Source organism: the organism of the source record quoted next, unplaced genomic scaffold, assembly GCF_019419815.1.
Source record: "Pyrus x bretschneideri cultivar Hongxiangsu unplaced genomic scaffold, Pyrus_bretschneideri_v1 Contig56, whole genome shotgun sequence".
Taxonomy (NCBI): Eukaryota; Viridiplantae; Streptophyta; class Magnoliopsida; order Rosales; family Rosaceae; genus Pyrus; species Pyrus x bretschneideri.
Genome location: NW_025999794.1, coordinates 1288033 through 1360121, shown reverse-complemented (window position 1 = coordinate 1360121; position 72089 = coordinate 1288033). Strand labels below are relative to the sequence as shown.

Sequence of the window (72089 nt, the reverse complement as noted above, 5' to 3'; positions counted from 1 at the left end):
CAAAGACTCTCGAATCATATCTTAGAGTATTCTCCCTCCACAATGGATGGTTAGAAATCCCTTGTTGTGAATTCATATACCTACATGACTAGATAGCTTGACCAAAACAATGTTGTGGACACTCTCAATGGAATGCCTTTGACATGATCGAAGATCAAGGACCTAACCATTAGACATTTATGATGCCTTAGATCAAAGGATTACTTTGCATATTGCAACTTACATGTTCTTACATGATATGTATGTTCGAACTCTCTTTTGATCATAGTTCAATGTACTCGATTATCATTTTGAGCACCTATGTGTTTGTCTCAGTGTCCAACACTAAATGACTTGAAACTAGTCATACTCACGCTTGAGTTAACATAACACATACTAACCTTAGCGGATTGTCAATGCCCAATTGGCAATCTTATGGCTAGGAACATTTTAGGAATGAACATAAGAGAAAGGTCTTGTTAATGTAACTTACTTAGATCATTTCTCTCTTAGATTAAATACATTCCTTGGATTCCCTTATTGCTTAAACACATAATACAATAAATAGTGATTAACAATAAGCTTTGCCCTTCATTAAACATATAATAGTTTAACACAATAAGTATTCCAAAAGCTATTACATCAAATGAGTGGCTTTGGGGGCATACTTCCAACAATTTGATGTTGCGTAGATTATAGAAACATTAATGAAGCAACGCCTAAAGATGAATACTTTATGCCCATAGCTAACTTATCCATTAATGCAGTCACAAAACACAAAGTATTATCTTTTATGGATGGAAATACTGGATATAATCATATAAAAATAGATAAAGAGGACATACATAAGACGTCATTCAGATGTCCTGGACATGTAGGGGTTTATGAATATGTTGTAATGCCCTTTGTATTGAAGAATGCTGGTGCTACATATCAAAGGGCAATGAATGCTATCTTTTATGACCTCATCGGGCATAGCATAGAGGTATACATTGATGACATTGTGGTGAAGTCTAAAACTGAGGAGCAACACTTAGAGGATCTTAGACAAGTTTTACTAAGAATGAGATCCCACAAATTGAAAATGAATCCTAGAAAACGTGCCTTTGGAGTCAGATCAGCCCACTTTTTGGGGTTATTGGTTCATCAAAGAGGTGTGGAAGTAGACAAGAATAAAGCTAAAGCCATAATAGAGTCACATGCACCTACCAACAAAGTATAATTGCAAAGACTACTGGGAAAGATTAATTTCTTGAGGAGATTCATTGCTAACCTAGCTGGTAAGATCCAACCCATGTCTCATTTGCTAAGGTTAAAGAATCAAGACAAGTTTGAGTGGGGCCCACAGCATCAAGAAGCCTTTGATAAAGTGAAAGCTTACATGGCATCTGCTCTAGTGCTTATGCCTCCCCAGAGGGAGAAACCTTTAAAGCTCTACATCTCAGCATTTGAGAAGTCCATATGGAGTTTATTGGCTCAAAATAATGAAAGAGGGAAAGAACAAGCAGTGTACTATCTCAGTAAAATCCTTACTAAGGTAGAAACAAGATACACCCTGTTGAAAAGCTATGTTTGACGTTGTATTTCACTGCTCACATGTTGAGAAATTACATGTTGCCTTGTCACACTCATATAATTATTAAGACTGATGTGATCAAATACATGTTGTCCAAATCTATGTTGACTTAAAGAATTGGGAAGTGGATTATGACATTATTAGAGTTTAGTTTCTAATATGTGCCTCAAAGGGCTGTAAAAGGGACAAGCAATTACAGACTTCTTGACAGAACACCAAGAACCAGAAGAGGAGTTTATCGATATTCTCGGTACTTTGAAAGTTGCAAGTGTATGGTTTCCACTAAGAAAAGGCAGCTCAGGCAAATAGGCTTGGGTCTAGCAAGAGATAAAAAGAATATCCGACCTCTAGATCACTCCATGTAAGTTATATTTTGATGAATCATGCACACAGTGGGCTGTAGGCGCAGAGGGAGTCATCGTCAATCCATAAGGGGCTCACCATTGTTATTCATTTCTCTTGAATTATGATGGTATCACCAACAACAGAGCTGAATACGAAGCATTAATCATTGGTTTAGAGATTATGATAAAATTAAAGGCAAAAGAACTAAAGGTCTTTGGAGACTTAGAGTTAGTGATTAATCAATTAAATGGAGAGTACAAGTGCAAACATATCACAATGCCAGGATATTATATGGTTATCACTCAATTGTTGGCATATTGGGGAAGTGAAGTCACAATTAATCATATTCCCAGGGAGTTGAATTTGGCTGCAAATGAGATGGCACAACTAGCTTCTGGAGCGCAGGACCAGGGAAAAACACTTGAGATAAAAGTGAAAATACAAACAATGAGGCTTCCTTTTATCTTTAAAAGAGAATTCAGCTTGGACGTAATGACAGATTAGCCCGAGATAGAAGATTAAAAGTGTCCTATTTTTTAGTACCTAAAAGATCATTCTCTCCCTATGTGCAAAAGGACCAGACAACAGTCAACTAAGTTTGTTTTGTGGGAAGAGATTTTGTTGAGAAAACCCCCAAATGGGCTTCTGCTGAAATGCTTGGTTATGGAAGAGTCAATGAAAGTAATGGCTGAGGCACATAAGGGAATTTGTGGAGCTCACCAAGCAGGAACAAAGATGAGATGGTTGCTAAGAAGATATGGTTACTTCTGGCCCGATATGAAGAAAGACTGCAAGGCTTATGCTAAAAGATGTGAAGAATGCCAAAGGCATGATCCTTTGTAGCACACTTCATCCGTACCTCTAAACCTGATTGTAAAGCCATGGCCTATTAAAGGGTAGGCTATGGGCTTCATCGGGTAAATATATCCAGCTTTCAGCAAAAAGCACACCTTTATAATTGTGGCAACTGATTACTTTACCAAATGAGTGGAAGCTTTAGCAGTAAAGACTATCAATTCAACCACTATCAAGAGGTTTATTGAGACTAAGATACTACATAGGTATGGTGTACCCAAAGTCATTGTTACAGATAGAGGACCATTATATGTTTCCAAAGATGTTGAGGAGTTTGTAAAAAATTTCAAGATAAAGATGATCCAGTCTAGCCCTTATTACCCCTAATCTAATTGTCAAGCAGAAGCCCTCGACAAAACTTTGATTAATATCATCAAGAGAATGGTAGAGGACAACCCAGAAAAATGGCATGAAAAGTTAGGAGATACTCGTTGAGCTTACAAAACTTCAAAAAGGGCAAGAACTAGAACTACCCCTTATGGATTAACATTTGAGCAAGGTGCAATGCTTCCTATGGAAATCAATGTGAGCTCCTTGAGAATACAGAACCAATTTGATCTACACAATGATGAGTTCATGCGAGCCATGTGTCAAGGGAGAGATGATTTGGATGTCGCCCGCATTGAGGCTCTAAACAAGATTCAAGAAGGAAAAAGAGTTATTGCCCGATCTTATAATAAAAGGGTAAAATTGAAGCTTTTTTAAGAAGGAGAGTTGGTATGGAAAACAGTTCTACCATTAGGAACTCAAGTTAGAGGATTTGGAAAGCGGAGTCCTACTTGGGAATGCCCCTTTATAATTATCAAAGCATTAGATAAGGGGGCATAAAAGAGGTTCTTAGAAACACCCAATCAATGCTAAATTCTTAAAGAAGTATCACCCAACTCTGTGGGATGCAAGAGACTATTATAGTAATGAAATTTGATACTTATGGTTGTTTTATCGAATTCTTTGTATATTAAGATAAGTTACTTTTGGAAATTGTAAATAAGCAAATAAGGTAGTGAGACAAGGAAAATCTTTTTATTCAGTAATCATGAAAATACAAAAGTCCTAAAGATTACAAGTTTACATCCTTAGCCAAAGCAGCTATCCTAGAATGATAAGTCTCCATTATAGTAAAAATGCGACGTGGTTCATCTAAAGCTATGTTGTTCTTGGCTAGCTGAGCTTCTAATCCTTCCACCTTCTCAATCTTCTTATATAGTCTGCTGGAAAGGATCATTTGCTCAGCCTTCAAAGTAGAAAGTTGTTCCTCCAACTTCTGAATCTCTGCGGCCACCCCCATGATCCTATCTTTTATGGTTGACCCTTCTTCCACAATTTGTTGCAGGTTAATGGAAGTTCAAGTATGATTTTCAGCCCTGAGGCGCTGATCTCTTAAAGCCCTTAATTTCTCGAAGAATGACTCATACTTTGTCATTTGTTGGAATTGGTACAACTCAGCTAGAGCCTTCTCAGCATCTTGAAGTGCCTTAAGACTAAATGAGGCAGAAAAATCCATCTACATCCATTCTTGGAAGATCCTGGGCTGCTCTTGAATATGGTGAAGCTCAGAGGAATGCCTTGGGGACCTCAGCTTAGTCTTAATTTGCCCGAACTCCCTAACTAGCTCGAGTAATGAAGTTGTGGCTGGGAAAGAAGCCAATGGAAGGGCATGGCGACATCTTCAGCAACAACAGTGGAGGAGGAAAAAGATCCAGTAGCGGCCACCTTCCTAGGCCTAGGGATAGGAATCCCTGAAGCTCTAGTAGCCCGAGTGACCACTTTGCTGATAGCGGGCTGATAAGGCTTGCCCTATCAGATGCAAAAAGAATAATTTAAGGGGATAACTTTAAGCTAAAATGAGAAAAAAACAAGATATCAAGTTAAGTATACCTTAGATGAGTCCTGAGCCATGGTTGGAAGGATTTCAGATGCAGTTGCTTTGGGGGAGAGGGGGAAGGTGGCTGGTTAACTGGAAATAGAGCTAGAAAGGCCTTGGATTAGTCACCTCTAAGACAACTGGTATCTCAAGGACCATTGGTTTCTTGGTAGCCAGTGTAGAAGACTTGGCAGCTTCTGGAAAAGGTGAAGACTGGCAGTGACAAAGTTTAAAGCATCAATTCCAAATAATAATAAAAAATGTGATCTTATAGTGAAAAGCCCCTAAGAGAAGAAAATTACAGGGGTAATATAGTCTTCTACAAAATGAAACAACTCTCTAATTGCAGGGTTGAATTGAGAAATGGGAATCACCACTATGGTTGGAGGAACTTGAGAGAAAGATGAAGTAGGGGTTTGTTGAGTTACAAGTGCTGAAGTGTTTTTCTTTGTCTAAAAAGAGCAAAGTCAAGCCATAGATTGGATCTTAAGAATTGGAAAAATAACAAGTTTTAAGAGAAATGATGTACCTCTGAAGGCTTCACTCGAGAAGGAGAAGCTTGCACAGATCAGGCTGGAGGAGAATACGATTTTTACTCAGAAATTCTTTTTGCCTTGGAAGCATGCGTTGAAAACCAATTGGGGTTAATAGAAGGGTTAATAATGGAAGATGAAATATGTAGTAAGTGTTCAATAATGACTACCTTCAATTCCTCCAAAATCTTAGACAAAACTTCCTTATCACTTTGCTGCCCCACCTCTCTGGCTTTCATCTCTTTGGGAGGAGAGTCAAACTTCTTACTAGTAGTAGGTCCTAATCATAAGAAAATGCAATGAGTTTGATATCTATGAAAAGTGAGCAAAGTGGAGAAATTAAAAAATGAAGTGCTTATTGATAAATTTCTATTTCTTCCTGCCCGCTTCAATTGGAAGAACAGCAAGAGATTGAGAGGTTTAAGAAGTCTATGACCTTGTTCTTTTCCTGGTTGGAATGTCTCTTGGGGCAGGGGCATCATGCTTAAACTTGGACCTCTCATCGGGCTCTGAATCAGATGATTTAATCACCTTGAGATTGGCCTGACGAGATGTTCTGGTTTCCATCTCAAATTCACTAAACATCTCGAAGATGTTCTTAGCCTTTCCAAGAGCTTGGCTTGGGCCAGCCCCTTGCCTAGTTGCTTCAGTGGTATCTTCTTGCAAAACTAGGGCATCAGCAAGCCTCTTCTTCCTCTTGCCCGAGGGTTGTTTTATCAGGATTACCTTGGGCTGCAAAATTGAGAAAAAAAAGTTAGGATTTGATAAAATCATACAATCAAATGAAAGGATTAGGAAGATAAGTTATCTATTAACAGAAGTTGGTTTTTCTCATTAACGACCTCCTTCCAGCTCTCCAATTCTTCTTTTTTGGGAAGAGACTTGAAGAAGACTTACCTAAAGATCCTGTCATGGGCCTCTCTAATGTCTCTGCCATATTTTGGACCACTTGGCCTCCCACCAAGTGGTAAATAAGGCAATACACTCAAAGGTGAGAGTAGTGGGCTTGTGTGCAATTTTGGTCATCACCTCTAGGCTGCGCTTGCTTGCCCAAAATGTGACTTCAAAAGGGAGTGGAAGAGATAGGAGGACAATGCACTAAATCAAAGAAGAGGACTGGGATAACTTACCTAAATCCTAGTTGCCTACCACAGAAGTTGGGGTGATAAACTTCTAGGTTGCGCTCATAACCGACTTGGTCACTCCTCACCCCCCAAGCCAAATCTCTTTGTTGGATGCAGCTGATGAACTTCTCCTTACAGAAACTGCTAGCATCTACCCTAAAAAAGTCTTAGAAGAGATTGTCCAAAAACCAGGGATACCTCCAAAGCACAGAGGCCCCCCACTCAAGGTTAGTTCTGTTCTGTAGACCTTGAAGAAGTAGAGGTAGGAAATGGTTGAGTGGTTAGTAGCTGGAGCCTCTACAGAATTCGGGCAGGAACTACGCCTTTAGGGAATTATAGGCTTAAAGCCGGAAACTTTGGGAAGTACCACTGGAGTCAGATTTAGATCATCCAGGTTGCTCTATTGAGATTAGTCTCAAGGGGTTGCCCCTTGGTCATCTTATAGAGCAAGTGATAGAGGTGGGCTAGAATGAAGGGTCCTATAGCCACATTATTGAAGGAGTCTAGAACTTCCACCAAAGGGATCTACTCCAGCTTTACTCCCTTAGACTTGTTGGGGAACACATGTTTGTTTAAACAATAGAGAATGAAGTACATGTGTTCCTGAGCTTGATCAGCAGAAAGAGATGGTGGGCAAAAATTTGTCTTAACAAATGGAATGAAACCCGCAAATGAAGTACCATAGCTTTTAAAGGTGGTGGAGTCATAGTCTAAGCTCACCACGACCTTCGAAGTCTCAGAACTTCTAACAACTAGTTGAGAAGGAGAGGACTAATCATGGGTAATGTCTACACACTTGCCCAACAGCCTTAGCTTGAACACCTGAGCCATGTCCAAGATAGTTTGAGCCATGAACCCCATCTTGAAGTCGAATGTATTGGTCCCATTGTTCCAGAAAAGAAAGGTAGTTGATAGGAGCTCATGCTTGATGGGAATGGTGATCTTAGACATCATGATTAGTTCGTAGATGCCATTTGCCATCCACTTCTTCTTCCATATGGGTTTCATATCGTCCACCCATTTCGATCAGGATGCATCAGTCATGGAAGGAAAGCCTATTTTAAAGCTCGACCATCTAGCAACTGAGATGCCCTCCTCGACCTAGTAAGGGTTAGGAGTAAACCACTTCTTGGTAGGCATATTGTTCTCCATAGAACAAGGACCGTGGTGGTCAGGTAGGTCCCAGTAAGTGTGCCCCATCTTTAAGAAAGAAAATTGGGAGATTAAGGCTAGCCCGAGGATGATAAAAGTCGTTAAGATGGCGACAAAGATTGATGATGCCTTCTTCTGACTTGTATGTAAGACATGGTTTAGGAGCCATTACTGAATTTGAAGAGTGAAGAAGGTAGATGAAGCGAGGTCAAAGAAAAATTGAAAATTCGAGGAAATGTGTTGGCGCTAGGGATTAAGCTTGTTGAAGATAATGGCCGATGAGGTTAAAGTGGAAGTTATATAAACGGGCAGGTAGTTAATGTTGGAAGTCGCTGGTTAGCGCAAAGGTTTAGTTAAAATGGTTCAGATAAAAGGTGCTAATACCCAGTTTCGGCAAACATGTAATTTTAATCATTATCAATGTCTTGATTAGCAAACATAATAATGATTAAAGGGGGCACTGTTCGGGTGGATATTAATATTGGGCTCAAGATAAGTGAAGGCCTAGGCGTGCGTAAATCAGAAAGGAATTGGGTTCGGAAAGGTGGTAGCCTAGGATGAATTTAAAACCATTTTCTGGCAACTAATAGGCAGTAAGCCTATGTGAGGTGACAAGCAGTAGAGGACAGCTCACCCTTAGCGAAAAAGTACTTTTCCATGGCATGGGCAGGTAAGTAACAAAAGCAGATGATGACTCACCATGCTTTGGAAGCCATCACCAAAAGGAAAGGCTTGGACAATCGGGCTAGGAAAGTCTATAAAAGCAAGGAAGGGCACAAGCATAAACTCTCTCTCTCAACCAATCAATCAAGCAACTATCTGTACACTTAAACTAGCAAAACTTTAGTTTGTTCATCCCTTGACCTTTTCAAGTCTCGGGTCCACCATAGAAAGCTTTCTTTTGTCTGATTTTAGAAGCCCTACTACCCTTCCCTTTGTTATAGTATCGAATCCTTTAGTAAACCTTGTTTATCTTTCATTTTCCAAAGATTCCAGTCACTGTAAAATACAAGAAAAGGTTTCCACAACAAGATAAATCTTGCCCACCAAGGTTGTAATCTTGCCCGAATCTCCTATATCTGTACTTACATAAAGTAGATATGTAGTTTTTGTTTCTTCCTTTGAACTTCATGTCATTTCTAATTATTTTTGCTCAAGTTTTAGTCATAATTAATCCTGTCAACTAATTATTTTGGTTGCTTTGCTGTCAGTCTAAAATAATAATTAAGAAATCAACTTGATTAATCACAACTTCCTTTACATACAAACATGTGATGCTACAAATGAAAGTCCTTGATCAAAAGGCAAAGAAAATAACTTAATGCTGACTTAACCCATCTGTGAACAATCTTGATATTACAAGAAGTTATAGTGACATGTAGTGCAAGAAATTAATTAACTGAACAATCAAGTAAACAATCTATTAGACAAAAAGAACAGTGGCACACTCGAATCTCTATTAGTCCTGATTGTGAGCCTCAAGGCCTAAGAAAGGCCCCAAAAAGGCACCTCTTAGACTAATTCCAAATTCATGTTGCAAAGAACTAACATCAATCTCTGCCCAATAAGAAAGGCTAGGGGAATTATACAAAGGACATATCTAGCCCGAGCAGATTGGACTCCATACAAGTGGAATCGGGGTCTTAGGGCTTGGGTTGCTCAGGTTAGTTCATGATTTTTGCAACTTCTTATGTTTTTCTCATATTTTATTCCATTGTTTGTGGTGGTTTTTCTGTTCATGGTATATATGGTAAGTGGTAGCATGCCAATGAACGCACACCAGTAGATTTTTGTTGTTTGGTTGCACATTGGCGAACCTTGAAGAGAATGTTCGGTGCCACGTTTCTGAACATTTCACCGAGTGTTCATGCATGGCCTAACAGATCAGTATTCCAATTTTATGAAATAGGAAAATTTTGAAATCAAACTTGAAAATTTGTCTTGCTTATTTTTGTTGAATGTATATTTGACTGATTTAATGCGTAATGGGATAGCACTTTTGGGATACAAAGATATGACCTTTTTGCAAAAAGAGGAAGTATTCCCTGCTGCCAATTTTTTTGAGGCCACCGCAAGGGAAGAGGTTAGTGCACCTGTAAAGGCTTCTGATCCATCTAATTAAGATGATATCAATGGTAGCAGTGAGTTAGAAGGCAATCAAAGTTCTAAGAGGAAATTGTCGGATAAGGAAGTTAACAAGCAGGTTTGCCCCTTTTTATCTTGTTCTTTTACTTTTGATGATGGTGTATCCTTTATGGGGTGTGCTATCCACACACCCTTTTAAATTTCTGTCCATTGATCTTCTTCACTTCATCCAATCCAACAGCCGAAAATTAAAAGAGTGTGAGAAGTAAAAAAGGGTGTGTAGATATCACACCCTTCTTTTATTTATTAAAGTTTGCTAATCAAACTCTATTGTTCTAGGAAAATGTGATTGGATCTTATTATTAAATTTGGTTATGCTAGTCTAGACTGGAAATGGTCTATGTGTATAGGATCATGAAACTAAGTGGTCTTGTTATCGCATCATGAAACAAAGTGTTATACTTTGTGTTCCTTGTTAAACATCCATGCACTGCATAGCTTAATTGATAATATCTGCTTTCATACTTCCACTTTATAAGCTCATTACTCAATGGAATTTATAGGATCTTGAAACAAAAAAGCCCCGTGTGAAGCTATTTTTGACAAAGCGACCGGAAAGAAAAAGGGAGACACGTTTGTTACATATATGAAGGTAACAATTTTTTTTTTATATGCGTTTATGTAAACTATAGGAACCATGGAATAGATTACTCGTATAGATTCATGTAATGGTAGATTACTTGCATTATTTGTTTAGGCATCGTTTGTTTCTCTAGATTACTCGCGTAGAGTCATGTAATGGTAGAGGACAACAAGACTTTCATTAACTTTTCCCTTTTGAAGAACTCGACAATGATAATATTAATGAGCGAAACTCTTCACCCTAACATTTTTCGTTTGTTCCATCTACAACAATCAACAAAATAGCGCACACTATTTCTGGAACTATGGAAAACAAAATCACACTATTTAAGAAATAAACCAAAATAACCCACGCTGTGTTTGAAAGGTAACAAAATAAACACTATTTCTGGAATTACAGTAAAATAACCAACATTATTTCTGAAAGTGAACCAAAATAACTCATACTATTTCTAGAACTACAGCAAAATAACCAACATTATTTCTGAAAGTGAACCAAAATAACTCATACTATTTCTGGAACTACAACAAAAAAAAATCGCATTATTTATGAAACCGAACCAAAATAACTCATACTATTTATGGACACCATTCTAAAGGTCCTCGTCTAGCGCCGCCTAGGCCCTACCTAGGCACTAGGCAGCTGGCCAACGCCCCAATTGATGCCTAGACGTTTGAAAATTAATAAAGGGCTCCTAGACCTGCTGAGGCGCTTGCCTAGACCGTTTAGGCACCCGCCTAGCCCGTCCAAACCGGCCTAGGTTACAACTGACTTAAACAAAAAATAAATAACTTTCATTTTGCATTTTATTTTTTTACAATAAATTATTATAGACTTGTTGTATACTTAAATCAATACACATTATATGCTTGTTCCCTATGTTTTCATTATGTTCAAATATTTCATAATATATATATATATATATCATTCTACTTTGTAGTTTATGATGAAATTATATATATATTTTAAGTATAAATAGACATTTATATACACGAGATATAGTAGATTTACTTAAATCTGCCTAGACACCTAGGCGTTAGGCTCGAGCATGCCGCCCGACTAGCGCCTAGCGTCTTTTAGTACATTGTTTATGGAAGGGAGCAAAATAAACACTATTTTTGAACTATAACAAAATAACCTACATTATTTTCTAAAAGTGAACCACTATTTCTTGAACTACGACAAAATAATCCTCAATATTTTCTAAAAGTGAACCAAAATAACCCAAATTATTTCTGGAACTAAAGTATATATAATAACCCACACTATTTCTAAAAATGAACCAAAATAACACATTATTTTTGGAACTACAACATTATAACTCACACTATTTTTGGATCTATAGCATAATAACTCACACTATTTTTGAAAGTGAACCAAAATAACCTTCACTATTTTTGAAACTACAACATAATAATCCACATTATTTCTGGAACTACAACATAATAACCTACACTATTTCTGGAACTTCAATATTATTACCCACACTATTTATGAAAGTGAACCAAAATAACCCAGACTATTTCTAGACTAAAGCATAATAACTCATACTATTTATGAAAGTATAGTATAATAACCCACATTATTTTTGAAAGTGATTCAATACAACTCACATTATTAATGAAAAGTAACAAAATAAACACTATCTTTGAAATTAGAACAAACTAACACGTTGATTTTGGATTTGAACAAAAAATAACGCACATTATTACTGGAACTATCACAAAATTATACACTATTTATGAAACTGAAGAATACACACACTATTTCTCTTGGTTCTAAATGATGTCAGGCGCTAGTCGGATGGCAGACTGGGCCTAGCGCCTAGGTAGATGTGAGTAAATTTATTATTTATTTTTAGTACTTTGGTGAATTTGATTGAATGAGATAAAATTTTAAATAATAACTACTCTATGGTACTTTACAAAATATTTTTCAAAAATCATATGAATTTGTTGTTAATTAAAAAAAATTAAAGTGTACAACATGTGATGTAAAAAAAATTAAAGGGTAATTATGGTGTTGTTGCTTGTTTATAAGAGGATTTGTGTTTGCGAAATAGGACGTGAGTAGAAGACAATGAAAGTTATCGTGTTAGTGAGTTGTTTTTATGTTAAAGGCTGTTGGTAAGAGGACGTTGGTAGAAAGATAAATATTGTTAAGTAGTAACGGGTAACGGGTAACTGGTAATGGGCTTAGGTTAAGTTCTATTAGGGCAAGGATGGAAAAAAATATTTATTGCGCGTTGGACTTTTAATTCAACCTATCTTTTATTTAGCTTGTATCCTTATGGTTCACTTTTACGCCCTTTTGGTTAAATAATAGTTTAAGCTAGTTTTTGGTTAAATTAAAGTGAGTCCAAGCCCTTTTTATTAAAGCTCTTTTTTTTTACTTGAAGAATCGCGAAGTACCAAATTTTTAGTACTATTTTAATGCATTTTTGGTTCATTTGTTTTCAGGTTGTTGCTAACACACCCCGACCGGAATCAAGATTTGCTGGCCATCACATGAGAGTGACATAGCCAAGTGTGCAACAGAAGTGATACTAATAAAAGAAATGTGAATAATTAAAAACCAAAACTAAACTTATTTAACTAGAGATACTATATAAGTGTGTGAAAGTGATCAAATATAAGAAACACGCATATCAGAGCATTGGTAAAACGAAAGTGCAGTTGAACTAACTAAGTACTAATTCTACAAACAGGGAGAAGATCACTACTTTTATTTGTGGAAGCGTTAGAATCGTCATGCAGTCCTCGTGAGCCACCAAAGATGAGTAGCTACCTAGAACCTAGAGGGGAATAAAACAGAAGGGTGAGTGAGCAAAAACAAAGCTTTAGAAAAACACATTTATCTTTATGAACATAATAACCCTTCTCCGTAAAGCCCATCTAATTTCCAGGAAATAGTAATATGCACGTATATAAAAACAATGTTCAAAAGCAGTGAAAAAGGAATTATGCCATGTCATAACTTTTAAGCCAGGTGAAAAGTCGATATAAATTAGCATGCCAGCTGGAGTCACCTAACATGACATGTACGATTGGACCTATAGCACATCAACATATGTCTGCACACGAGTCGGAGTCGCCTAATGTGACCTGTACGACAAGCTGGGTGTAAAATACGCTCAAGTGCTACAATCACGTGAAAGCTGTGAGATAAATCGCGGGTCACCTACAAGTTGGAACCACCTATTGTGGTATGTATCACAGGCTAGCACCAAAACTTTGATCCAAGGTGAGCGTGAGGTGTGGGAGGTGAACAATCACGTGAAAGCTGTGCCTTAGCCTCGGGCGGGAGCACTAACACTGGGGTGCGGCATAATAAGCTCTAATTGCATAGCAATATGTAATGCAACAAGACCAATCGCATGCTAACTCACCTAAAGCTTACATAAGCCTCTGCAGCATCAAATAGTATAATTCACAATTCATACTAATGCGACAATACAATAATAAGCAGTATAGACATGGCATACAAGGCATAAATTCATTTAAAAATGTCTTTGGAAATTGTAAAGCATTTATATATATATATAGAAAAAAAATGCCCGCTTACTAATAAATAGCAGGATCGTAGTCCCCTAGCCTCGCTTGTCCACCACACTTATCCTCGGGGTACACCTCACCTATATGCGATACAACTATTTTAACGTTAATTCGATAGCACATAAACAAAGCCCATGATTAATTCCTCATACGTTGCTCAAATGGGGTGTTTGAATATACCAACGTGATTCATTCGATAGTATGAACACACATATATTTTTGGAAAAAAATTTGGACACCGGACACGCCTTCACTTGTCGGCCAAGGCACGGCCACACATGCTAGCCACGCACAGGCACGTGCTGTCCGTGTGACTGACGCTATTAGAAATATTCCATCAGTTTGATGGAATATTCCGTTAAATGTAACTGTTGTCTGCCACCGGGTGCACTCGCCGATTCCTGGAAAATTTTCTAAAGCTGATAACTTTGTCATTTCTCAACCAAAATCCATGAAATTTATATGGATTTGAAGATCTTGAAAAGTAGAACACATTCGTACCTAATAGAAGTTCAAAATCCAACGAAAAACGATCGAAAATTCCATAGATACTTCTGGCCAACTCTGCAACCTTCCAAACTCATCTATACCAACGTCCACTTCATTCCAAAATTACTTCAAAGAGTTAGGAAAGTTGGGTGAATACCTTTCCAAGCCTTAAAATCTCGAAACCACGCCGGGATAGCGTTGGAGCAAACTTGACTCTTCGCCAGAGCTTCTGGTTTCTTACGTTCTTGTCGTTTGTTCGATGAGCTAAGGGTATGACTGAGTTCATGAGGCCGAGAGGAGAATGATGGTGGTTTCCAAAGACTCGATCCGTGAGAGTTTGATGATGATAGTCTAAGTGGGTGTCACAGCGTAGAGAGAAGAAGGAAAGCGAAGGCTTGAGAAGAAGGGAGAAAGTGTGTACGTGCATGTGTGTGTGTATGTGTGTGTCCTCCTGATTGGGCAGAAAAAGGAAATTAATTTAGAATTGCATATGTACATCCATGTCACTAAGCCAACAAGGGCAATATTGTTACTTTACACACTAGGGGAGAAAATATATATAATAATTTGGGACGGGTCGTCACAGTCTACCCCCCCCTTGAGAAAATTTTCATGCCGAAAATTCCTATGCATCAACAACACATCAATAACCATAAAACAAACATGGATACAGGTCCCGCATGAGTTCTTCCATTTCCCAGGTAGCCTCCTCGACTGAATGGTTTCTCCACAACACTTTCACCATACGAATGATCTTGTTTTGAATAACCTTATCTTTCCAATCCAAGATCGTCACTAGTTCTTCATCGTAGGTCAAATCCAGATTAATCTTCAGTGGCTGAGGAGGAATTACATGTGATGGATCAGAGACATAGTGACGAAGTATAGACACATGGAAAACGTCATGTACCTTTGATAACTGTGGAGGTAGCTTAAGCCTATAGGCAACTTCAGCAACTTCACCAACTTCTCCGTACAAATAATGCCTCTAGATTTTCAATGTAAAGATAATAGTGGCTAACTAGAGATCATGAGTAGGATATTTCATTTCGTGGGGCTTTAATTGTCACAAGGCATACGCGATCACTCTACCATGCTGCATTAGTACACAGCCCAAGCCATTCAAAGAAGCATCACTATAAATCTCAAAGTTCCCACTGTTACCCAGAAGTGCCAACACAAGTGCATGGGTGAGACAATACTTCAATTGCTGAAAAATTAGCTCACGATCATCACTCCACTCAAATTTAACTCATTTCCGGGTTAACCTCGTCAACGACAAAGTTATAGTTGATAAATCTTTCACAAAACGTCGATAATAGTCGGCTAGACCAAGAAAACTTCGTACTTTTATGATAGTATGAGGCTGTTCCCAATTCTTTACTACAGCTACCTTCTAAGGGTCTACGAGAATACCCTGGGTTGATATCACGTGTCCTAAGAACGACACTTGATCTAGCTAAAATTGACATTTACTAAATTTTGCATACAACTGATTTTCCCTTAACTTCTTCAAAACCAGAGTGAGATGTTTAGTATGCTCTGCCTTAGATTTAGAATACACCAAAATGTCATCAATGAAGATAATAACGAACCTGTCGAGATATGGGTGAAATACCCGATTCATCAAGTCCATAAAGGTTATTGGAGCGTTAGTTAACTCAAATGGCATGACCAGAAACTCGTAATGACTGTAACGAGTTCGAAATGCTGTCTTCAGGACATCCTCATGCATGATCTTTAGCTGATGGTACCTTGATCTTAAATCAATCTTTGAGAACACACAAGCAACCCGAAGCTGGTAAAAAAGGTCATCAATACGAGGCAAAGGATAACGGTTTTTAATCATCACCAGTTCAACTGTTGATAGTCAATACATAGCCTCAGAGTTTCATCTTTCTTTCGCATGAACAAAATTGGATCTCCCCATGGCAAAGTACTCGATTGGATGAAACCCTTATCAATAAGTTCTTATAATTGGGTTTTCAATTCTCTTAACTCAGCAGGAGCCATTTGATAAGGGGTTAAAGAAATATGATATGTACTTAGAATTAAATCTATAGCGAATTCCACCTCACGATCTGGTGATAGTCTAGGTAAATCATTAGGAAAAACATCAGGAAAATGCTTGACTACCCGAACATCCTCCACATGAGTAGAAGTATCCTCATTCAGCACCACATAAGCTAGATAGCCCTAACATCCTTTCCTTAACAATCGCTTCGCTCTCACGGCCAAGATAACGCCCTATCTCAATCTACAACACTCACCAACAAAAGTGACCACAGGTAAGCCCGGCCGATAGGAAGTGACAACCTTCTCATAACAATCCAACTTGGCACGATTGTAATGTAACCAATCCATGCCCAAAATAACATCGAAATCGACAATATCCAAAGGAAAAAGATTAGCTAGCTTGATGACATCCTCAACAAAAACAGGAGATGCTTGATACTCCTAGCTAACATAATAAGTATCACCTCTAAGAGTGGAAAACTCCAATTCATAACCGAGGGGAGTAGGGTGTGGTTGAGTTTTTAGAGCAAACCTATGAGAAATAACAGAATACGTGGCACTTGAATCAATTAATACTCTAGCAAAATGACCAAGAATATTTAACGTACCCATAATCAGATCAGGGTTGCTCTGAGCATTTTACAGAGTGATGTGATGAACACAACCATGTGCCTGCTGCCGACTTCCACGACCTTTATTTCCCTGATTACCTCATCCTTGGATACCCTATTCCTGACTGGGCTAATTAGGCTTCCTCGACAAATCAGCACTGCTAGAGGCAACCTTAAGGTTCTAGAATTGTCCTCCAGTATACCACTGTGGTCCACCGCCCTGATATGGCGCATACGGCATATAGCGTCCCTGATACTATGGATAGATACCCTGATAATATGGATAAGTTGGATACTGGTATACTTCCCCGGAATACACCCTGATAGCGGTAAGCACCACCATAACCTGTTGGAGTATAGCCACTAGGCCCTTGAATCTGCTGAAGAGGTACAGCTGGTGGTAATGCAGGGGGCTGAGGTTTATGCTGATTCTGGGGACATTGGTTAGCCCTATGCCCCATATGACCACAAGTGAAACATCTACCACTACCACCTTGTCTACACTCCCTAAAATGACGATTCTTACACCTACGACAAAGTGGAGCGGTAGAACTGTTAGGATTTCTCTGCCTCTGGAATCAGGAACCACCTGTGAACCTACTGCCCCTCTGTGGCATAGCAGAATTCGAACCACTACTAGATGAACCAGAACTATTGTCACTTCGCTTAAAATTTTGTGTTTTACGATAACCGTAGGATGACTGCCATTTATCCTTATTAGTATTATTTTTCTGAGCATTACCTTTTTCTTCCTCTTCATCACTATCATCCGGAGCATTCTCGGAGTCTTTAACCCGAAGTAATACCTCGAAAAACTCTTGATGTGTGGAATAGGGAGTCGAAGTCCCCATATAACATAACTTTTTACGAGTACCTTTCTTAAAACGTCGGAGCATCTTAGTAGGATTTGCAACAATCTCTAGACAATATTGGGACAAATCAGTGAACTTTCGATGATACTCAATGGCTGACATTTTCCCTTACTTCAGTTCTGAGAATTCATCCCTCTTATGATCAAAATACTTCGAAGGTATAAATCTTTTCTGAAATAGATGCTTGAAAACCTCCCAATTTGTGGCATCTTCAGCTAACAGTTGAAAGGATTCCTGTTTCCACCATGATGCAGCCTCCAAACGCAAGAACCAAGTGGTTGTCTCGACCCATCTGTCTTCTGAAAGATTTCCCTGTCACTGCATCACCCGAAAGGTTTTCTCAACATGGTCGAGCCAACGCTCAACTCCCTTGGACCCCTTATTACTAAAGAAATCATTTAGTTTCAAGTTATATACAGTCTTTAAGGGGGTCATCTGGGGAGGACGGAGTGAAGACTGAATAGCACTAGCAATAGCTTCACCATGTTGTCCAATATCTGGAAATTCAGACTCAAAAGAAGTACGTGGCTCTCTACGAGGCGACATGGTTCTGACATAAGAGATCGAAACGATTAAGACTTAAGCAAAAATACAGGACTACCTAACCTTGCTCTGATACCAAACTGACACACCCCGACCAAAGTCTAGACGTGCTAGTTGTCACATGAGAGTGACGTAGCCAAGTGCGCAACAGAAGTGATATTAACAAAAGAAATGTGAATAACCAAAAACCAAAACTAAACTTATTTAACTAGAGATACTATGTAAGTGTGTGAAAGTGATCAAATATAAGATACACGCATATCAAAGCATAGGTAAAATGAAAGTGCAGTCGAACTAACTAAGTACTAATTATACAAATAGGGAGAATATCACTACTTTTATTTATGGAAACGTCAGAACGGTCATGTAGTCCTCATGAGCCACCAAAGATGAGCAGCTACCTAGAACCTGGAGGGGCGCAAAACAGAAGGGTGAGTGGGCAAAAACAAAGCTTTAGAAAAACACATTTGTCTTTATGAACACAATAACCACTCTTCGTAAAACCCGTATAATTTCCAGGAAATAGTAATATCCATGTATATAAAAACAATGTTCAAGAACAGTGAAAATAGAATTATGCCATGTCGTAAGGTTCAGCACTAAAATATGTAAGCCAGGTGAAAAGTTGATATAACGGAGTCACATAATGTGACCTGTACGACTTGGACCTATAGCACATCAACATATGTCTGCACATGAGTCGAAGTCACCTAATGTGACCTGTATGACAGGCTAGGTGTAAATAAGTATGCTCAAGTTCTATGATCACGTGAAAGCTGTGCGATGGATCGCGGGTCACCTACGAGTCAAAACCACCAATTGTGGTCTATACAACAGGCTAGCACCGAAACTTGGATCCTAGGTGAGCGTGTGGTGTGGGAAGTGAACAATCACATGAAAGCTATGCCTTGGCCTCGGGCGGGAGCACTAACACTTGGGTGTAGCATAATAAGCTCTAAATGCATAAATGCATAGCAATATGCAATGCAACAAGACCAATCACATGCTAACTCACCTAAAGCTTACCTAAGACTCCGCAACATCAAATAGTATAATTCACAATTCATACTAATGCAACAATATAGTAATAAGTGATATAGACAAGGCATACAAGACATAAATTCATTTAAAAATGTTTTTGGAAATCGTAAAGCATTTATATATATATATAGAAAAAAAATGCCCGCTCACTGATAAGTAATAGGATCGTAGCCCCCTAGCCTCGTTTGTCCATGCTCGTCCTCATGGTACGTCTCGCCTATATGCGATACAACTATTTTAACGTTAATTTGATAGCACATAAACAAAGCCCTGGATTAATTCGTCATATGTTGCTTAAATGGGGTGTTTGAATATACCAACGTCAACAGTACGAACACACACATATTTTTAGAAAAAAATTTGGACATCGGACGTGCCTTCACGCGTTGGCCAAGGCATGGCCACACGCTGGCATTTGCCGTCTGTGTGACTGATGGTGTTAGAAATATTCCGTCAGTTTGATGGAAGATTCCGTTAAATGTAACTGACGGTACCTGATGCCATTAGAATATTCTGTTAAAGTTAATAGAATATTCCTCTTCTTCTTTGGTCACTCCACCGGTCTCTTCCATCCGCCATCGGTTGCACTCGTTGGTTTCTGGAAAATTTTCTAGAGCAGATAACTTTGTCATTTCTCAACCAAAATCCATGAAATTTATATGGATTTGAAGGTCTTGAAGAGTAGAACACATTCTTACCTAATAGAAGTTCAAAATCCAATGAAAAACGGTCGAAAATTCCCTCGATACTTCCGGCCAACTCTGCAACCTTCCAAACTCGTCTATACCAACGTCCACTTCACTCCAAAACTACTTCAAAGAGTTAGGAAAGTTGGGTGAATGCCTTTCCAAGCCTTAAAATCTTGAAACCACGCTGGGATTGCGTCGGAGCAAAATTGAACCTCGTCGAAGCTTCTGGTTTCTCACGTTCCTATCATTCGTTCGATGAGCTAAAGGTATGGCGAAGTTTGTGAGGTAGAGAGGAGAATGATGGTGGTTTCTAAAGACTCGATCCATGAGAGTTTGATGATGATGGTGTATGTGGGTGTCACGGCGCAGAGATAAGAAGGAAAGAGAAGGCTCGAGAATAGGGGAGAGAGTGTGTACGTGCGTGTGTGTGTGTGTGTGTGCGCGCGTCCTCTTGATTAGGCAGAAGAAGAAAATGTTAAGCCTTGATTGGGTTGCCCTAAGAGAGGAAGATAGATGACTAATTTTGATTGGTCCATATGGGATAATAGCCCAAATACCTAATTGGGTCCAAGGAAATAGGAATTATGGTGATTGGTTTCTTATTTTGGTCTGTTTACACTCTATACGTTCGTAACTTCCTTGTTACAACTCTGATTCGGCCCTAACTTGCGTCAACGCACTCATGACGTCGAGTACAATCTAATTATGATAATGAGGAAATTAATTTAGAACTGCATATTTACATCCACGTCGCTAAGCCAACAAGGGCAATATTGTCACTTTACACACTAGGGGAGAAAATATATATAATAATTTGGGATGGGTTGTCACAGTTGCTAGGACATAAAAGGCGACTTGTAAAGCTAGAATCCAAGACAATTAATTTGCTAACTTATATCATAATTTAATTGATATTGCTACTATGTAATTTTAATTTAATGGCAGTTTACATAACTAGTAGTCTATAAAATGGGAAATTAATTATAAAACTATCCTATAGTGGAAGGTTAAATAATTTAGCGGAAAGAAAGATTTAAGAATGTGAGTAGGACGGTGAATACCAATAATGGTAGAAGAAATATAATTTGTGTATGAAACAATGATAACCCATGTCCAATTACACATGTAGTTGCAAGACAATAAGACAAATTAAGCAAATGATAACCCCATACAAAATTCTAACGGCTTTGGTTGACGGAAGTGGCGTGACGTCAAGGGCATGGATTGGAAAAAATAAATTTGTTTTGCACGCTGGGCCTGCTTCCGGCTCGTGGGCCCTTTATTTAGGCTTGTTTTCTTTTAGTTTTTATCTTCTTTTTTTTCATTAAAATTCATGCCTATTTCATTAAATAAGGTTATTATGTGATTTTTGATTAAATTAAAGTTAATCCAAACCCTTTTCATTAAAGCTCTCTTAAATAAAATTTTTTTTTAGAAGGATGATAGACCATATTTATGCTTTTCTATGTTTTTTTTTTTACGGTCATTGACATCTGTTTTTAGAAAAGTTTTTTTTTTGTTTTACCAAACATATTTGATGTTGTAGATTTTTTAATAAGCTGTTTTAAAAGTACCACAATCCCAAACCAATCCCTAATGATATTCTTAATAGAAGGTCTTAAATTTGTCATTTGTAAATCACAAGCATGATTGAAATTATTATGACAAACTCATTGTTTGACTTAAACTCCCGTTTGGGCTGTTTGTATTTTTCTAGGGACGTGCTATCCACACACCCCAAATTAGTTCTCACACACCCCTTCTCAATTCATCCAATCTGACGGCCGAAAAATGGAAGGGTGTGTGAGAAGTAAAATGGGATGTGTGTATATCACACCCTTTTTCTGTTGTAAAAAATAAAAAGAATAAAATTATCCTCAATTTGGTACAAACTACGTGTCGTATTGGACCTGGTCGAGACAAGACGTGAACCAGTATCAAAATTTCGCCCAAACGATCTGTGTACCACCAGTCTCTCAAAATTCAAACTCATTCGCAACCGGTCCCGCCCATCCCAGCGCTGCAACTGCAACTGTACAAGCTCCGACCAACCCAATCGCCGACGTAGGGTCACCGGTTAGTATATCTCTTGCCTTGCCTCGTTCAAAACCCTAACTGTGCTTACTTTCATCATCTCCTCATTCATCTAAATTGCACATTTCTGCGACTTTTCTTTCTTTTTTACTTGTAATAATCTTTTGTTTTCTGCATCTTTCAACTCACATTCTTCCAATTTATTCTTGTTCTTATTCGCGTTACGAATTTTATAGTTGATTTGATTTGTGGGGGGTTTTTTTCCCTTCTCTGTGTTGTTGGATATAATAGCAAGCAAAATTTACCACTTCATCATCATATATATGGCAAGGAAAAGAGGTAGGAAACCTGTAAAGCAAGTTGCCTTGTCACCCAAACCAGATTTAAACGTTGCCGATGATAAGGAGCCCCAGATTGAGAAGCAAGAAGCTCAATTCACAGACCCAGATGGTATACTTTTCGTTTTATATTCTCAAATTTAATTTAATTTAGGATTGTACTTTGTAGTAAAGCTCTGGTGATTACCTACTGCGGTGTGCTCCTATTGTTCATTTCTTTTTTCGCAGTTGAGCGGCAAATATCTGCCATTAGGGCCATCCGTGATGTGGAGATTGAACATCTGCTGACTGAATTGCGTTTGCTCCGCTCCTATTTCACCAAGGAACAGCTGCAAACCCCTTTATTGCAATTTTTTAAAGACAACTATCAAAACCTGTCGATTGTATCAAATGGAGAAAATGGACAGATGGAAGTCCAATGGCTTGATAAAGACAGAAATGTGTCCATGAATGATGGAATAGATTTACATAAGACTCTTTTTCGCCGGTTGTCCATGGCTTATTCTGGCTGCTCAGCTGCAATCCCGCCCTTAGGTGGCTTTGAGTTTTCTAGTAAAGCAGGTATTAGCAAATTCTAATCTTTGGACATGAGCACTAGAATCAGAGGATTAAGTTTTGTACCCTCAGTGTTCTTGCTTTGCTTATTTCTCACCTGATAGAGTTGATCTGTGACAGAGAGAACAAGCATTCTGGGAGCTGATAATCTTCAGATCAGAGACTTTGTATGTTCTCTTATTATTTATGTCCACCTAAATGTCACAGAATTGTTTTTGCATCTGTTCTGATATGCTTATGTTGCATTCACACGCTATAAGTTATGGTAGATGTTCACTTTCGTATGGCATGTTTAAATAGGCACACACACCGTAAGCCCACTCACGCTCGGACATGCATGCACGGAAACACATATATGAAGACATCCATGCATTCAGACATATATATATATACGTATTTACCTTTCTAAAATTTCTGTTGTAGGTTTCTGAGGAGCCATTTGATTCTCTGATGTTTGGGAAGCAAGATACTCTCCAAACTCCTGGGGTTTGTGCCTAATTGATTGATTTTTCATATTTGGTTTATATTGAGCCGCACCTTTTCTGATCGTAGTTATGTTGATAGCTTTTAGTTTGATTCCATATTCTTCCATACCTCAGAACAAGTAGAAGGCCTAAACAGCTTATGAAGTCTATGAGTTCCAAAGTATACATGTGTCCATCTTCAGGACCTAAAAGAAGTGTTAAACTGATTATCCGTTTTGCTAACAAACTACAAGGGAAACTTGTTGCCTTCGGTGAATTTACGTGGATAAGGGAGATTATGTTGTAAGCTTATCTTCCGTGCTGAAGAGCTTTGGACTTAAACAGTAACGACAGATTAGGGAACTTGATTTGTAAAGGGGAAAACTAGAGAAGAGTATTATATGACGTTCTAGTGATTTTGGTACTGTCAAGAAAACAATGAACTATTACTTTATTAGTACAGAAATTGAGCTTTGACAAGAATAGGCCGCAGTTAGTACTTCGGTTTTTTTTTTTTCTTTTTTTTTTTTTCCAATACAGTCGTTGAGTGGCCTTGAAAACTCGGGTTTATGCTGCAGGTTAGTAGCCAAAGGCTGTCTATTGGGATGACACCGAAAACGGTTAGGTTCCCAAAGCCTGGGGAGATGCTTTTATCTGTCCATGGCTCACCTCTCGGTGTTTACAAGGAAGACAACATGGAAGCCATACATGGTATGAATTCCTTTCCGTGAATATTATTTGGGCCTTCGAATTTCAGATTTACCTTCTCTTGTGGTACATTGTAGCACATGTAATCATTTAGAAGGATTAATAGTATGTATGGGAGAGAATAGTCTGTCCCTTAAACTTAAATCGTCCTCTCTTCTGGTTTCATTCTCATTTCTGGACTGATTGGCAGAGTCGGAAGAGGGATGAATGACTTCAAATTGCTCGAGTAGTGAATCATGATTCAAGACTCCGCATTACTGCCAAACCAAGGTTCTTTAATTTACCTTGTAGCATTGTGCTAAGAAGCACTACTCTAGGACCTAAAATTGCTCGTGTGGTACTGATTCTTGTGAGACTTGATTTATGTGAGACATATTTTAGCATTTTCCGCTTATATAATTTATCTGTTTTTCTTCATTTGATTTAGTGATTTCAACCATCTCCTGATAGGATTTGGCCGAACTCTACTGGGCTAGGCCCAAGGTAGGAATATTCCTAATACTTTTTACTGGACTGGGAACAATCATGGGCTCGGCCCAAAGTATTATTTTGGGTCCAAATAGAACCTTAGAGCAATCGGTTCACCCTTTTCTCGTAGGAGTAGATTCATCACCGTCATTGAAAGAACGTGAAATTCTTTTTCCTTTCTGCAAGGGCCAAGAGATTCATCGAATTAATTTTCTCTTTTGTAGAAATGTGGGTTTAGTTCTTGTTTAGGGCCATGGCATGGGTAAGATTTTGATATTTCTTCAACATTTTTTTAGTCTCTGCCGTCCCTTAATCTACCGACGGAGGAGGCATTCTGTCTTGAGTGTGAGATTTGATAGTTTCTCTTTGAAAATTAAAGAAAAACTAATGAAAATGGTTTGAAAACTTTGAGTTTTAATGATAATGACAAAATAAATGGTAAAGTGAATAGTATCATGATTGATTTTTTAGTGTAAAAGTATGGTTTTTCGTTAAAGTGAACAGTACTTGAAGCTTTTTGTTAAAGTTTCCTTGAATTAAAGCCACTTTATATTCTAGCTAATGTGGATGTAGCCAAGTTACCGACAATAGTATTCTCTACTTATGCACCCAAAGCTCGATTCCGTCCATCTACTTTAGATTAGTTTAAATAGAATATCGCTCATTGGACAAATCAAATATGACCCAGCCTGCTTGCCGGCTGAATACACTATACTAGAATCATAAGAACGATTGACATCATATCTCAAGTTTGCCTTGATATTTACATCCATCCAAATATAGCCAGTAAACTCACTAAACACAAGGAAACAAAGATGTGACCCTTTTTTATAAAATTATTTCCTCCTTGATATCCACTCCTTACTAATTTTAATTGACACCGGATCGAGACATGAACAAAAAAAAATTAAAATTAATTAGTTATATAAATTGAAACAAACACAAAATTAATCAGGCATGGCTGGGCATTAGACTTTACTACGATCGTGTGTTTTTCAATGGTTAGGTTTTGAACCCTATACTCAGTTTACTCATCCGTGCCTGTCACTGTACCGACCCTCACCACTAGGGGTGAGTTCAAAAAACCTAAGATAGAAAAAATTCAGACCGAACATCGAACCGAAACCGAAAAACCGAAAACTGAAAATAAAAAAAAAACGAACAAAAAAAGGAAAAACTGAATCAAACCAAACTTTATTGGTTTGGTTTCAGTTTTGGAGGTTTGGAACTCGAACTGAATTGAATCCCTTTTAACACTTTATGAATGTATGTCTGTGATGCCTCTTTTGTGAAACTTCGTTGCCAAGATAGTTAGGATTTTAAAGAAGTTTATAACATTCCAGGTGTATTCAATTAAAAATTAATTTCAAAGAATTTGAGAAAGTTGAGGAATTAGAGGGAATTGAAGAGATTTCATAGTGTATTTTAAGCACTCACAAATCTCACATCTCCCCATAAATCAATTAAACTCCATAAAAATCCATAGATTTATAAATCCATTAAAGTCTCTCAAATTCTCAATTGAATACACCCCCTATGTCTAGGGCTTTTTCAAGAAGCATACTTGGTTCAATTAGGGAGGTTATTCCATTGGTTGTAGAGGAAAGTTTTGGAACTTGGAAAAGCTTCTCTATTTTTTTTTTTTTGCTTTCGGAATAGATATGGTGATCAATTTTCCTTTTTTTTTTTTTTTTTTTTTTTTTGCAATTGAGATTGTTGATAAAATAGGATTGTTTATATGATCTTATACCTTTCCACTTTCCCCATTTTTTTTAATACTAGTTTACCAATGCAAGCCCCTTTTTCTAAATTTCATATTAAAAAAAAGAAAAGGTTTTATAAAATTAAATCCGAAACTGAACCGGACAAAACCAAACTAAAAAAAAATTGAATTGAAAAAAACCGAAAGAAAACTGAACCTAACCGTACCGAAACAAAATTTTAGTTCGGTTGCGATTTTGGCAAAAAACTGAACTAAATGAAACCAAACCCATCACTACTCACCACCAGCCTAACCTCAGTGGCTGTTTTTAGTTCCCTTTTTAGTGCCGGTTAAATAATCAAGGAACGCTTGGATCCCCACATAAGAGATTGAAATTGCCCCTACTCATGTCATAAACAGACAACGAAAAAGAAGAAAAATAATATATAGATATATATAAAGAAAAAGCATGTCATTGATATTGTAACTAACCTAGTGGTGAGATCCCTATAAATATTTACAGTGCTTTTAAACCAGCACTTAAACTAGTCCACCATTTGAGAACAAAAACCTTAGCTCTGTATAGTTAGCCATGGATTGGGTTAGTGCAATAGTTGGGTTGCTAGCACTTGTTTATGTGCTGCAAGCATGGACCAAAAGCAACAACAAAAAGAAGAGACTGCCTCCCGGTCCCAGAGGGCTTCCGCTTTTCGGAAATCTGCACATGTTAGGGGAGTTCCCTCACCGGGATCTGCATCGACTAGCCCAAAAGCACGGCGACATCATGTACCTGTGCTTGGGGCTTGCTCCTGTCATTATTGCCTCATCCCCTCAGGCTGCTGAGCTGTTTCTCAAAACACATGACCTTAATTTTGCAAGTAGGCCACCACTTGAAGCTGCAAAGCATATCTCTTGGGGACAAAGGAATTTGTCCTTTGGCGAGTATGGCTCTTATTGGCGAACCATGCGTAAGATGTGCACCCTTGAATTGCTTAGCGCCCACAAGATTAAATCTTTCAAGTCCATGAGGAAAGAAGAGCTTGACATCTTGATTAACTTTATTCAAGAGGCTGCTCATGATCGTGTTACTGTCAATCTCAGTGCCAAGGTTTCGTCTCTCAGCGCAGACATTAGTTGCCTGATGGTGTTTGGGAAGAAGTACAAGGACAAAGACTTGGATGAGAAGGGTTTCAAGGCAGTGGTCCAAGAGGGCATGCATTTGGCTGCCACCCCTAACTTTGGTGATTACATCCCTTTTCTTGCTCCACTTGACCTCCAGGGGTTAACTAAGCGCATGAAGGTTGTTCACAAGGTGTTTGATGACTTTTTTGAGAGGATCATCGACGAGCATCTTCAGTCTACCAGCGAAGAAAGACCTAAGGACTTTGTTGATGTCATGTTGGGCTTCATGGGATCAGTAGAGTCTGAGTACCGAATTGAACGTTCCAACATCAAAGCTATAATGTTGGTAAGTAATATGATACTAATTCATATATATTGACATGCACTGTTTATATTGCTCTATTGCGAATATGAATCACGATGGTTCCCTACGAAACAAGTAATGGTGCTTATTTTGGACAACAATTTCGCAGGACATGCTCTCAGGTTCGATGGACACTACAGCAACATCGACTGAGTGGACACTCTCCGAACTCCTCAAGCATCCACAGGTAATGAAGAAAGTCCAGAAGGAGATAGAAAATGTTGTCGGCATGGAGAGAATGGTGGAAGAATCAGACTTGGAGAAGTTGCAGTACTTGGACATGGTAGTGAAGGAAACCATGAGGCTTCATCCAGTCGCACCATTGCTGCTTCCCCATGCAGCCATTGAGGACTGCAACGTTAATGGCTTCCACATACCTGGAAAATCCCGTATCATGATCAATATATGGGCAATTGGCAGGAACCCGAGTGTGTGGACTGATGCAGACAAGTTCATACCGGAAAGGTTTGATGGCAGCAATATAGATTTCCGCGGACGTGACTTCCAATTTATTCCGTTTGGCTCTGGTCGAAGGGGTTGCCCTGGAATGCAGTTAGGCATCACGATGGTACAGCTATTGGTGGCACAACTTGTGCATTGTTTTGATTGGGAACTTCCAAATAATATGTTGCCAACTGAGTTGGACATGACGGAGGAGTTCGGTCTAACGGTTCCAAGGGCTAATCATCTCTTAGCTCTTCCTACTTATCGCCTTCATCAACGTCAGCAATAATAATATATATGCGCAATTTCCAAATTAATAATTGTTGCCAGAACAAATATAAGCTAGTGTGGGAATTGTTGTACACTGATCAACGACTTTCAGAGAGGCCCAAAACCTAAAATAACTCAAGATAGACCTTTGCTTGGACTACATATGTATATGTTGGAATATTTACCTAATGCCGCACTTTTTTGGGAGAAATATTATAGAGTTAACATGGTCTTTTAGTCGCCACTTGGTACTACGGTTTAGTGGTATTCTTCTTCACTGTATATGAGAGGTCTTATGTTTAATTTTTGAACCACATTATTGTTAGTCATCGTGGGCTAAGTGCACCCTTTTTCTTTTAGTATATATATTATCGTTTGTTAAAAAAAATGCGGTCTCTTATCCACTTAATTATGGCTTGCTTGAAAATCCTAGTAGGGTTTGGAATATTAACTCAACATATCATGTGCCGCTAAAGTTTAATAAGAATGTGTAATATGGACAGATGAGGTTTCCTATTCTATTTGTACTTAATTAAGAAAAATCTAGATGTATAGGAATTCTTAATCCGCTTATGATGAGGGTAATGTTATTATTATTATAATTTTTTTTTTTTGCCAAAAAATATTATCTACACTAAGACCATCTCCAACTCTTGGTCTAAAACCTAAAATTTTTAGCCCAGAATATTTAGGTTTTAACCTAGAAACAGCTTTTCTGCTTCAACCCTTATGACCAAAAATTTTAACCCTAGATTATTAAATAATGAATTTAGGCTAATTTTTTTTCTTAAAGTAACTTTTTTAAAAGAAAAAAATTATGTAGACCATCCTAATTTAATTTTATGAATATTTTAACCTAAAAATATTTAGATTCTGACAAATACTGAAAAATCAATAACAGACATCATGAAACTCGTTAAACACTATGAAAAAAAATATGAAACACATAAAAGATTTTTAGTTTAATTACTTTAGCTGTTAGATTTAAATTTGGACCCGTTAAATTCTTGTTTTTACCTAAATCTGGCTTTGTTTTAGGTTTTAGGTCCAATTTTAATCTTGGGTTGGGTTGGATTTTTTTGGGTTTGGGGGGAGGGGGGGCCAGGGGAAGTGAAGGAAGATTTGTGAAAAACATGTTCATTTAAGCAACATCAATAGCATGCAATTAACAATTAAAGGCGGAATCATGCTTGTATGCACTTAAAAACAAAACATTTACCCATGAAATTCAAAGCCTAGTAGATAGGTGAACCAAGACTCAACTCAAAACAAAGTGAGTTGAGAAATCAATACCTTTGTAGATTCCTCTTTGCATAAGCAAAGGCTAATCACCCAAAGAGAGGGCCTTCATTCCTTGCATCTTAGATCCATGGATTTGGATGGATGAAAAAGTTTCTCCAAGTTCCCAAAATTGAGAACCTCTAATGATTCATCACCAAGGCATAATGAAGAAGAAATGAGTGACCTTGGAGGAGTTTGATTGCTAGATGATCCCTCCAAGGTGGCCTAAATTTTAGAGAGAAAGGAGAGCTTGTGTTCTCATCCTTTCCCCAAAAATTACCATATGTAAATTTTAGGCTATAAAGTCCTTTATATAGTCCCTTCAAATAAGTGACCTAATGGACAAAAAGCCCTATTCTTCTAACATGGCAAGCCTATAGGGTTTATTGGGCTTTCAAGCCCTTTGTTTATTCAAGTTGTCATACAACTTGAGTTAATGGGCTTGACATTCAAATCTCATTGGGCCTTGCGGCCCAAAACTAACCCGAGGTCTTTAACGAACTTATTCGTTTGATTAATTAACATATTAATTAATCCTAGCCTTAGATAAATAATTAAACCATTTAATTATTCTTACTCATCTCCGTTGTTTCTTCAAACTCTACCTTACTCGGTGAACGATCCATTAGGTTCCTTTTAGCGAGGCAGTGGGCGATTAAAACTCTTTCTAATCGATTGTGAATTGAAACTTACTTTCAATTCTCCCGTTAGTGATAATACACTTTTAGGGCTTCCACAAACCATGGTTGACGCCTAGCAGCATGTCATGGTTACCCAAGCTAATCAGAAGAGGTGGAGAACCTATTCAGTTTTAGGATTACAAATGCAATACGGTCTTTCTCTAATACAATACTCTTGACCACATTGTTTGGTTTGATAGTTTATTCATGTCGACTATCCAATGTGAGTCTTGTGCTTATATGATTACCTTGAATGTGATTTGGAACACATTCCTAAATCTCATTCATACTTTGGCCAAAGATTCTTAATCATATCATAGAGTATTCTCCCTCAAACAGTTTGAAGGTTAGAGATCCCTTGTTGCGCATTCACTTGCCTCCATGGCTAAGTGGCTTAACCCCAACGATGCCATGGACACCCTCCTGATGGAGTGACTTTGACATAATCAAAGACTAAGGACCTAACCACAAGACAACTGTGATGCCTCAGGTCAAAAGACTAATTTGCATTATCCCAACCATGAGTTCTTATGTGACATGAATATGAGAACTCTTCGTTGATCGTGTTCAGTGAACTCATTCTCTATTGAGCACCTACGTACTTGTCTTGATGTCACACACACCAATGACTCGAGACTAGTCACTCTCCCTGAGAGAAGACATAGCACGTACTGATCTTAACGGACTGTCAATGCCCAATTGACAATCCTATGATCAGGAACGTTTAGGATGTGTCAACGAAAGAATGGTCTCATGAATCTAACTTCTTTAGATCGCATTCTTCCAATCACATATTCCTTGGACTTATCGTTTAAGCATATAACATTTATATGAGACGGCTCAAACAATAATGTTTGCCCTTTACATTTAAACTACATTAGTTTGAAATGTCCGTAAAGTATCATCATATGATTGGTTTTAGGGCACATTTCCAACAGGAAGGGGGAGAAAAGAAAAGGAAAAATAGGTTGTAGGCCACGGTTGGAGATGGTCTAAAGAAAGAAGGTGAGTTTAGGCTCACCAATGGGCTAGCTATTTTCAAGTGAAGAGAAATACCATTAGACCATAGTACTAAGTGCGAGAGTGAAATTATTATGGTTATGTAATCCATAAAAGTAAAGGTCTTCGTTGGTACTACACAGAGTAGTGAAGGAGGAGCAAATTGTGCAATTGCACAGGATCCACACCTTCATAAAGCCCTCAAATTTTGACATATTGATACATCCATTCCATTGTTGACAAAAAAGAAAAACAAAATACATCCTATCCATTGCAATTTGATTTATTTTGTTGCTTGTTTGGGTAAGGAGAATGAATGAGTGGGTTTTTAAGCTAGACCTTCCCACAACTGAAATTTCATTTAGTTATGATAACTTTTGGGGTTTTTTTTTTTTTTTTTTTTTTTTTTTCTGTTTTTCTTTTTCTGGCTGAGTCTGAGGTATCCTACACCTTGAAGGGTATGACTAAATCTTAATGAGGTCCGGTCTGAAAAGACTAAATGCATTTTAGCCCACCTCTTACCACAATTAAATGTCACACATCCTTCCAATACTTTCAACCAAAGAGTACGTAAAATGAAATGATTTAATATTTCAGCATGTATCCTCTAAATTACTTTACCTATTTGGTCGAACCTACCAAAAATCGTTGAAAGTATCGGTAGGGATGTACTGAAAATATGAATCTGGATCTAAGCTTTCCCAAGCATTACAAGGTCATTCAAATTGATATAAAATAATTAAACAAAACTGAAGTCATACCGCATAGGGAGCCTCCAAACGGGACGTTTTGATATAGGCGTCTCGCTTTTTAATTTTTTAGACTAAACATGCACTTCTTTTGAAAATTTGATCAAGCATTTTTCTAAAATTTTGGTTATTAATTTCATTTTTTCACATAAGTTTATTTTGTTTAGAATTTTAGTTTTTCATGACTTTTCCTAGACATTTCGTTTTTTTTTTCTTTTCCTCTTATCCCTATATTTATGCATTTATTATCCATCTCTATGCATTTTTTTATTGTTTGTTATAATTTTACTTTTTTTTTTGTGAATATAGTAGAATATTTATAAAAAAAATTGTCAGATTTTATTATTTAGAAGACCCAACACATAATAAAGATTTGTTTGATTATAAAGCTACATCTAGTTACCTATAATATGGACACATTTAGTTTTATAGTGGATTTGATATTTTGTATTTCTCGGTACATTTGGAATGTAAATGTACCAAAAGGGTTATTAGATAGAGACATTTGGTTTTGTGGTACATTTGTGATTTTTTGTTCATTTGGTCTTTTGGTACATTTGGAATCTAAACGTACCAAAAGAGTTACCTGACAATGGGCACATTTGGTTTATCTGTAAATTTGAAATCTAAACGTACGAAAAGAGTTACATAACAATGGGTACATTTGGTTTTATGGTACATTTGAATTTTTAGTACATTTGGTTTCTCAGTACATTTAAAATCTAAATGTACCAAAAGTCGATACTTTTGTTCTCAAATGTACCATAAGTTTTAAGTATATTTTTTATATATCTATACGTGAAAAAAATATATATTGAAGACTTTTTTATTGAGATATTTTTAATAGAAAGAGAATTTTTTTTAAATACTGATAATAAGGTAATGAGGAATTAGTTAATTAATGTTTTATTTTATTTTATTTAAAAAATATCATTTAATGTGTGGAAGGGGATTGACGAAATTAAATTCCTATATTGTAGGTAATTAGTTGCAAAGTTACCTTATGCCTCTATATAAATGCATTTAAATTAATGACATGGAAATTAAATAAATAGAAAATTATTGAGGTGGCAATTGATCAAAGCACCTTAATCAAATCTTTAAAAGGGATGAATGTTTAATCTAACAACTATAGAAAAGATGTAGGGCATTCTAATTTCACTATAAGTACTTTAATATTAAAATTGTGTGAGGTGTCAATAAAATAACTCTAGGTTTAAGGACGTTCTTGTGAGATTAAGTTAACAAGGGTATGGTTTTATTGACACACACAATTTGTTAAATCGACCTCACTTACTGAAAACGCATCACATATACATTTCAAATAAAAAATTATCTTAATACACCCATTTAACTTCCCAAACCACCCTCTCAACCCCAAAATCTCTAGCAATGTATTGTTTTAAAAGTTCAGTAGCTTCCAACAAAAACCGTATACAGTTCCAACCGAAATTGTTTTAAATCGTTAGTAGATACCAAATGAGTGTCTCTCTATTTTCGGTAGAGATCTATTGAAGTTTACTTCTTTGGTAGAGATCAACCAAAGTCTCTTTACAATTTTAAAGATTGTCTCGTTGTTTAGGGTTTGAACATCCATATGACATCGCTTAAGTTGATGCAAAATATTAAGTCATACCTCATGTAGAGCCTCTAAACTTTCGATTCTATGTTTCACTCGTAAAACATAATTTTTTTTTTTTTCATCAAAATGTGCGGATATTTGTTTTGTGGGTTTATGTTTATTTTATTACACAATGGAGGATGAAATTAGGTATGAGATTTGAGAAAAAATATTCTTGAGATGTAGGTTATTTCACATTGGGCTTGATGGTGTATTCCAAGAAAAAAAAACATTATCATAGAAACATTTTGGGCCAAAACAGTCATTTTATATTAGGGAAAATAAGTTATTCAATATTAAAATTTTAAATGAACTGTGTTGATATGACACTTCAAAAATTTCATTGTGCACTCATCTGAAGTGGTTTTTTTTTTCTTTCTAAATATAAAATGTTTGGAGTGTACAATGAGAATTTTAAAGTGCCAATAACTACACTCTTAATAAAAAGGGAGCTTTCATGAAAGGGGTTTGGGCCAAGTTTATTTTAACAAAAAACCATACTATAACTTTATTTAATGAAAAAAATTAAATAGTAATAAAAAAAACCCTTAACTTTTAATAAAAAGAAGAAAAGAACTTAAATTTTAATGAAAATGACATCATTTTAATATGAAAAAAAAAAAATCTGATGCACTGTCCATCACAAACACTGTTTATGAAACTGAACACTATTTATTAAATTGAATGATACTACACTATTTATTGTCCAGTTTCATAAATAGTATCTAGTTCTTGGTTCACTTTCATAAATAGTGCCTTGTTCTTGGTCATGTTTCATAAATAGTACTTAGTTATTAGGTCTAGTTTCATAAATAGTGTATAGTAATTGATACAGTTTCATAAATAGCGATCCAGTTTTATAAATGTTGCCTAGTTATTGGTCCACTTTCATAAATAGTGCCTAGTTCTTGGTCATTTTTCATAAATAGTGTCTAGTTCTTGGTCCAGTTTCATAAATAGTTTCCACCTATTGTTTTAGTTTTAGAAATAGTGTTTAATTCTTGGTTTCATTTCATAAATAGTGACTACTTATATGTCCAATTTCATAAATAGTATCTACTTATTAGTCCAGTTTCATAAATAATGTCTACTTATTGGTCAAGTTTATAAATAATGTCTCATTCTTGGTTCAGTTTCATAAGGTTTGAAACTTAGACCTTGTTTAGTCATGTAAAAGCACCCATTATGCCAAAAACAATGAGACCATAAGGGATCATTTAAATCAAAACCTTGAAAAGATTATGTAAGTAATTATATTTAAAAAGATATTTTCAATTACCAAATTAAAATTCCCTCACATTTTTTACATACCTACAATAATTAAACATAGCTCTCCATCCAATTTCTTGACCTTGGGTGTCATCTTGGAGAAATTTTTCCTTGTGCTCTTAACACAAGTAGTACATCAAGTGTTATTATGTAAGCGGCAGGAAAGTTTAGATTTTATGTTATTAATTTTTTAACACAAGAATCTCACCACTTATGACACACCCCGACCGAGATTAGGGCATGTTGGCCGTCACGTGGAAATGACGTAACCATGTGCACAGTGCAAAAGCTAAAAAAATAATAAAAGTACGAATAAATAAAAACCCAGCTATACACAAGGTAAAGAACATACATGTGCAAGCGTAAGTGTGAAAAACAAAGTTCAGAGCACGGAAGACCTAATGCAGTCCGGGAGAAACAACACTAAAGAAACACACCCAAAGGTGGTTCTACACTGGTGATAATCTGTCATATATGCCGAGAAAATCCTCTGGTGAGCCACCAAAAGTGCTAGCCAACCTAGAACCTGGAGGGGCGCAAAACAAAAAGCGTGAGTGGGCAAAAACAAAGCTTTTCAAAAACCATTTTCATAAACAAGTTCTAACCCCTCGCCGTAAAACCTGTATACTTCCCAGAAAATATAATATATATATATATATATATATATACAAATCATGCTCAGAAATATGCCATGCCAAATGTCTCGAAGTAAAATGCAAGTACTCAGGTAATGCCAAACAATGCCATATAATCTGTCAGCCGGAGTCACCTAACGTGACCTGTACGGCTGAATCTAGAGCTCAAATCTCCAACTCACTAACTATACCTGCACACGAGTCAGAACCACCTAAAGTGGTCTGTACGACAGGACAAGGTGTATAATAAGTACGCTCAAGTGCTACGATCACATGAAGACTGGGCGAATAATCGCGGGTCACCTACAAGTCGGAACCACCTAAAGTGGTCTGTACGACAGGACTGTGCACTTAACTTGGATCCAAGATGAGCGTGTGGTGCGGGAGGTGAACATCACGTGAAGGACTGTGCCCAACTCTGGGCGGGAGCACTAACACCGGGGGTGCAGGTTATGAGCTCTCTATGCATCTCAAATCACTATTGAACATAAACATAAACCATAACTCACCTGGCACTTACCTGTGCGTTTACAACATCAACACACATATAGATATACAACTAATAATGCATAAATAAATGGGCAAACATAATGCATGGCATATAAACGTATTAACGTTTTATTTCACTTTCTGGGAAAAACATAAGTATATAGGTATATACGGAAAACCAAAAGCCCACTCACTGGAAAGTAGAAGGGTCGTAACCCCCTTACCTAGAGTGACCGCTCTCGTCCTCGGGATAGGTCTCACCTATATGCGAAACAACTATAAAAACGTTAATTTTAAAGCACATAACCAACATTACAAAATAACTTCTCATACAATGCTCAAATGGGGTGTATGAATACACCAACGTGATCTACTCAACCTCACGAACATCCCCATATTTTTAGAAAAAATTTCCGACGTCACACGCGCCGCCCACGCGCAGGTACGTGCCTAGCACGCTGACGGCGTCAGTTAACGCTGTCAGGAATATTCCGTTAACTCTGACGGATTCCGTTAACGCCGTTAGGAATATTCCGTCCAAACTGACGGAATATTCCGTCATCTTCTCCGGTCAAACTCAGGCGCCGACGCCGGAAAACCGGGAAATTTTCAAAACTTCGTATCGCACTCGTTTTCAACCAAATTTCATAAAATTGATACCAAAATGAAGCTTACAACAAGAGGAACAAATCCATACCACTTTCATGCACCAAAACCAACGGAAACTCGCCGGGAAAACACCACCAACTCCGGCCAAACCTGCAACTCACGATCCCAACGTCCAAAACCTTCAAACGAACCACCCCGAGCCTCCTAAGAACCTCACCAAGCTTCCTACAAGCTTGAAATTCCCAAAAACACAAGAATTAACGTGTGCATGAACAGTGACCAAATCTGGGGATCCCGAGTTCGACATGAAAACGAAGGTATCCTTACCTGAAATGGGTATGGTTGAACTCCTAAGGACCTCACGAGCACAACTGTGTAATTTGTTTCCTCGATCTGTGAAGATTTCAAGGGTTTTGGGTGTCGTCCGTACGAAAAGGATAGCAAAGGGAGAGAAAGAGGGGCTCGGGACAGGGCAGAGAGAGAAGGGAATGAGTGTGGTATGTGTGTGGTCCAAAATTAGCCAAGCAAAACCTAAAAACAACCACACAACGAAACAACCATACTAGGGGCAAAACCGTCATTTCACCCCTACGGTACGAAAAGTCCGGGACGGGCTGTCACAACTTATATAGAGACACCTAGAGTACCGTGTGGGGCACATTGAAAAATCTCTCGTCATCTTGATTACTATTGGAAAACAATACCATAAAAAATAAAATTGGTTGGAGAAAATGGCAAAGTGATATGCAAGGTAGACAAATGAACATAGGAAATAGAGTGAGTGAAGATTAAAAAAAAAACACAAAAAAAATGGAAGTAGTGATTAAAAAACAACAAAAGAAATCATTCTGATGAATTGAAAAATAGGAAAAGGATCATCTCCGAATCTCTTCTACCAAATTCACCAAATCAAGGGATCTGGACCCTTGAAATTTGATCCAACGGCTACAAACAGGGGTCCTCTTTAAAAGTTATAATAACTTCAGTCATTGTATCAAATTTCACGGGTCCGGATCCCTTGATTTGGTAAATTTGGTGGAAGAAATCTGGAAAGGATCCCTTTCCTTAAAAATACAAGTGATGATTACAAAAAAACAAGAAGTTGCAAAGCTTGTTTTTTAAATCCACCAATGTGGTTTCTACCAAAAAAAACATTGGGCACAGTCTACTGGCCAATCCACTCACGCCCGTATGGTAAGTTTTTGTTATTTTTTATTTTTATTTTTTATTGTTCTTTTCATTAAATAAAGTTATTAGATAGTTTTTAGTAATAATGTAAAGTTTTGAAGCCATTTTCATTAATTTTCTTTTTTTTAGAGCATAATAATCAATGCCAATTTAATGAAATTTTCAAATGGCCTGACCCCACTTATTTTACAAATTACATTCTTTATTCCTACATTATTCTATTTGACAAGTATTATATCATATTAAACACCATATTAATTTTATTCATTTAACATATTCACAACAATTTATATAAAATTTTATCAAACAATCAGACATTATATACAAAAAAAAAAAAAAAAAAAATTAACAAGCACTCAACAATTTTATTTTACAGTTATTTATTCACACATTACAGCAGAAACAGTTTTTATAAAAACATAGCAATAACAAACTGGCCCTAGACTAATAGTCTAGTATGAATGACAATTATTTTCGTCATTTCCCGTTTTTCTTTTTCTTTTTTATTTTATTACCCTTCCTTTTCAATAGAATAATATTTTTGCATTTAGGGTTACAAAATAAATTAATGTAGAACTTGTCATTCACTAAATTAATTTGAACTTCAAATTTTTCCTTTACTTCAACTAGATAAACTACCACAAAGAAAGCTTTGTTAGACAATGATTTGAGAGTAGACCTGGCAATTTATTACACGACCCGTTAACACAACACGTAAACGACACGAAAATAACGGATTTCGGGTCAACACGATAACTAATCGGGTCATTATCGGGTCACACGATAATAACCCGTTAATAACGGGTCCTTAACAGGTTTACACGAAAGTGACACGCGGGTAACCTGTTTCGACACGATAAGAAAAATGCTATTTTGATGATTTTAATTTTTTAAACTACTAAAAAAAACTTACTATAAAATGCAATAGATATAATGAATATGTATATATTGTTTATTAATTATTATTCTATTATTATTCTATATAAATTTTAAAATTTAAGTTTTATTTATTTATTTATTTTTATAGTATATTATAGGCAAGGATTGAGATTAAAAATCATAAAACACATTAAAAATAAAAATATCAAGTAATTTAAAAATACCAAAAACATAAAAAAATTATAATAATTAATTTCCCGCCTAATATTTCAAGAGTTTCATCCATTTCCCACCTAATGTTTGGGAAATTTTGCAACCTATATCCATCCATTTCCCGCCTAATGTTTAACCCAAAGAAAAAAAATAACCAGCTTTTTTTTTTATTTTATCTCTTATAACATTTTAACTTGAATAAAAATAAAATACGTAATAAAAAACATAAATGCAATTTTATTATTAAATATCATCACATACTAATTGAAACATAGTCTAATTAACACTTAAAATATATAAATAATTAATATATTTATTCCAAGTCATCAAAACGATAAGATTCACTAACACTTAAAGTTTATTTATACTTTCATTAAGTATAACATCAATGCATATCCCATCAAAATGATGAAAGTATGAATAAACTCTGAAGTGTTAGTGAATTTATCGTTTTGACGGGATACGTATCCTACAAAACTAATTTCAACAATCCAACCGTCAGACTTGTTTATACATGCTTCGAGATCTCATACGACAAAAATTGCAAAAAACAAACATTTAGAGATGAAGTAATGAGACAAAACTTTTCAACGGTTATAAACGAAAAATCACGATTTAACGGTTATTTTAACTTTGATTTTGATGATTTTGTACAGCTACACTCCTTGACCTTATATGAATACAATGAATGAATTCGATCTTCAATTTAAAATATTTACACTAGTGAATACCATAAATCTTATGTTATACTTAATGAAAGTATAAATAAGCTCTTAAGTATTAGTTAATGTATTGTTTTGATAGGATACGCATCCTATGAAACTAATTTCAATGATCCAACCGTCAAACTTGTTTATACATGTTTCGAGATCGCATCCACCAAAAATTGCAAAAAACAAACATTTAGAGATCAAGTAACGAGACAAAACTTTTCGACGGTTATAAATGAAAAATCACGATTTAACGGTTATTTTAACTTTGATTTTGATGATTTTTTACAGCTACACTCCTTGATCTTATATAAATACAATGAATAAATTCGATCTTCAATTTAAAATATTTACACTAGTGGATACCACAAATCTTATGTTATACTTGATAAAAGTATAAATAAACTCTTAAGTGTTAGTGAATCTATCGTTTTGATGGGATACGCATCTTAGAAACTAATTTCAACGTTCCAACCGTCAAACTTGTTTATATATGCTTCAAGATCGCATACGCCAAAAATTGCAAAAAACAAACATTCAGAGATCAAGTAATAAGACAAAACTTTTCGACGGTTATAAACGAAAAATCACGATTTAACGGTTATTCTAACACGGATTTTGATGATTTTTTACAGCTACACTCCTTGACCCTAAATGAATACAATGAATGAATTCGATCTTCAATTTAAAATATTTACACTAGTGGATACCACAAAATCTTATGTTATACTTGATGAAAGTATAAATAAACTCTTAAGTGTTAGTGAATCTATCGTTTTGATGGGATACGCATCCTACGAAACTAATTTCAACGATCCAACCATCAAAGTTGTTTATATATGCTTCAAGATCGCATACGCAAAAAATTGCAAAAAAAAAACATTCAGAGATCAAGTAATGAGACAAAACTTTTCGACGGTTATAAACGAAAAATCACGATTTAACGGTTATTATAACTCCGATTTTGATATTTTTTTACAGCTACACTCCTTGACCCTAAACAAATACAATGAATGAATTCAATCTTCAATTTAAAATATTTACACTAGTGGATACCACAAAATCTTATGTTATACTTGATGAAAGTATAAATAAACTCTTAAGTGTTAGTGAATCTATCGTTTTGATGTGATACGCATCCTACGAAACTAATTTCAACGATCCAACCGTCAAACTTGTTTATATATGCTTCGAGATCGCATACGCCAAAAATTGCAAAAAACAAACATTCAAAGATCAAGTAATGAGACAAAACTTTTTGACGGTTATAAACGAAAAATCACGATTTAACGGTTATTATAACTCCGTTTTTGATGATTTTCTACAGCTACACTCCTTGATCCTAAATGAATACAATGAATGAATTCGATCTTCAATTTAAAATATTTACACTAGTGGATACCACAAAATCTTATGTTATACTTGATGAAAGTATAAATAAACTCTTAAGTGTTAGTGAATCTATCGTTTTGATGGGATACGCATCCTACAAAACTAATTTCAACGATCCAACCATCAAACTTGTTTATATATGCTTCAAGATCGCATACGCCAAAAATTGCAAAAAAAAAACATTCAGAGATCAAGTAATAAGACAAAACTTTTCGACGGTTATACATGAAAAATCACGATTTAACGGTTATTTTAACTCCGATTTTGATGTTTTTTTACAGATACACTCCTTGACCCTAAACAAATACAATGAATGAATTCGATCTTCAATTTAAAATATTTACACTAGTGGATACCACAAATCTTATGTTATACTTGATGAAAGTATAAATAAACTCTTAAGTGTTAGTGAATTTATCGTTTTGATGTGATACGCATCCTACGAAACTAATTTCAACGATCCAACCGTCAAATTTGTTTATATGTGCTTCGAGATCGCATACGCCAAAAATTGCAAAAAACAAACATTCAGAGATCAAGTAATGAGACAAAACTTTTCGATGGTTATAAACGAAAAATCACGATTTAACGGTTATTGTAACTCCGATTTTGATGATTTTTTACAGCTACATTCCTTGACCCTAAATGAATACAATGAATGAATTCGATCTTCAATTTAAAATATTTACATTAGTGGATACCACAAAATCTTATGTTATACTTGATGAAAGTATAAATAAACTCTTTAGTATTAGTGAATCTATCGTTTTGATGGGATACGTATCCTACGAAACTAATTTCAACGATCCAACCGTCAAACTTGTTTATATATGCTTCGAGATCGCATACGCCAAAAATTGCAAAAAAACAAACATTCAAAGATCAAGTAATGAGACAAAACTTTTCGACGGTTATAAACGAAAAATTACGATTTAACGGTTATTTTAACTCTGATTTTGATGATTTTTTTACAGCTACACTCATTGACCCTATATGAATACAATGAATGAATTCGATCTTCAATTTAAAATATTTACACTAGTGGATACCATAAAATCTTATGTTATACTTGATGAAAGTATAAATAAGTGTAGATTTTTAAAACCCTCCAAATCTCATGAACAATGTTATTTATTTGAGTGAAAAATTAATAATAATAAGTGTGAAAAATGTAATCACTCGTAATGAAAAGCTTTACAACTTTCATTAAGGGGTCAACTCCGAAATTTAGTATGTATACTAATTTAATATTATGGTTTACATTTTTTTGGGTCAAATTATGTTTTTCTTTTCATTTTTATTGATTTAAAATATAATTTTCTTAACGGGTAACGGGTTGGGTCATATTACCTGATAATATTAACGGGTTGATTTCGGGTCGGGTCATATTACCCGTTTACTTTAACAGGTATTACACGACACGACCCGTTAAGCTATAGGGTATGACACGAAAACGACACGAACACGAGAAACACGACACGAATGCCAGGTCTATTTGAGAGTGGACCAAACTCAAAAAATATGTTGGCATTTGTGAATCGGACTTTCCGACTTCTAGGTGCATTGGCTTTTCTAAGGGACATTTTGATATATATAGGTGCCGCAATTTTGAATTTTTTAGACTAAACATCTATACCTTTCAGAGATTTGATTAAACTCTTCTTCTTATAATTTTGGTGCCACATGTATTATTATTAATAATTTTTTGTACCAAAATAACATGACCTGACACAACCTCATATTTCTTAAATCTCATGTCAAAAAAATGCACAGCATATTGAACCAAATTTCTTATTATCTGGCATTTTGATTACCCTTTCCCTCTTTAGAGATAATTGCAAAAAAAAAACCGTAGGTAAATACAATTTATTTTCACGATACTTCCTACAATTTGGCTATGATCTCCAATTTAATATAATTTTTTTCCAAAACGGTTTAGAATATTTTTGAATCCCACGAAATCAAATGTACCAATATAATTTTTTATATCAATACATGCAGAGAAAATAGGACTGACAATGCAATTTAAATTGACATAAAATGCTGAGGTGTTTATTAGTCAATGCACTTTAATCAAATATTGAAAGGGTACAAATATTTAGAAGATATAAAAATAAATAAATAAATAAATAAACTATAAGAGTACAAATTAAATCTTGAACCGAGTGCAATGGCGTTTTAGGATTCTTTTAGCCGACCCCACTTAGTGGGAAAAGACTTTGTTGTCGTTGTTCAAATGGTCAAAAAGTTTAACCAAAAGTGGTGGCTTATGATGTTTAAAATTAACGAGGAGGTTCTGAGTTTGAAACACTATGTGCATTTTTTGACTTTTCAATTTTTACGAATTTTTTTTTTCCATAAGAATATAATTTGATTAAATGATCAAGAAGTTTAATCAGAAGTAGTGATTTTTGTTGTTTAAAATAACTAATGGTCCTGAGTTTGAAATGTTATGGGCATTTTCATTCTTTCCAATTTTTACAACTTTCTGCTTGGTTGTTATTTTTTTGTTTAATTACTACCCAGTAGTCCTTAAGTAATAATCCAATCATCAACAATTACATCATATTGTTTACAAAATTGGGTTTAAAATTTTGGTATCCCTACCATGAGCCTTTAAGAAATTAATGTATGTATGTCTTTACCAATACTAGCCTGCTAGGTTTAATTTAGTGCTCATTTATTGATTTTACATATCAATTAAAGACTTGAAAATATGATTGTTTTTTATTCCTATATTGACAAGGTTAGTAAATAAGAAAAAACACATCACGATTTATATAAAAATATTTTAAAAGTTAGCTAGATAGAAGGGAAACAAAACTCATCATTTATCTACTTGTAAGCTCGGGGTATTTTGGTTCCCTTCTCTCAATACAAAATAAATTAGTTTTCCATGTTTTTAATTTACTGAGTTTGAAGTGCTTTTTTAAATATGATTTTACTGAATCTTACGTGTGAAAACAAATAATTTTTCTTATATGAAGTTAGGCCACATTTTGTGGTGTCGCCCTGACCCTCAAAAATCTTAGGACCAGCCCTGATTAAACCCTATTCCAATCTTTTCATTTCCACTTGGAAATGCTTCTTTAAAAAGTTCTACACTTAAGCGTACTTCTAATAGAAGCACATTATCAAAATGCAAGTGTTTCTTAAAAGAACACTTGAACTGTATTACCTTTACCCAAAAACTGGAGCACATATATACTTTCATCGCTTTCAGAAATTCTTCTAGGAGAACATATCAAATGCTTCTTACAAAAATAACTTCAAAGTGCTTTTTTTAAACCCATAAGCCCTTTTGAAATTTTTCTTCCATACATCATCAATTCACTTGCAGACGTTCTAATAAAACAAATTTAGAAAAGAAAGTCAGCGAAATTAAGAAAAATAGCAAGTATAGCACTTTTATTAATTAACTTACATGTTCCTAAAACCCAACCCAAGAGACATCGAGCTTAACAAAGTTAAACACTAATTCATGCGAAACTCAAGAGATTTCTCCAAGATGTTATTGGGAAAGAATCGTCAAGTTGGGATGGCATACACTGCTGAGGAAGCAGATTATTGTTCATCACACCAAAGTTGTCTGACCCATCGAAAATCGGCATTGATCCTGGTCGGTCCTCAACCCCAAGCACGTTAACGTTGTTCTCCCAATTATCGGACCCCATCCAAGCAAAGTTTTGATCAACTGCTAAAGTTGAAGGATCACTTGTCCCAGCTTCAGCTGATACACTTGGATCCACTAGCCCGGCGGTCATCATGTTACAATTGGAGCAATTTGCGAAGCCTGCAGATTGATAATGACCGTCGGCAAGGCTATTCTGCCACGGCCAGGTGGCTGTGGCAGTGGCAGTGGCAGTGGAAAACATAGTTTGACCCTCAAATCCCATCATCATTGGGTTTCCTGAGCAGTTTAGAATCGGATCGAACAATGGCTGTTGTACATGTGGTTCCTTGTGTACCAAGTTACAGTCATCATAACCATACGGCAAATCAACAACAGATTTTCCTTCAATTGACCTAACCAGGTAGTCCAATTTCTGTAGCTTGGACTCTAAGAATGCTGCCAAATCCATCAACGAATCCTCAGAAAACGCGTCTAGTTCCTTGTCATTGAGCTCAATCTTTTGTTCAAGCTGCTTCATCTTACCTTGAAAAAAATTATAGATGTTGACCTCTCGCGTTTTAGGGTTGTTTCTGTTCTTAATAGCTGCCGCTTGGTGCTTACTGATAATGGCTTTGGCCAAGTCCTCGTCTTCTGGCCAGACCTTAACTTTGGCATTGGGTCCAATATATGCAACCACGCAGACCTGAGCTCCGCAGAGCTTATTGAGATTCATTGCTTTCCTCATCACAGTCGCTGATCTCTGCATCGTGGATTTCCGTTGTTCCGACTGCTGCCGCCGCCTCAGTTTTCTGCGTTTAGCGAGCCTTTGCTCTTCGCCGTTGTCTCTCCTTGGTCGAGCTGAGTTCCCCTTCATCCTTGACTCCCAAGGCACACACTCGCAAACTGAGAAGATCAAAGAGAAAGGGGTCGACTAAACTTGCGAAAAATCGTAGGTATAACTGTAAGAAAGTTTGTACAACATATACCAGTTATATACAGGTCTCGGTGGCTGCTGATATGCTGAAAAGTATTCCTATTGTTTATAAACTTTTCAAAAATATAGGAAAAGCTTTTTCCTCCTCCTTAAAAGGTTTATGATATATGTCCTTTTTTCTTTTTATTAGGTAATTCAAGCAGTTAATGCTAAATTATTCCTTGTTTTGAAAGTATAGACACTAGCTAGTTAATAAGACAAGAATAAAACTAGAGAGGGAGAAGCTAAACGATCGAGGTATACCAGTGGTAAGTTTTATTTTCTATCCTAAAGATTTAAGGACATAGCCTTTGTATTAAAAAATAGAAAAAAATAAAAAAGACAAAATAAAAAGAGAAAGATTTGATTTGGAAAACTCTAAACTATATATATGAACTTTAATTGCAAAGATTTCAGCTTAAGTAATATTACTTACTCTACAAAGCTCAATTGATGATGATGTGACACGATCTAAGCTGTTAGATAGTAATATATGGTAAATATTAGAAACTGGAAGATCACTAAGAGCATCTCCAATAGATTTGTCAATTTTTTCTGTCAAATTCTTAATTGATGGTTGATGTGGGATTTTGAAGCATGATATTAAATGTCTTTATATTCTAACCGGTATGTTATTTATTATTTTACTATCATATATGGCCCACTTTAAAATAAAGTAAACAATTCAATCATTTTTGAAGCTTTTTATGGGCCCCACCAATTAAAAATAAATAAAATAGAAATGAAGGCAGCATGAAAATTGTCGCTATAGGTCTTGCTGCCATTTCAAGTTAGCTAAAAGATTATTCGGTTGGAGTAATATTTACTGTCAAAAGTGATTAGTTGACATTCCACCTAAGATTTGGTATCTCATTTAGAGATGGTTTAAGTAACTTCACTAACTAAAGACTAAGGGATGTAGCCACTTAGTACTAAGGTCTAGTGGTATTCCTCTTCACTTGTAAGTGAGAGGTCTTAACTTCGATTCTGGCCAAAGGCGGGTTTGAACCATATTATAGTTAGCCCATTGTGAGGCTAAATCTACTCCCTCCCCTTTAATTTAGATAATATTGTTTGTTAAGAAAAAAAAAAAAAAAAAGACTAAGGAGTGTAGTTAATTTATCTTTCAAAAAAATTTAATAGATATTTTTAGGGAAATAGACATAAATGACCCATTTCTTAATCTTTGGACCAAAATAGGACAAATCTGCTATGCAGAAGCCATACCATGCACAAAAGCGAAACGACGAAAGTACCCACATACAAATTGTAAAAACTCACATGTGATGACGTCATTTTTCTAATTTCGAACAGAGAGCTCTAAGCTCTGAGTTTTTAGGTTAAGCCCATATCTATGAGCATACCATGTGCATATCATGTGCATACAATGAGTATATCTTAAAAATTCATCAAACAAAACACCAAATTTTGCTAATTTTTAATAAACATTGTACAAGAAACATAAAAATAAATGATAGGTCGATCCAGAAATAATGAGAATGGAACTAGGGATACCGATTTCATCATTACAAGCCAATTCCATGAAAATTAAGTCAAAACGCATTCAAAGAATATTCTGATATGAAAACAAAAACATTCAATTAACTATCAGAATATATATTTTTGTATTCAATTCCAATCCCTATCAGATTTAGATGTTGATGGGTGGGCCGATGGGCCATTTGGGTTGTTGAGAATCCATGGATGCCCTTGACTGAAGCTTGTACTTTGGGTTCATACTGTGCAAGCGCGCCACCACATGTTTGACGTGGCTAGAGCTTGACTAAACCCAATTATTCCTCTCAAAATTGGAATTTGTAATGAAGAAATTCTGATGGGGTCGATTGCAAAGAAGGGGTTGCAATAGTACTTGCTTTAGCTTCAATATCATCTGCTCATAACTAAGGTCAAATTCTATGCCTTTTATCAAATTTTGTTTATGGATGCCATTCAGCTTGAGCATCATTCGCTCATTCTGAAGGGGTCGATTGCAAAGAAGGATTTGAGTGGCAGAGACAGGGAGAGAAAGAGAGAGAGACCTATTGGATGAAGAAGATGGGTGAGTTAGGGTTCTTCGAACTGGGGATTGGGTGAGAGAGATTTCGGAGAAAGGTGCAAATGACCATTGGGTGGGAGGAAATATACGAGGGTAATTTGGTCATTTTAAGGTTTAGAAAAATCATATTTCTATCATATTGTTGTTCATGTCATATGGATAGGGGTGTAACTCGGGCGGGTTGGAAGGTCAACCCAATTCGAACCCAACTTTTACAATTCAGCTCGGGTTTGGGTTGGGTTTCATTCGGGTTCATTTGGGCTCGGGTTTAATTGGGTCAAGGTTCACTTGGATTGAGTTCGGGTTGCCCAACTTTTTCAAGTTTAATCTTGTAACAACTTAGTTTATAAGAATTCCTAAAAAAATTAAGCCAAGTAGCATCAAATTTAGCTAACCTTAATTTCATAAATCAATCAAAGTTGCTGAGTAATTGCTTCGAGACACAAGGAATTTACGTTTTGGAGACTAACAATCTACTATAAAGGTTTAGGATTTAGAGACTACGAATATCGGTTGACTAATCAAAGTATCTTATTCCCTAAAAACTTAAGTAATTATAGAGGATAATTTATTAAAAAAAATATTAGAAAGGGTGTTGGTTTTTGGACTTGGCTCACTTGGGTGTAGTATGAGCATTAAATGATATTGGTTACAATTTGGTTAGATTGGGTTTGGTTAAACGAGTTGGGTTGGGTTGCGGATTGACGAGCAAATGATCAACCCAACTCAACCCAATCAATGAATGGGTTGAAATTAGGTTGGGGTTCGGACGGGTTATAACTAAAAAAAAAACCCGCTTGTTCGAGTTTAAAGTCGAGTTAGACATGGACGGGTTCAAATTGGCCTAACCTAAGTTGCACCCCTATGTGTGGATGGTCTATATGTGGCAGCCCGTCCCGAAATATTTGTATCAATGGCGTGAAATTACTAAAGTACCCTTGAATGTTTGTGGCGTTGTGTGATTTAAGTTTTGGTTGTGGACAAATATGCTAAGTCCCGAATATTTTTGAAACCGATTAGGAACTTAGACTTAGGTTTGTTTTATTTGTTTTTGGTTGGCTGCCATCTGGAACACTCACACACACACATCCAATCCCGTTGACCCTCTCTCTCTCATCCACACTCGGATTTTCTTGCCATTTCCGTACAACTTGTACGGACAACCCTCAAAACCCTTTCAAACATCGTGGATCAAGATCGTGAATGGTGTTTTTGGACTCTTTGCAAGCTTAGGAGTCGAATGATGGTGGTGGTTGGACGTGAAAACCTCGGAAACCTTTGAAACCAGAATTCCCGATTTGGTGCACTGTTCATGCAAACGTAATCGTGAAGTTTTCAGAGAGTTTTAAGCTTCTAGGGAGCTTTAAAACATCTTCACGAAGCTCGGAGAAGAATTTTGAAGTGTTTTGGACGTCGGGAAGCTCGAGTTCATCGAGTTGTAGTGGTTGCCAGAGTGTTCGAGGTTTCCCCGGCGAGATTTCATTTGTTTTCGGACTCCAAAGTGGTAAGATCATGTTCTCCTAGTTGAGAGCTTGATTTTGGTACCAATTTTATGAATTTTGGTGTTGAAATGAGTAAGTTATCAAGCTTTGAAGTTTTCTAGAAACCGGCGCCGGACTCTGGCGAACAAAGGAAGGAGAAAGAGAATATTTGGTCAACTTTGACGGAATATACTAACGGCATTACTAACAGCGTCAGATATATATAACGGTGTATTCCATTTTTGGACGGAATAGTCCCTAACGCTGTTAAGGTTTCCGTACATGTGCCAGGCACGTGCCTGCCCATGGCCGGCGCATGGGTGGTCGAAATTTTTTTCTAAAAATATGGGGATGTTCGCGGTGTTAAGTAAATCACGTGGGTATATTCAAACACCCCATTTGAGCAATGTATGAGATGTTATTAGCTAGTTTTGGTTTGTGCTTTAAATTAACATTTATATAGTTGTTTCGCATATAGGTGAGACCTATCCTCAGGACGAGCGCAGTCAATCGAGGCTCAGGGGTTACGACCCTTCCACATACCAGTGAGTGGGCTTTTGGTTTTCCGTATATACCTATATATTTGAGATTTTTCCTAGAAAATCGATTTAAATGAATTATGTTTGAAATGCCATGCAAAGTATCTGCCTATTTTACTCATGCTTTAGTAGTTGCATATATTTATGATTGGTGTTGTGGACGCATAGGTAAGTGCCAGGTGAGTTGTAGATTATGGTTGTAAGACTGATGATTATGTGAGATGTATTGAGAGCTCATAAACTTGCACCCCGGTGTTAGTGCTCTCGCCCAGAGTTAGGGCACAGTCCTTCACGCGATGTTCACCTCCCGCACCATACGTGATGCGAGAATTATACGCACACAAATTACCCTCTTTTTATCAATTGTAGTAAGTATGTAAGTAGGGATCGTTCTGGACCGGGGATTATGAGGGATTGTTAATCACTTGGATTTGACTCAAAAACATAAAAACAAGTTTAAAACACTATAATAGACTCAAAGAATGCAAAACTCAGAATAAGATAGATTAAGACTAAGACTAAACAAATATGGGGGGGGGGGATTGAGGTTTGGACGAATTTAAACTAAAATGGATAAATTGTAAAGAAAACAAATTGTAAATACGAATTTGACGGAAATGAATGGATGGGAAGCTAGCTAAGGGGTTCATCTCCACACATGTTATACTTGCATACAAAATGATTTCTAATTGCTTTTCAATAAACCATGAATTCTCAACACCCCGGGTTAATTAGGTCCGTTTAAATTAACCGTCAAGTTTTCCTTAAGTTAATGAATTGGATGATTGCATACCACAACCCAAAGCATTCCCCACAAGTTCCCTACATGAATTGCATAATAGAGATACAAGCAAGAATCATTAAGTTCTTTGAAAACCATAAGTGTTGACGAGGCATTCGTTACTATGATTGCATGAAACTTATGCCAAGAATTTACTTAACGCGATTGTTTATAAGCAACCTCCACTACTTGTGAATATAAGTTCATAACTATTAGGTGAAACTCACTTATATTCTAGCGTCATATTCATGCATGAAAATTAAGCGTGCACTCTCAATAAACATACATAAATAGGTTATCAATCAAATAGTTAAACAAATTGAATCCATAACTTATGAAACGTAATTAGAAGTAATCAAATCATATCGCAAGCATAAACATATATTTTGAATCCCCCCTAGCCAAGGGGGGGTTTAGTTCCTCATACGTACAAGACAAAGAGAATTGAAATTAAACATTGAAATCGAGGAAAAGCAACACCTAAAAATTCCAACAACTCAAACTTGAATTGTATGAACGTTTAGGCACTCTTCTCCTCCTCTTTGTTGTGGCACAAGGTCTAAGGATAGGGTTGGAGGGATGGGGAGTATGGAGGAATGGTTGGATAGTGTTTTAGAGGGTTGGGGAGTGGTGGAAATGGAGAAGGGGTTGCTGGAAATGGAAGTGAAGGCCACGGCAAGACTTGGATGGATGTGTTTTTGTGTTGGTTTGAGGTGTGTGGAATGAATTGAATTGTGTGATGGGATTGCATGGTTTTATAGGGAGAGAATGGGTGAGAATGTGAGAGAATGTGGCTGCAATGCATGTGAAAAACAGCTAGGAAAGTTGGTGGAAAGCTGGAAAACATGTGGCAAGGTGTGTAGGTGCTGGAATTGCAAAGAAAACCCACGGCAAAGACTTGTTTGGGTGCATGTGATGATTTCTGTGGTGGGTTATGCATGGCAAGGCTGGAATGTGGTGTAATGATGAAGGAATAATGTCTTGGTGGCTGGAATGATGAAGTGGAATGCTGGAATTGCACAAGGGGAAAGCTGGAAAGGGAAAGGTAGCCACGGCAATGGGGATTTCTTGATGGTTTTGGGGTTGTGATGCATGTGAATGCATGTGAATTAAAACTAGAGTGAATAATGATGAATGCATGTGGATTAAAGAGGGAGAATGTGGTGTAATGATGAAGTGGAATGCTGAAAATGTAAGGGGATGCACGGCAAAGTAGGGAAGTAATTGTTGTTTGTGTGAAGTGTGTGTGTGTGAATGCATGTGAGTGGCAACTAGGTTGAATGAAAGGTGAATGAATAATGAAATGGGGAAGCATGTGAGTGACAACTAGGTTGAATGATGATGAGTGCATGTGGTTGAATGAAAACATGTGAATGAATGAGAATGTGCTAGGGTGTTGAAAGGTTTTGCATGGCTTTGAAGTGATTGTGCATGTTGGAAGGGAATGCATGGCCTTGGGGTTGGTTTAAGAGAGAATGGGCTAGGCCCTTTGTTGTATGTCCTAAAGTGCATACAAGGCCTTCAATTTCGTCCAACATTTTGGCTCCAAGCATAAGCCATCCATTCCAAGCCCAATTTTGCTCCAAAATGCTCCAAAATGCATCTTTTTGCTTCGTTAGCCATATGAACCTAAAAACACACGAAAATGGCTTAAACTACTAAAACAACTAGGAATTAACAATATAAATGCATGAAAACAAGCTAAGTAAGTCGCCTAATTATGCTCCTATTAAATTCCCCCACACTTAGCTTTTGCTAGTCCTCGAGCAAAACAGAAAAACAAAACAAAACAAGCAAAACACAACCTACACCTTCCAACAATGGTCTCATGGATTTTTAATGCACATGACATGTTAAAAAAAATCATTATCTCCACAGATTTTAGTCATCTTCACACTTAAGTACATTCTTAATCATAGTCACCACATACTAGTTCACAATTAAGCATTTAAAACCATGTTTTGAATGTAGTACATGCTTTAGAGAATTTGCTCAATTCCTTACAAGATATGCACTCAATTTTCACTCAGATTTTCTAACTACACACCCTAATCTAGTCATATGTGAGAAGATTGATGTAAACATGAAAACGAACACTCACATATATGTATCACAAAGAAAGCAATTTCTGGTGTTAATAAGCATGTTTAGATATGATCTCATGAATGGAATGCTACTACTTAGACGCGAGAACCAGTGACACCATATGCTTATACCAAGTTCAAACTCCACAAATTGAAACACATAACACTCAAGATTGAAGTCATGGGTTGTAATGGGGCTTGGGGCGTGTGGATAACAAAGAAGGGATATGGAAAACAAAGGTTCTTAAAGAATTAGTGAGCAAAGCACTTGAATCAACTTAGAATTCACTTTTGAATGAAAACTCAACTTTTGAACAAAAAGGGAGAATTTAGACAATTTAGGGCCAGAATTGGTGTTTTGGACCCTTCTTCAACATTCATTCTTTTATTTTTTTCAAGCTCTTTTTTCTTTCTTTCTTTCTTTTCTTTTCTGTTTTTCTTTTCTTTTGAATCTCAAAACATACTTAAGAACAAGCATTCCTTCCCCCACACTCATTTTCTTGCATAATGTAACTCAAAAGGAATTCATTTAAGTCATGCTCACTATCTTTTAAGAACAAGGGTGTGGACTGTCCTAAACTAGGCTAGGTGAGGATAATGTGGGTTAACAAGGAATAAAGGCTTAACAAGGCTCAACGGGGTTAACTTAAACATATAATGAAGTAGGATACACGGCAATTTGGCTTTGGTGGTGGTCACTACACAACTTCTTCTTGAATATGTGTTATGCAAATCAATAGCATGCTTTGAATGAATTGGGCATGAGTTCTAGCATTTGGAACTATATGATGAAACGCCTTCTAAGTAGTAACCAAGCAAAGAATAATGAGATCATGCAACGACTTTAGAAAACAATAATGCACAGATTTTAACTCTCCAAATAACGTTTAGGCTCAAGTCTCACAAGGTTGTAGCGTTTGTTTGAGTTCCTTCCTTCAAGCATGTTACAAAAACTAATTTTTCTTTTAGGATTGCATGTGAAGTCATACATTATAACCATAACCAAGCATATACCAAGAGTAAATCAAACTTTTCTCCATGTTTATAACTCTTTTTAACAGTCATGCAATTAAAAACCAAATCCTCATCATTGTGTTGGAAGGTGACCTACGACACAAACACACAAAAACGACTCAAAACACTCTTTTTAGGCTTTTCAAAACATGTTTTTCAAATTTTTATGTGATTTTCGGAGTTATAAAACAAAACACACTAAAACACTCTAACTCAGTTTAAGAACATTTTTAAAACAGCAAGGAACAACACTTGAAGTTATGGGTGATAAAATCCAACGAATTTGTCTCAACATACTTAGTTACCCCCCCCCCCCCACACTTCAATTAAACATTGTCCTCAATGTTTTAAGCTAAAAACCACACTTAAACACGAGTAAACACATAAACAACAACTAAACATACTAAACATGGCAGAATGTATCTAACAAAGAGAAGAGTTTAGGGATGCAAATCTGGTTATGGAGTGTAAATTCCATCTTTTCCTTGGTGATTGCATGGAGGCTTGATCTTGAGTTTTTCCACAGGCTAATCTTGAACTGAGCTGGAGGATTCTGACACATGGCAGGCAAGCACGAGGTGAAGGTGATGACCGGTTTCTTTGTTCAATCTTTCCAATTCGTATTGAAGAGGGTTAGAGGATAACTCAGCATATGCAGTTGTTGCGTTTGCTAACTATCCACAAGATTGATGTTTCCTCGTCACTCGTCTTAGCTGTTCTCCAAGCAGATGTGGTCCCTTCTCTGGAAGTGTATCAACCTTTGAAGATGACTACTCGAGAGCAACACTAGGTAAGCAACCAGGGAATAGATTCCAGGTAGTTGGTTCCAGATCGGAAGACTGACTCCAAGTGCCGGCTGATTGCTCACTTTACTTTACCATGCGAGTAATAACAATGACAAAGGAAAGGACAGGGAAAGATCATGATATGAGATACCTTTGCTTTCGCCCTTGATGATATGAGATACTTTTGCTTTTGCAGAAGCAACGAATGAATCAGCACATATATTTGTTGCGCTTGTCTCCACATGCTTCGATCCACCGTTTCCTCTTGCCTCATCTGTACTCCAGGCATCTGGTATCTTCTTTGGGGGATACATCAATGGTTGAATATGTGTTCTCAAGAGAAGAAGAAAACTGAGCATGTTTGAGAGGTTTGGTTGCAGCTACATTTTCGGCCGAGAAGAAAAGTCATGCGTTTTTGGGTGTATGCCTTGCCATGAATGTTGATGTATATAGGAATTGTAATGGCAAGTGGCAGTGCGGATGCGGCAATGTCCTCCACGCGTCTTCAGCTTTGTCAGAGAGCTTTTGACAAAGTGGCACGCGTTTTCTGAAAAGCCGGGATTTCGGCTTTGTCACCCACGCTTGTCGGCAAAAGTGTGTAGCTGCTTTCTCGGCCTCCACGCGTCTTCAACTTTGTTAGAAATCTTTTGACAAAGTTACACGCTTTATTTGAAAAGCCGAGATTGCGTCTGAAGAGCTGGCAAACTTAACGCAGGAAAATCTGGCTTTGAAGAGTGGTGTCTCTTCAATTCTGAATCGGTGAGTGTGTCGCCGCTCCTTTTATAGAGGTGATCAATCACCTCTAACATGCACACTTTGAATATTGCCCATCTGTGAAAATCGTCTCCGGCCCGTTTGAGATTTTACTCCATCCAACCCTTCTCTTTTAACTTCTTGAAAAAATGGCCAACTCATCTAACCCATTGAACATTTGCTTAGATTTGAGTCTCAGCAGTGATCCGGTCGCGCCGCGTCAGGGTAAGGTATGGTGCCCGTCTTTCTTATCTTCTAATGGCCCTCTTACAGGTGAAGACTCTGTGATGACGGATGCAACAACAGCTACGATAGTAGCTCGGAACCTCCTCACTCCTAAAGATAGTCAGCTGCTTTCAGGACGGTCTGATGAGTTGGCCGTTCAAGAGTCCCTAGCTCTCAGTGTTCAGTGTGCGGGCTCTGTGTCCAACATGGGCCAACGCCTACTTGCTCGCTCCCGTCAGGTTGAATCATTGATGGCGGAGGTGGAAAATCTCAAGCAAGAGATCAAACAGCTTAAGCACGAGAATAGAAGTTTGCACGTGCTTGCAAATAATTACTCGACAGGCATGAAGAGGAAGCTTGATGAGATGCAAGAATCTCAAGGTCGAATTCAAAGTGACCGTCAAAGGCTTGCGTCTTTCTTCCAGAGGCACCTTTTTCCTGTGTCATCTAGCGTTCCACCAAGGATTGGGGCCTTGAATGATCTATCTTCGGTGCCTCCCGCTCCTATGCCTCTAGCTCCGATGCCTCTCGCTCCGATGCCTCTCGCTCCTAGAGTGTTGCCACGTAGTGGGGCTTCACGTACACAACCTTTGTGAAGGCTCCATCTTTCTCTTTCTTTGTTAGATACAAATTTTTTTTTATTATTTTATTTATTTTTTTATTTTTATTTTTATTTTTATTTTTATTTTTTTTCCACAACTTGTAATCTCTCGGAAATCAATGAACAAGCTTTGTTTTATTCACTGTATTGGGTTGCCTCCAAAGTAGCGCTTTCTTTTACGTCTTGCAGTCGGACGAGACCTTCTTTTCTCACTTAGGACCCACAGCATGTAATGGGATCTTCTCCACCTTGTAATTGATTGGGTACCTGCACCAAAGAATCAAGAATATCAATAGAGAAACATGAGTGATCATCATTAGGAAATTTCATAGTTTCAGAAATATTGAAATCAATCACTTCCCCATCAAATTCCATCGTTAAAGTGCCTTTAAACACATCTATCTTTGTTCGGGCTGTCTTCATGAAGGGCCTCCCAAGAAGAATCGGCAAAGATGGAGCATGGCTAGTTTCTTCCATTTCAAGAACGTAGAAATCCGCCGGAAATATCAAATTATTTACCTGCACCAAGACATCTTCCAATACGCCCTTTGGATAGGCATTAGATCTATCGGCCAACTGAATAATTACACCATCATTTTTCAATTCACCAAGGTTCATTGAAGCATAAATAGAATATGGCATGACATTGATAGAAGCACCTAAATCTAACATTCATTGTTCAAACTTAGTATTACCAATAACGCACGGAATTGTAAAACTACCCGGATCTTTGCATTTAGGGGGTAATTTCCTTTGTAACACAGCAGAGACATTTTCACTTACTTGAACCACCTCTTTGTTCGAAATCCTTCTCCTTGTTGTACAAAGTTCTTTTAAAAACTTAGCATACCTCGGGACTTGCTTAATCGCATCAAGGAGCGGGATATTGACTTGAACTTTCCGAAAAGTCTCTAGAATGTCCTTCTCGGCTTCTTCCTTCTTTGATTGCCTAAACCTGCCAGGAAAGGGCACGTTTAGTGGAATAGAACTAGAAAAAGTCGAATTGGGACTTACCTTGGTGGTTTGGGATGGTTTAGGAGAACTAGATGAATTCGGCAAGGTTTGGTCATCCTTGGCCGTGGGCTTTGCTCCCTGTGCTTCTTCTTGCAGCAACTTGTCCTCCTTGTCTTGACTTGATTTGGATGTATTTGAGTTCATTCCAACCTGTGTACCACTTCTCAACATGATGGCTTTAGCGGTTTCAAATCCTCCCTTAGGGTTCATAACGGTTGAACTAGGCAATTTGCCTTGTTCTCTAATTTGCCCCATAAATTTGGCGATTTGACCTATTTGCTTCTCCAAATTGTCCACCCGTTTGTCTTGGATTTGTCTCTCCTTATTTTGAGTTTGTACTTCCTGCGTCAAAGTAGTAAGTAACTTAACAACTTGATCATTATCCAAAGACATACCTGAGGTTGTTGGGGCGGATTGCACTTGGTTTTGATTGGGGACGAATGGCTTTATATAAAAGCCCGGTGGTTGCTGCCTAAATCCTCCTTGTTGTTGGGGTTGTTGAGGATCCCGCCATTTGAAATTTGGATGGTCCCTCCACCCCGGATTGTAGGTATTCGAGTATGGATCATGGCGTGGTTGATTTTGGTTCCCAAAACCCACAGAATTGGCAGATTCCCAACCCCCATTCTCAATTAATTTAGGGCATTGATCGTTGGCATGTCCTTGCATAGAGCACACGCCACACACACTTGGTCCATGAATCTTCATTCCCTCGGCCAACTGAGAAACAATAGAAGTAAGGTTAGCTAATTGGTAACCTTACTTCTATTACTCACATACTTACTACAATTGATAAAAAGAGGGTAATTTGTGTGCGTATAATTCTCGCATCAAATTTTGGCGCCGTTGCCGGGGATTAGGAGGGATTGTTAATCACTTGGATTTGACTAAAAAATGTAAAAACAAGTTTAAAACACTATAATAGACTCAAAGAATGCAAAACTCAGAATAAGATCGATTAAGACTAAGACTAAACAAATATGGGGGGGTGATTGAGGTTTGGACGAATTTAAACTAAAAAGGATAGATTGTAAAGAAAACAAATTGTAAATACGAATTTGACGGAAATGAATGGATGGGAAGCTAGCTAAGGGGTTCATCTCCACACATGTTATACTTGCATACAAAATGATTTCTAATTGCTTTTCAATAAACCATGAATTCTCAACACCCCGGGTTAATTAGGTCCGTTTAAATTAACCGTCAAGTTTTCCTTAAGTTAATGAATTGGATGATTGCATACCACAACCCAAAGCATTCCCCACAAGTTCCCTACATGAATTGCATAATAGAGATACAAGCAAGAATCATTAAGTTCTTTGAAAACCATAAGTGTTGACGAGGCATTCGTTACTATGATTGCATGAAACTTGTGCCAAGAATTTACTTAACGCGATTGTTTATAAGCAACCTCCACTACTTGTGAATATAAGTTCATAACTATTAGGTGAAACTCACTTATATTCTAGCGTCATATTCATGCATGAAAATTAAGCGTGCACTCTCAATAAACATACATAAATAGGTTATCAATCAAATAGTTAAACAAATTGAATCCATAACTTATGAAACGTAATTAGAAGTAATCAAATCATATCGCAAGCATAAACATATATTTTGAATCCCCCCCTAGCCAAGGGGGGGTTTAGTTCCTTATACGTACAAGACAAAGAGAATTGAAATTAAACATTGAAATTGAGGAAAAGCAACACCTAAAAATTCCAACAACTCAAACTTGAATTGTATGAACGTTTAGGCACTCTTCTCCTCCTCTTTGTTGTGGCACAAGGTCTAAGGATAGGGTTGGAGGGATGGGGAGTATGGAGGAATGGTTGGATAGTGTTTTAGAGGGTTGGGAAGTGGTGGAAATGGACAAGGGGTTGCTGGAAATGGAAGTGAAGGCCACGACAAGACTTGAATGGATGTGTTTTTGTGTTGGTTTGAGGTGTGTGGAATGAATTGAATTGTGTGATGGGATTGCATGATTTTATAGGGAGAGAATGGGTGAGAATGTGAGAGAATGTGGCTGCAATGCATGTGAAAAACAGTTAGGAAAGTTGGTGGAAAGTTGGAAAGCATGTGGCAAGGTGTGTAGGTGCTGGAATTGCAAAGAAAACCCACGGCAAAGACTTGTTTGGGTGCATGTGATGATTTCTGTGGTGGGTTATGCATGGCAAGGCTGGAATGTGGTGTAATGATGAAGGAATAATGTCTTGGTGGCTGGAATGATGAAGTGGAATGCTGGAATTGCGCAAGGGGAAAGCTGGAAAGGGAAAGGTAGCCACGGCAATGGGGATTTCTTGATGGTTTTGGGGTTGTGATGCATGTGAATGCATGTGAATTAAAACTAGAGTGAATAATGATGAATGCATGTGGATTAAAGAGGGAGATTGTGGTGTAATGATGAAGTGGAATGCTGAAAATGTAAGGGGATGCACGGCAAAGTAGGGAAGTAATTGTTGTTTGTGTGAAGTGTGTGTGAATGCATGTGAGTGGCAACTAGGTTGAATGAAAGGTGAATGAATAATGAAATGGGGAAGCATGTGAGTGACAACTAGGTTGAATGATGATGAGTGCATGTGGTTGAATGAAAACATGTGAATGAATGAGAATGTGCTAGGGTGTTGAAAGGTTTTGCATGGCTTTGAAGTGATTGTGGATGTTGGAAGGGAATGCATGGCCTTGGGGTTGGTTTAAGAGAGAATGGGGTAGGCCCTTTGTTGTATGTCCTAAAGTGCATACAAGGCCTTCAATTTCGTCCAACATTTTGGCTCCAAGCATAAGCCATCCATTCCAAGCCCAATTTTGCTCCAAAATGCTCCAAAATGCATCTTTTTGCTTCCTTAGCCATATGAACCTAAAAACACACGAAAATGGCTTAAACTACTAAAACAGCTAGGAATTAACAATATAAATGCACGAAAACAAGCTAAGTGAGTCGCCTAATTATGCTCCTATTAATACGCTCATCTTGGATCCAAGTTAGGTGCACAATTCTGTCGTACATACCACTATAGGTGATTCCGACTCGTAGGTGACCTGCGATTATTCGCACAGTCTTTACGTGATTGTAGCACTTAAGCGTATTTATTTACACCCAGTCCTGTCGTACAGACCACGTTAGGTGGTTCCGACTCGTGTGCAGGTATATTTTTTGAGATGTGGATTTGAGCCGTACAGGTCATGTTAGGTGACTCCGGCTAGATGGATGAGCTCTAGATTCAGCCGTACAAGTCACGTTAGGTGACTCCGGCTGACATATCATTTGCATTGATTTATATCACTTGGCTTACATATTTTTTTGTGCTGAGATATTTGACTTGGCATATTGGTGAATTTTGCTATTCTGAGCATGGTTGTGGTATAGATATATATATATCCTATTTTATGGGAAATTATACAGGTTTTATGGCGAGGGGTTAGAACTTTTGAGAAATGAAATGATTTTGAAAAGCTTTGTTTTTGCCCACTCACACTTTCTGTTTTGCACCCCTCCAGGTTCTAGTTAGGAGTGCTTTTTGGTGGCTTGCGAGGCATCCACGGCAGCTCTAATAGACTATCACCAATTTATGGTCACCTTTGGGTGTTGTATAATTAGTATTTGTTCCGCTGGACTGCACTTATGCTACTTATGCTCTGGTTGTGTTACCACACTTAATCTCGCACTAACAACTTATTTTAGCTAGTACTTTTAGTAGTTGGTTTTTATTTATTTGTATTTCCCTATATCATTTTGCTTCTGCACTGTGCACATGGTTACGTCACTCTCATGTGACGGTCAGCACGCCTTGATTTAGGTCGGGGTGTGTCACTATACATATCCAAAAAATCCTATTTTGGTCCCAAGATTAAGAAAATGAGTCATTCTTGTCTATTTCCTTTTTTTAAGTAACATATTTCAAAGGATTTTAACAAACTTTTACAATTCTTTATAGATTTTGGCATTTTTTAAATGGATTTCTATTATAGATATCTTACAACATAAAATGAATATATTTCTCAATGCACAATCTAAAAAGAACATAAAAGTAAACATACATATATTGATATAGAAATACAAACCAATCAAATATGTCTCTCACTTGCTCATTTGAATTATAATTTATTTTAGAAAAAAAATTTCAACTAACCATAACAAAGATCATTGACTCATAACCACCCGCAACCAGCCACTTCAAACCCAATTACTCAAAAATTAAACTTGAAAATAATAATTTCAACTCACAAAATTAAAATAACGAATCGAGCCCATTCAAAATATATTGGTAATGACCCATTCATTATCGCTGAAGTTAGCAGGATCTCTGAGCTGCTTGAAGAATTCCCATTGTTATCTCATATGGCTTGGATTGGAATTGTACATGATATAATTGCAATTGGGATTTTACAGTTGTTAGAATGGCACTGGGTGGGGCGGAGGGATGAGGGGCAACAAAAGACTGTTCTTCTTCTGTAGAGAGAACTTTTCGGTCTTGAAATGAAATTATGTGGGTGAAGGTTGGATTGTTGAAAGCGTTTGGTATTTTACCACCTACACTCAAATCCATTAAAATTCCACATCGTTAAAATCCTAACAAATCTCTGATATTCTCACTATATATAAAATGTGTGGATTTTTTTTAAATCTTAATCAACTACTGACTATACCAAGATATCAAAATTTTAAATCCTCAATAACTAGTAACTACGGCTGCTACAGAAGCCAATACACCATTCGGCGTGTTTCTGCGATTCTTTATCAAAGCTGAGCGGCTGCCTTCGTGTGAGCTTCTTCCCAAAACATGTTCGTATACTTCTCGAGGTGTGCAACAAATATTAATTTTTAAGGAAGATTTATGCATTTTTCTTCAATAGTCCAATCTACTCAATTATATGGGAAATAAACGTTCAAGATTAAAATTAGAAAAATACTATTTTTGTTTATCTGTCAATCTAATTAATATAAAGTCAAACTACTCAATAGTCCGGACTATTGAAAACTTATCTTTTTTATGAGATTTTCTTAATTGTATCTTATGCTTTGTTCTACTATTTTCATTTTATGGAATTTGGGTTTAATTTTATATTTCCATTGGGTTTTTGTAGGGTATTTAGATGTATAAAATTTCTCAATTTAAATGGTAGATTTAGGGGTACAATTTTGATTTTCTCTTAATAAATAAACATTAAAATAGAATAATAATTTGGGATCTTTTAATTTAAATACCAATTCTAATAAAAAAAAGTTTAACTAAAATACAATATTTATAGTTTAAGTACAAATAGAAAAGTCAGCAAAAACATTTCTATAAATATTACCATAATTCAAAGTACTTAGATGATTGTCATTTAATCCTATCATGTTTTTCTATTTCCGGCGATCGACCAATCAATTTTTCGATGACCAGCCGATCAAATATTCTCAATGTGACAACCCATCTCTAATTTTACGATTTTATAAATTTCAAAAGAGTGAATTGATGAAAATGCCCCTGGACGTGAGATTGTTGACCTTTATTGACCGTCATTTCATGACGTGTGCGAGCTACTATTTTATTGTATTCTCGATGTACTCACGGGTATGAACACGTAGGCACAAGCGGAATCGAATTTGGAACTATGATGGAGATTTTACGGATTTATGAACGTGAAAGCCGATTTGGTAATTTCACATCTAGAGATATTTTGTGTTGTTTTGTGAGCCACGTGGGGCCTACACCCCACTCATGCCCTATCCCGTGTTCCCTCATTCCAGAAACCTTGGTTTTTCTCTCTCTTTACTCAACCACTCTCTTGCTGCGACCTCACCTCACTACTCAACTCCATTCCCTCAGTCTCTCACATCCCTTTTTCCGTTAACACACTTTCTCACGTCTTATCTCTCTCGGCGGCAATACAAACACCAGCACGCTCCCCCACTCCGGTGAGCTCCTCCATTACCAGTGATGATCATCTCATTGTGACCTTCCCTTTCCTCTTCCTTTCAAACTCTCTGCACTCTTTTCCTTCTGTGTTCGCTGCACTTGAAAACCGGGGATAAATCCGACGACCACCTCACTTCTCGACCTCGGTAAGGACTCGCACCCCTCCATTTTCTCTTAGTTTTCAATGTCTAGCTCGAGCTTACACGCAAGTTTTTGGTAGGTTATATACAGAAATCAACTCGGGAAAGTTATTCCCTAGTTTTTCGGTGAACTATCTGAGATTTCCAGGCATTTTTCCGGTCGATCCCAACCATGGCTCGACTGGATTTCTGGTATAAAATTATTTTCCTCTCTCTGAGCTTCTAATCCATGTTTATTGTGCTGAGTTTAATTTAGATTTGAGCTCGAACGGAGTTTGCGAAGTTTTTCCGGCCAAACTAGCCTAGAAACTGGCAGTTGCAGAGGTGCAACCCGTGTTTGCAATTGGGTCAACTCGACCCAATGAAAAAAAAGGCCTTAAGCCCAAAACCTAGTACAAAATCTTTGGCCCAAGCCCACGACCCGTTTTCCTTTGGATCCGACCCTGATCCATTTGAGATATTAGAGGGAATATTCTTTTAAAATATTCCATTAACTGTTACAGTTAGTCGACTTTTGTTGATTTTTTCGAAATTTTCTCAAAAGCCCTTATAGGCTAATTTCGACGCCCCGAGTCCATTTTTGATATTCATTTAGTGAAATTTCAAAGTTAATGTAGTTGCCCGCCAGGGCGACTCGGTTGACTTTTAGGGTTGACCGTTGACTTTTCTGTTGACTTTTTTGTAAAATTTCCCGAGGACCCTCCTTAGCTTAATTCGATGTCTTGATTCTAAATCCGCACTCCGTTTTCACAAATTTAATTTTCTTAGTGGAATTTTACTAATGGGTCCCAATATTATGCTTGGGCGCAATTACTATCGGAGGCTATGGCTATCCTAGATCGAACATCTGTGGCCTCGCAAGTATTTGTGAGTGGGTCTTTACTTTTAAATATTATATACTTATTTTGTTTCCATTTATACATTTGAAAAAGAACTTCCTACGTATGCCTAGATTAGACTAATGTTTATAATAATTAGCGAAATAACGGAATTTACGAAATTATCCTAAATCCTATGGGATGCACAGGTATGCATATTATTAAGGGATGCCTTATTTATATTTATGACAGTGAATGTTATTATGTTGACATAAGTTATTGATTTACCGCTGTATGATTTTATTTAGTACTCACCTGGGTTAGGGCCAGGCTTTCACGTGTATGTGCACATTGCACCGTACGCTCACTTTGGATCCATTGTAGGTGCCAGTCCTGTCCTAGGTTGCTATAGACAATTAGGAATCGTATGCGCTGCGCATAGCGCTAGTCTTCACGTGATTGTAGTACTAGAGCGTATATCTTTGTTACACTCAGTCCTGTTCATGTCAGAATATCTCTGCATGAACTCATGTGTCAGCATATGTCGATGAACACTTGATAAGATATGTTTGCTTATGCAAGATTATGTGGTTACAAACGTCATGTGCTTACTTACGAAATATTGTGCCGTATTGAATTCTTGAGGTTTTGCAGGCTACGGTAAGTATTTTCTTACTATACTTAGCATGTATTTTTTGGAAAGTATACTTGCTTAGTATGTATTTTTTGGAAACTATACTTACTTTACGGCGAGGGGTTATTATGTTTTCAAAAAGGTTTTTAACAAAGCTTTGTTTTTTGGTCCACTCATACCTGTTTTTCACCCCTCCAGGTTTTAGTGCTGAGCTTTCGTGTCGACAAGTATAATTCGCATCCTACTTGACTGTACTTTACTTATGATCTAACAATGTGAAATGGGTTCATTCCCGCTCACAAGTGCACTCTTATATTTAGGCACTTTTAGGCTTAAAATTTACTCGCATTTTTCACATCACTACACTATGGCTACATCACAATCATGGTGTCGACTAGCACAACTCTATTTGGAATCTAGGTGGACATTCCGGGTCGGGGTGTGTCAGTTTGGTATCAGAGCATAAGTTTGGGTAGTATTGCATTCATCACACGCGTGATGTAAGCATTCTTGGTTCTTGAACCTAAATGTCGAATCTTGCCACCTCGTCGAATATGAAAAATGTGCTAGCTTTTCCGTAAGTTTTGGTCATTTTAGATGACTTATTGACGTTCTAGAAGAACATTTCGGGGACCATCTCTAGACTTTAAATGGGAGAACATCCCTGCCAAGGAAATCCCAAATTGAGACAAGTTGATGGCCCCGAAGCTGAGAGTTCCCAATCAATTCTGCTACCTTTATCTTGTTATCATTACCAATCCTTTCGAGTTAGGAAACCAAGTATAGTTTTGATTCCTTGGCAGTATCTGTTAGCATACCATCTATCAGAATTCCTATGAAGTTTACTTTCATCGAGATTCTAGAAATGTCTTGAGTGACAACCTGGTGCTTGATGCGTTACGAATGTGACACATAAATTAAACCATATTTGTGACAATTGTAGTAATGATGTAAGTAGGGATCGTTCTAACCGGGGATTAACTAGGGGTGCTAAACACTTGACTCAAATAAATAAAACTAATCTTTAAACACTTAATTCACTTAACGAAAACTCAAAATAAGTCCACAAGACTCCTAATACTTAAAAACACAAAATAAGATATATTAAGACTAAACAAAATATGGGGGGGGGGGGTTGAGGTTTTGACGAAATTAAACTAAAATGCACAGATTGTGATTAAGGGCAAAATGTAAATATGAATGTGATGAAAATATATGGATGAATGCTAGCTAGAAGGTTCTTCTCCACACATGTTACACTTGCATACAAGATGATTTTCGGTTGGTCTTTCGATGAATTATGAAATTCAACACCCCGGGTTAATTAGGTCCGCTTAAATTAACCGTCAAGTTTTCCTTAAGTTAATGAATTGGATGATTGCATGCGACAACCCAAAGCATTCCCCACAAGTTCCCTACATGAATTGCATAATAGAGATACAAGCAAGAATCATTAAGCATCATGAAAACTATAAGTGTTGACGAGGCATTCGTTACTATGAATTGCATGAAACTTATGCCAAGAATTTACTTAACGCGATTGTTTATAAGCAACCTCCACTACTTGTGAATATAAGTTCATAACTATTAGGTGAAACTCACTTATATTCTAGCGTCATATTCATGCATGAAAATTAAGCGTGCACTCTCAATAAACATACATAAATAGGTTATCAATCAAATAGTTAAACAAATTGAATCCACAACTTATGAAATTCCAACCAAAGGTAATCAATTCATATTGCAAGCGTAAACATGGTTTCGAATCACCCCCTAGCTAATGGGGGGTTTAGTTCCTCATACGTACAAAACAAAGATACGTAAATTTAATCATTGAAATCAAGGAAAAGAAAACACCTAAAAATTCCAACAACTCAAACTTGAATTGTATGAACGTTTAGGCCCTTTTCCTCCTCTTTGTTGCGGCACAAGGTCTAAGGATAGGTTTTGGATTGGTGTTTGTATGGAGGAATGGTTGGATAGTGTTTTGGAGGGTTGGGGAGTGGTGGAAATAGAAGAGAAGAATGCTAGAAATGGAGTGGGGATGCACGGCTAAGGAATTCAGGATGTGTTTTGTGTTGTGTTGTGTATGAATGGAGGTGTGGAATGAATGAATTGTGTGATGGGATTGCATGGTTTTATAGGGAGAGAATGGGTGAGAATGTGAGAGAATGTGGCTGCAATGATTAAGGAGGGAATGCATGTGGAATGACAGCTAGGTTGGTTGGTGGAAAGCTGAAAATGGGTGCTGTTTTGCACGGCAATGAAGGGAAGTTTGGTGCTGGAAATGCATGTGTTTGCATGTGAATTAAAACTAGAGTGAATGATGATGAATGCATGTGGATTAAAGAGTGAATGGTGGCTGCAATAATGAAATGGAATGGCTGGAAAGTGGAAGAGAATGTGGTGCAATGATGGAATGGGAAGCTGGAATTGCCAAGGTTATGCACGGCAAAGGCTTGTTTGGGTGCATGTGATGATTTATGTGGTGGGTTATGCACGGCAAGGCTGGAATGTGGTGCAATGATGAAGGAATAATGTCATGGTGGCTGAAATGATGAAGTGGGATGGCTGGAATTAGGGGTGAATGTGCACGGCAATGGTTGTGTGATATAGAAATGGGAGAAAATGGATGAATGATTAAGAGTGCATGTGGGTTATGGCTGAAATAGGTATGAGAAAGTAAGGTGTTTAAGTGTTTAAAATAGGGAACAAAGCCCTTCCTTGTATGGCAAGGAAGGGAGACATAAGGAAACACACGACATTGCTTAAGGTTACAAGTTTTGTGACCTAGAATAGGTAGGAGCCCTTGATATTGCTGAAACTAGGAGTCTTTAATTTCGTCCATTCCTTTTGCTCCAAACATAAACTATCCATTCCAAGTCCAATTTTGCTCCAAAATGCTCCAACATGCATCATTTTGCTTCCTTAGCCATATGAACCTAAAAACACACGAAAATGGCTTAAACTACTAAAACAACTAGGAATTAACAATATAAATGCACGAAAACAAGCTAAGTAAGTCGCCTAAATATGCTCCTATCAGTGCTAAAGTGGTAGGACTCAAGGGAAGAACATCTAGGGGACAACCACTTTTGGTCCTCGATAACACTAATCTTTTCAAACGCACTAGTGATCATTCCGGATCTTCAGGAGGAAGATTGACTTCTGTTTAAGTCCATTCTAAAGTAGATTATTAGCAGATTCCTTTTTCCAACCTTAGGACATTCCAACCAACACTAGTTCCCAGATTTCCTTTCGATGTTGTACTCATCATTTCAACGAGTAAAGGCTTGTGAGTATGAGTTTTTATACTTTTGGTTAGCAAAAATCCCAAAAGCAGTAATCAATTTCTCCTAGAATCAACGAAACCACCTCAGAGGACCAGCTTCTTACCAATCATCCGAAACCATCTATGCGAGTGGGCTCTAACCTGTAATCAACCTACGGTGATGCTACTAATTAACGATACTATCCGATATCCAGGAATTGTCAACCAATATTCAGGCGGTATGATTTCTGATATCGAACACATGTACTAGTATCTGGGAATGATACATTTATGCCAGAAAGCCGGTTCACAGTTTTAGGGTAACGAACAATATCAAAAGTATCATAAATGTGTTAATTAGCAACATGGCTAATAGACTAATTAACAGTGACTATTTGAGCCGAATACACTAAATCTTGGGAACTTAGGAGCAAGCCTTGTAGGAAAACCATAAACTCGCAATTGTGCTAACCATTTTACCCATCTAGGTCACCAGAACATTCTCGACCAGTCACCTTTCTAATCACCTCCACAAACAAACATTAGAATTGAAGTACGAGCTGAATTCCCCCTATAAGAGCAAATTGAGTATCGAGAAAGCTGTGAAGACCTATTAGCACGTGGCGTAGTGAAAGGAAGAAGTATGGTACGTTTCGAGGACGTATATCTCTGGTGTCATTTCTCAAAATTTTGCCTGAGATATCACCAATTTGTGAAGTAAGATACATTATCGATCTACTTTCTTGTACTATACCAATTTTCTTTGTATCTTTTGAACAACTTTTACATCATTGAGAGAACTTAGTTACAAACAATTTTCTTTGTATCTTTTGAACAACTTCTACATCATTGAGAAAACTTAGTTACAAAAGCATACCGATTAGGAATTTACGCATACTTCAGTTAATGGTCTACTCGACCAATTTTTGTAACCTGATTTTTATTCCATAACCTAACGAACTTGTAGTAGCCTTGTCAATGACTTTCTTACCTACTCCAGCAACAAAATCTATTCTCTATACATTGATAGTTAGCTTTATACCAAATTCCTCAAATATTACCTTTGTTTAGTTGGTACTTTTCTTGGGTGGCATGATCTCAGCAGACATTCTTGTCAATTTCACAACGGGTGTTTTTCCTTTCATGTTGGCCGAGGAAAATTAGTTTAGCTGAGACATGGAATACAATTAAAGTTGTGACAACTGAGGTGTTGTCTGTTTCCTACCCTTGTTCGTACACCTTTTGATAACATCGAGAATTTCGAAATCCACGATGACGTTTCTTTGATAAATTTGGCTACGTACCGATGTAGTATGACAATGTATCGCTTATGCTTCCTAACTGTTGGAACCGTACAATGAACCAACTTACTCATGACCTAGAGTCAACAGTTATCATCTTCATTTGAAAACCGGATGATCTTGACCAACCTTAACTTTTTCAAATACATCTTCATTTGAAATAAGCCAAATTTCTGACAAGGACTACGGAAGAACCAGATCAACGTCTACCCTTGCACTATCGGGTATTACCCCGATTGTGCAAACGTAATTACTATTACAGCAGCAAAAGACATATCTACCCTTGAACATCTTTAGCTTGCCTTATCCCATTCTAGTTGGGATTCACAAGTATCAATTTGACATTACTTACAAATCTAGAATCGTTCGAGTGGTTATAATCACTTCCTGTATCTGAATAGAGTTGGGAAATATCACCATAAGCTCCTGGTACAAGGTATCTTGTACATGTGGAGATTATGGTGATGTTTCGATGATTATCGACCGACTTGACAAGCTAACTCACTTATCATCGGTCTAGGGGGACTATATTTTAGATCACTTGGTGAAATTTCTCTTTTTTGAATTCATTGGATTTTCTGGCACTTCGATCGACATCTACTTTGACTGTGATTCCATAGTCACCTTGTGCCTGAAGGCATTCCAGCCAACCTTGAGTACATGTCTACCCTACTGAACTTCATATTGTTTCTAAAGCAAACAAATCGTTAAGGAAAATTGCTTGGATATTTAATTTTTAGTTTTGACCATTAATGCTTCAATCACCCAATAAATACTATGCTGAATGAATTTTACCGTTGGTGATTAGATCTTCTAAAAGCTACCGTTGTAACGAGATGTCATGCACTCACCCTAGTTACCTTGTATCCTAGATTTGATGGACTTGTTTTGACCCTCAAATTCTTGAGTGTTCTTTTAGCCTTCTCATCATAGTTTTCGCTAAATTCAAGATAAGTTCAATTTGAATCTGCTCACTATGCTGTCGTGAACTGCATTGTTCGACTACATGATGTGCACGTCATTATTGTATATCACTGTGATACGCATTTCACTACCAAGTCTTGGGAAGTCTTTTTGAAGGCTAGAAGTACTAAGTTTTTGTCCAATACCACATTTCACCCTCAGACTAACAACTAGTTTGAACGAACTATCCAGACATTAATGTACATGTTGCATTTGTCTGTTACGCAATTTTAGCATGATTATGGTTGACACCTATCCTTGTTAAAGTTGCGTGTAACTGCAGTTACAATTTTCAGTTTTGGGTATGGCACCGCTTGAGACGTTGTATGGAGACTTTATGCACAATACTTGATTGATAGAAGAGTATTGCAAACAGGTATTTGAATGATCGAGATTACAATTTAGGAAATTGTGTGCTATTTGCGTTGTTGCCTTCTAGGCGCTAATCAGACAATATATATGTATTTCCCAATGAGGGGCAAGATGGTAATATTACACCCTCAGGAATTTGTTGTTGGCTTATCGAGACAACACTGAGCTGTTGATATCGCGGGCTATAGACCATAATATCGATAACTTATTTGTTGGAATCGTTAAGTAAGTGAACAAGTAGGCCTGTCTAAATTAGCATTTTTATTTATTTATATATTTAATTATTGTTTGGGCTTAACCAAAGATACTACACACTTATCTTCGGAGTACGTGACGCAACAAGTGATTACGTGAAAAATATTCTACGTTCAGTTTTAATCTCAGTACAATTGTTTTAATTTTACGTTATTATATATATGTATTTTGACGTGATGTTATTATACATATATAAATATTTTTGACTTTATGTTTTTATAAAAAGTATTAAATTATAGTATTGTACTGAAGGAAAAGGAAAGTATAAGTTTGGGGGCATGAAAAAGGAATCTTTGCACTCCGATCGCGATGGAATGACATTCTCTTTTATGTAACCGCTCTAACTTGATATCTTATTTATATATACTCTCTTCTATCTTTTCACTATTTTATGTATAATAAGTTATTTCAAATTTCGAGGATAAATTTTTTTAAGGTGGGTAGATTGTGACAACCCGTCCCTAATTTTACGATTCTATAAATTTTAAAAAGTGAATTGATGAAAATGCCCCCTAGAGGTGAGATTGTTGACCGTCATTTCGTGACGTGTGCGAGCAACTATTTTATTGTATTCTTGATATACTCACCATTACGAACACGTAGGCGTAAAAGGAATCGAATTTGGAGCTACGATGGAGATTTTACGGATTTAGAATGTGAAGGGCGATTTGGTAATTTTGTCTGGAGATATTTTGTGTTGTTTTGTGAGCCACGTGGGGCCCACACCCCATTCCTGCCCTATCTCGTGTTCTCTCATTCCAGAAACCTTGGTTTCTTTCTCTCTTTAGTCAACCACTTTCTTGCTGCCACCTCACCTCATTACTCAACTCCCTTCCCTCAATCTTTCACATCCCTCTCTCTATTAACACTCTCTCTCACGCCTCTTCTGTCTCGGAGGAATATAGACATCGACATGCTTTCCTACTCTGGCGAGCTCCTCCACCACCAGCGATGACCACCTCACCGTGACCTTCCCTCTTCATCCACCTTTCAAACTCTCTACACTATCTTCCACTTGTGTTCGCTGTATGTGAACACCGGGGATAAATCTAGCAACCACCTCACTTCTCGACCTAGGTAAGGACTCGCACCCTTCCATTTTCTCTTAGTTTTCAATGTCTAGCTCGAGCTTACACGCGAGTTGTTGGTAGGCTATATATAGAAATCAACTTAGGAAAGTTATTCTCCAATTTTTAGGCGAATTATCTGAGATTTGCAGGCCTTTTTCCGACCGATCCCAACCATCGCTCGACTAGATTTTTGGTATAAAATTCTTTTCCTCTCTAGCGTATTTTGACATCCTTATTCCAAATCCGCACTCCGTTTTCCCAAATTTAATTGTCTTAGTGGTGTTTTACT

At 37.0% G+C, this 72089-nt stretch overlaps 3 protein-coding genes across 3 annotated transcripts; 2 read left to right on the top strand and 1 right to left on the bottom strand.

Moving 5' to 3' along the window:
* Window positions 1–21872: 21872 nt before the first annotated feature.
* On the top strand, window positions 21873–24487 carry LOC125471071. Its single transcript, XM_048570944.1, has 7 exons — window positions 21873–22047; window positions 22297–22455; window positions 22572–22904; window positions 23019–23065; window positions 23322–23384; window positions 23941–24073; window positions 24261–24487. The coding sequence occupies exons 2-7, from the start codon at window positions 22329–22331 to the stop codon at window positions 24275–24277; spliced, it is 720 nt and encodes a 239-aa protein (XP_048426901.1). The 5' UTR covers window positions 21873–22047; window positions 22297–22328; the 3' UTR covers window positions 24278–24487.
* A 2345-nt stretch (window positions 24488–26832) lies between these two features.
* Window positions 26833–28459, top strand: LOC103926693 (cytochrome P450 71AU50-like). Its single transcript, XM_048570896.1, has 2 exons — window positions 26833–27708; window positions 27836–28459. The coding sequence occupies exons 1-2, from the start codon at window positions 26833–26835 to the stop codon at window positions 28457–28459; spliced, it is 1500 nt and encodes a 499-aa protein (XP_048426853.1).
* A 16174-nt stretch (window positions 28460–44633) lies between these two features.
* On the bottom strand, window positions 44634–45641 carry LOC103940487. Its single transcript, XM_009350599.2, has one exon. It carries the CDS (start codon window positions 45639–45641, stop codon window positions 44634–44636), a length of 1008 nt encoding a protein of 335 aa, XP_009348874.2.
* Window positions 45642–72089: the final 26448 nt, after the last annotated feature.

Bases quoted from the DNA above. Each gene is read 5' to 3' on its own strand.
- LOC125471071 (XM_048570944.1), top strand. From the start codon at position 22,329: ATGGCAAGGAAAAGAGGTAGGAAACCTGTAAAGCAAGTTGCCTTGTCA. The intron at 23,066-23,321 runs GTATGTTCTCTT...TTTCTGTTGTAG, and splicing joins ATCTTCAGATCAGAGACTTT to GTTTCTGAGGAGCCATTTGA. The intron at 23,385-23,940 runs GTTTGTGCCTAA...TTTATGCTGCAG, and splicing joins ATACTCTCCAAACTCCTGGG to GTTAGTAGCCAAAGGCTGTC.
- LOC103926693 (XM_048570896.1), top strand. From the start codon at position 26,833: ATGGATTGGGTTAGTGCAATAGTTGGGTTGCTAGCACTTGTTTATGTG. The intron at 27,709-27,835 runs GTAAGTAATATG...ACAATTTCGCAG, and splicing joins ACATCAAAGCTATAATGTTG to GACATGCTCTCAGGTTCGAT.
- LOC103940487 (XM_009350599.2), bottom strand. From the start codon at position 45,641: ATGAAGGGGAACTCAGCTCGACCAAGGAGAGACAACGGCGAAGAGCAA.